The sequence below is a fragment of the Protopterus annectens genome, chromosome 10.part0 (assembly GCF_019279795.1).
Source record: "Protopterus annectens isolate FY-2018-M chromosome 10.part0, PAN1.0, whole genome shotgun sequence".
NCBI lineage: Eukaryota > Metazoa > Chordata > Ceratodontiformes > Protopteridae > Protopterus > Protopterus annectens.
In genome coordinates this window covers 586273128-586345216 of record NC_056744.1, presented here as the reverse complement: position 1 = coordinate 586345216, position 72089 = coordinate 586273128, and positions in this window count along the sequence as shown.

Genomic DNA, 72089 nt, shown 5'->3' with positions numbered 1-72089 from the left:
ATCCACCAAGAATTGACAGGATTGGTGCATAGGGTTGTGCACATCAAAACTGGTACACACCTATGCCAGATGGAGAGGATGCTCTCTTTTATGGTGTGTAGGAGAAATTGTTACTCATTCCAACAGCCTGTGGAGTAAAGGGACAGTGATGGCAGTCCTGCAGGTGAGGACTAGATTCTCACTGTCCCAGTGTTTAATGAGCAATGGCATCTGTTGTCCCCTTCCTAACCCCAATCAAGGTGTCCCACAACCTATGTCCCTCATCATCCCTGTATCTTGTCCATTTGTTTGCATCTGCTTCCTCTCCTACCCTACTTACCTGACCCAGAAATACCTATATCCCTTACTCAACAGTCCTCTCTTACTGAAGTAGAAAAAATGGGCATCTGTCCCCCCAAAAAAATATTGTCCCATACATAGCTCTCCACTTTCCACACAAGTCTTCTTGATGCACTTGATTTGGTCCATTTGACAATACAACATGATTGTGTAGCTCTCACCCCTCTTTGTTGAGGTGATAGTCCAAATTCAACTAATATTCTGTACATATTTTCATTTTACATTGTTGAAGAAATGTATAGCTAAGGTTCATTCCTACCTCCATCCTACACATTCTTATATTGCTTTCCCTTTGTTCTTCTCCCAGCTTGCTCCCCATTTTACCACTGTTTTATCTACCCCACTTTAACAACTTTAATCTGGCCAAATAATAGAATCACACATGATGCATATAAGTTAAAAAAAAACAGTGCAGCCCTTCACTTTTTGGCTTATGCGTTTGCATGGAGTTTGGCATCAAGCACTAATGCCAAGTAATGGTGAATGGCTCTCCATTAGTGCAGTTACTTCCACAAAATGTCACTTAAACATGCTGCACTAAGGTAGCACACAGTGAATGGAGAATTAAGAATTATTTCATTCCTGTACGAATATATATATATATATATATATATATATATATATATATATATATATATAAAACTATTAGATACACCTGGATTTGAACCTTATATCATCTAGGCTACAAAAGGAATCTGTAAATGTATTTACATGTTTCCACAGAGTCAGCTAAGCTGCAGGTGTGTTTCTTACACTCACTCCTATCCACACTGCTGACTGCCGGGCCTCTTCACTTAATGTGGTTGTGTGGAGGTAAGCAAACCAATAGATCTCTCATCATTTTATCAGTGAGGCAGAGGCTCATGTTTGCTTGCTGCTTAACTGCATGTAAATGGGGAAAGCAGAATAAATGTGCATCGCACATGCATAAACAGTCTGCCATCAATTGTGCAAACCAGCTGCTCAGCAGTATGCTATGGAAAGTGCACAATAACATGTGTTACTTATGTTTACTGTCCATTTAGTCTTTATCCCACAAAAGTACATGTAAAAGCACAAACAAAGGGAAGGCACTTTATAAGGATACAATACATATTTGTACTGCAACCATGTGTTATCTGCACTCATGCACTTAAAACTTGGTCTCTGTACTCGTTCGCAAATATATCAAATACACTACAGAAATAAAAATGCTTTCTTATATACCATGAGCATCTTTATACTGGCAATTCACATTCAGCTTTTCCAATACTTGTAGTAATGTGGGCAGCTGTTTGCATATAGTTTGCAAAGCTGCCTTTTTAAGGTATACCTGCACATTGGAAACACAACAGCAAATGTTACACTTTGCACACTCATCAATCTGATAACATGCAGATCTTTAATATCTTGACAGTTGTACATGGCTAGCTATCCATTTCAGACAGGCCTCCCAACATCTTCTTTCAGACATCTAATGATGATGCCATCCACTATAAATTGCCTGCAGCCTTGTAAAAGTCAGATTTGTGTCATGGCTCTTGTGTTAAGTACTGAGTTCTCTAGTCTGTGTACAAAGTTAGGTGTTCTAATTTCACTGTACTCAGCTGGTGTGTGTGTGTGTGTGTGTGTGTGTGTGTGTGTGTGTGTGTGTGTGTCTGTCTGGTCAGAACATAACTGTGTATCCTGCAGTCATCACTACAATCCCATGGAGTACCAATATTTTGATGGTTGTACATGCCTGCATATCCATTTCATTCAGGCCTCCCAACATCTTCTCTCAAACATCCAGTAAGGATGTCATCCACTATAAATTGTCATGCAGCCTTGTAAAAGTCAGATTTGTGCCATGGTGCTTGCATTAAGTACTGAGTTCTCTAATCTGTGTACTCAGGTAAGAGGTTTGTTCTCACTACAGTCAGCTGATGTGTGTGAGTGTGTGTGTGTGTGTGTGTGTGTGTGTGTGTGTGTGTGTGTGTGTGTGTGTGTGTGTGTGTGTGTGTGTGTGTGTGTGTGTGTGTGTGTGTGTGTGTGCTTGTTTACTACATTGATAATAGAGACAGCATTTTATACTAGCATGTGGGATACTGCTATTAACATCTTCCTCCCACCAGACTCAGCTGATGTCATCAGCTATATAGTATTCTCCAACACTATAAAAGCCAGAATTGTACTGTGGTGCTTGCATTAAGTACTGTGCTCTGTAAATTGTTAGGTAGTTTTACAACAGTATGTCAGCCACAGCTATACCCAGCACTCCTCCAAACATCTTGCTATAGCATACAATGATTATGTCATCCTGTGCAACATGCACTCTGACAGTATTCAAGATAAACCTGTGCTGTGGAAGTAACATTAATTACTGTGATTGCAATCTACTCTAACTAAACATGTAGGTGTTCTAATCTGACAGCAAGGTACTTGTGTGTTTTTACATACACCTATCACTTTTGAGACAATTTTACACAGGAATGTGACTCCACATCCATGGCCTACACTTCTCCCAACATGTTCTCCTCACCACATAATGATGCTATCATACTCCATAATGTGGAACTTGACAGTGTTACAGTCAGACATATGTGGTGTTGCTAATGTGATGTTGCATGGCATTCATATTCTATACCTACACAGGTGTAATTTTCATATCAGGCCCTGTGTACTGCTGTGTGTCTGATTGCTGGTACATTATGGTCATTGTGTGCTCTTTGGAAAAGCTCTTCATTTCACTACCACTGGGGGTACCTTTCATGCAGCCTCACCCATCCTTCTCTGTCCTTTGACCACATGACATCCTTTCTGCAAAGGAGTGGAGGATGTCCTTATGTCAAATATGTGTAAACACATCAAGAAGCAGAGTCCTTCCATGAGCCTATGCAAGCCATCTCCAGACCATTGCATTTGTGATATCTAATTCTGTCATGGTGCAATGTCCATGTCCCATATGGACAGTAGCAGAATGTAATACATTTCAACAAAAATATACATATGCACAATAGTCTTATTATCTTCCATAATATAGATATAGGCATTTTTATTGTCATGTTATAATAATGGCTAGGATTCATTGTGATATTGGCCATCAGTCTAAAAGTGTTCTATGACACTATGATCGGTTGACCTATCAATGTTGCTGTCATTAACATGTGCTTTACTGAGGTGTGAATGTACAGTATGTCTACCAGAGGGTATTACAATCTGTGATGTGAGCTAATGTATTGATGGCCATTGCTGCCATTGCATTACATGCTACTTCTATAACAGCTGTAGTAATGTGCCCCTGAGAACTGTTTCTATAAGTTCATAGGAGGTTACCAGGCTAGTGGCCCTAGACCCCTTACAGGGCTAGCCATGTTCATCCCAAATAGACCCAATCATCCTTATTAGGTGGATGTAATTGCCAGAATGAGTCTATGGTCAACACTGACTACCCCTGTCCATGAGGGCCATGGGTGCCACCCTCTGGGTGAATTTGTCGTCTCCCATCCATGTATCTAGGTTGTGCTTGAATAGGGTCAATGGGGAGCTGTGCTTCAAATGATATGAAATATTTATTTCAGAGGAGTGGCAATCTCTGAGAGATACAACTATCTATCAAGCATGCTCTGTTGATGTCACAGGCTATGTTAAGATCCCCAGATTGAGTGACTCTTGTGCCATTAGATGTGCAGATGTGTAGCAATTCCATTATGGAAAGGCCAGAGACTGCACAAGTCAACTCTCACCAGCCTATATGATACAGAGTACAGTAACAGAACTTTCATTCTATCCACATGCATCATGGTGTGGTATGGACACCTTGCATTGTCCTGGTGAGAAACCCTGTGGTCTCTCCAGATGCTGCAGGTGTCTGGGGAGATACATGCAAAACAGAGCATCATACTCTATTAGTGGCCTGATGAGGGTTGAGTAAAGCAGTGGTATATCATCCTTAGACCTGCATGCAATGCTCTTACTTATGAGGTGCACAACATAGAAGGCTTCCCTTATCTCAAGTCACCCCCATGTTGCCACTGTCCATCAGCCAAAGTAAACACGCAAACATTACTCAGTGTCTATGTTAAAAAGCACAGCATACCTATCCACTCTGTATGGTTAATAACACAAAATAAATGTGTTGTGACAACATCGCTGCTTGACTCAAAACATGGACCTACCAGACATGGTTGTATCCATACTTCAACTCAGCCTCCCAACAGAGTCTGCTCCAGTAGAAAGGGGTACAGCAACAGGCATCCATCTGATTGGGGGTGGCATCACCTGATGCATGCATGTATAGACACATCCTGACTCTCCTCATCTGTGAGGTAGAGCAACGTGTCATCATGAACCTTTTCTAAATGGACACAGGTAATATCTTTACTGTGTGTGAAAGAGATGTATGATTTGGTCAGGCTACATCAAGATCTGTTACATCTGCTAGATGTCCTCAGGAAGGTTGACAAGGGCATGCATGATGACAACACTATCATCCTGCTTAACTTGACCTTGGCAAGGCATATGACACAAATCCAAACTGAGTTATTACTACAATACTGTCATAAGTAGCCATAAACACCTATATCAACAGGTGGGTAGACCACTGGATCAAATATGTGACATATAAATATGCTGAAGTGTGTGAAGTGACCTGTATCTAGAATCCAGTGATCAGATCCATACTTCAAGGCTATGTGCTAGGTCCTTTCCTGTTCATTACTTCAGTGACAGATGTCAAGAATAACATACACATCCTTTATCCAAACTGCTTTCTGGAGGACTGCAGATTGTGGATAATCATTGAATCTAAGTGTGATATTAAAATAATACAGGCAGTATCAACACAGACAAAGAGGTGCTGCCATCACCATGAAACACAAGAGATGAACACAAATTATGGGGAGATTTGTTACATTATAAAAGCAAATGCGCAACTTAATGGTAATGTAGACAGCACACCCCTATGGGCTGACCAAGTGGTATGTGACCTGTGTACACAAGGAAGATGGTATGCAGAATATCCACCAGCATGTGCCCACAGTGGTGACTACTCCCTTGTATGCAATGCAACTCCTGAGTATGTGCAGAACATCCACATCAAAGGGATTATAGTTCCATTGTTCACAGCCTTCATCTCACCAATAGCTGAGTACAATGCACCTTTCTTCATGTACCTCAAAACACATCTTCCAGGGATGCGTAACTTAAGTGTACCACATTTGCCACAGTGAGCTCCTACACATCTTATTGGCCATACCTAAGTATTCTTTTTAATGCATAAACATTAGTGTCTGATGGTGTACATCCCCCATCAAGGTGTAATGCCAGATGCATGTGTGATGTGTGTTCTTGTGTTGCATAAACTATAACATTGATGGCATGGATTACATTCGAGACAGTGCGGATTTTGCCATATATATGACATGCATACAGGTATAGCAGTGTCCCCTCAACACCTCTGGCAGATGTTAAATTTTGAGGAAGGTATGCTTGATTTCTCTCAGAGACTGCTGGTAAATCATAATAGTGATACAAGTGTGCTCTTGCAGAAGCATCTATGATCACTCACAATCACAAAATTTTATGTCAGAGACATGGGATTACTGGTAGTATTATTTTGATATTGTCTTTGATTGTGTGTGCTTCTGTCTACTGTTATCCTTGAGCCTGCTACCATGTGTCACACTTAGTTGAAACCTCTGCTGATATTACAGTCATATTTAAGCACTCATTTTGCACAGGTTCACAATATGCACCTAACCCCTATTGTATATACCATACCGCATATATGTCCCTTCCATTGTTTATGTCACGGTGGTTATATCACAAAGAATCTTCTCCATTGTTATGTCACCTTTTGTGACAGTCACATAATATACAATAACTGTGCAGTGTGTACTGTATTGTGCCAATATGTGATTAGTGTTCATGCAACAACTGTCTTCACTGACATGCCCTCATCTGCTGCACATTATCATTTTTCTCCTGTCCCATTTCCCTGAGTTCATTCCTACAATTCATCTCTGTGTCCCTGTTTAATACGTATACAACACAGACTCTTTATTTGTACTGCAGTATATCTACCCTTACTGATCATTTACACAACTTTTGTTCAGTATGCTTAAAACAGGTTTCCATAATACTCTGCACTGCATACACTTTCATGTAATTTGTTGGAACTATATACATTGCATTATTAATAACCATGTTCATCATTGTGGCATTCCCCACAAATGAGCAGACCTGGTTTGCCTGTAGGTAAACAGGTTTACATATCTGCTGCTGTCTGTATTGCTTTGCATGGTTTCCTGGCCAGGAAAACAATGCTTGTTTATGTTTAAACACAGCACATGACAAGCGTATGCAATCAGCTCTGCTGCTCACCAAGCAAACAGATAAACTCCATGTAGGCTTTGCACTAATCCTACACCGAGTTTATTGAATCCCCAAGTTTATTTTTTATATTGGGACGACTACACTTTACTAATGGAATTGCTTAAGTTGCTTATATATAGATTCCTCTTTGCTTTATTTAGGAAAACAATGACTAATCACCTGCATTTAACAAGATTTTTTTTTTAAGGGGGGTGTTCATCCATCTGCTGCTATTTCCTAATTTGGTTCAATCCAGTCAAATCAAATTCATCAGACTTCTGGGAAAAAGGGGTGTCCATATTCTTTTGTTCACAGAAGACAAGTTTGACCTTGCAGATGTTGAGCTATGAAATATACCCGACTTTCTCATTTTTAGTTATCACATTGTTTTGAAAGTGAATCATGTTAGTTTTTTGCCTACAGATACATGCCAAGCTATTCAGTCTGAGACTAAATTTAACCATGTGCTCTTAATAGCTATAGTTTAAATATTACAAAGTAATTGTTCATCTATAAGCATTATAGTGTTTCAGTGTAATTATAACTTCCATATTCATTTCCAATGTTAAACTTATAAGCTATTAAGTATTTCTCTAAGAACTAGCTTTCTATTCAAGCTCTAACATTAGTCTACCTAAATAAGGTTTAAAATTACATGCCTAACTCAAAACAAGGCAAGAAGATCTCATATTTTTAAACTCATTTTTCAAGAACTCATATTATTAGCCCACATTTTTCCTCCCAGAGTTTACATTTGTTACAGTGTACAAGTACTTCATTACATCAATGTCTCTAGTTCATTTCATTTTGTTACATCTCTAATTGCTCTCTCTCTCTCTCTCTCTCTCTCTCACACACACACACACACACACACACACACACACACACACACACACACACACACACACACACACACACATCTGTCTGTCAATCTTTCTAGCTATGAAATTCATCAAAGAATTGTCTTGTTTCAATTAATGAATTTTTGAAGGCTCTTTTTACAGATAATTTCATTATTTCTAAGTCTCTTATATTATTCAACACACCTGTACCTCAATGTGTTAAAAAGATTAAGCTTCCCTTGTTATGGTCTATCCTAGCAGTGGCCAGGAAAATAATAACTAGAAATTGGATTTCAGATACACCTCCTTCGTTCAATGAATTTAAAAATGTTATGAATATAATGTGCCATATGGAAATAAGCACAATTAGAATGAGAACAACTAGAAAAACATCATATTATATTGTATGGGATAATTTACAAAATTTGTTAAAAAAATTCTAATTTCAATAGCACGGTATTTTAGTTTAATTAATTGATCTGATTGTAGTGGATGTCTTTGTAAATACTTTAGTTGTTTTGTTGAATATTATAATAATACCTATTTTTAATTACTTGTATAAAATTGTTATGATATTTCTCTTATATGTTAAAACAATAAACCTGTTTTGAAAAAAAAAAAGAATTGTCTTGTTGCGGGCAAACTTTCCTGCACAAATGGACTTTGGTTATGTTAATCAAATTATGCTATAGTCAGAGTTTTTATTATATTACAACTAAAAGTGAATTCATTATAGTTACATTTTATGATCATGAAGTTAATATATATAATTTGGGGATATGGGGGCAAGACCCCCACGTTAGGTGCTATGAGGATGATGTAAGCATGTAAATAAAAAGATAGTTTATGTGATTTGTTTGAAGTGGATGCAATTTAGTTAAGAATTGTTTAGGGTTTTGTATTTTATTGCAAGATATGGATATGTTTTTGCAAGAATTGTGGATGTAAATGTAAAGCATTTATATTGTGCTTTTAATTGAGATGTTGATTTTTGTTTTGTTAGGTTATTAACAAATGGAGAAGTACTACTTTGCATTTCTGATCATTTCAGCTAGATTTTTTGTATCAGTTTAGAGCATTACTCATTTAATGTGTTTGATGGGATGGGTGTGGACAAATGGTATTGTTCACTTCTAGTAATACTCATATTTATCACTTGTGTATAAGAGGGATATAAATATATGTTTCCTTTTTCATTTGCTTAAGTGTATTAGTAACTCATATTCAGTATACTTTGAAATTTGTTTTATAAAATCAAGCTATTTCAGAAGCCACTGAAACTCAGACATTTGCTGACTCACCCAGTCCACAGTGCATTGCTTTACATTTAATTCTCCTATATCCTATTTGTACATTTATCTGTTTTGACAACCAGATCATGCAATTATCGACAAATCATGTAGGTGCCTATTTATGTTGTAGCAGCTTTGCTAAAGTCTCTACAATTATTTCAAAGATTAAAGGTGATAGCACATTCCTTTTTATGTGTCCCTTCATTAATCTCAAAGAAGAGATTATACAATAGGTATAAACTACAACGGTACATCCTGCATACACGTCTTACATTTTTTACAATAAAACATCCTGGAAAATGCATGGCTTTGAATACAGCAAAATTGTCAGTATGAAAGGCTTTCTGAAAAGTAAATGAGTACAACATCATGTGGAGAAGTCTGATTCATGCCCAATTTTCTGAATAGAGCAATAATTCTAGAGCTGCCTTTTATGAAACACCACAGGGAGAGAAATTAACTTAGCATATGAAATGCTACAGTCTGTTTGCTAAGATTTTGCAATGAATTTTAACGTTGAGTTGGAAGAGGGAAATAGGCCTATAGTATGCCAGAAGATATTTCTCTTTATTGGATTTGGGAAATACAAGTACTTTGGCTCTGTTGGAGTAGGAGGAAATTTACCCTGAATTTCAACAGTTTAGAATGGGCTGAGTACATGAGGTACCAATTCAGTTTTAAAAGTCTCAGAAATACCTGGTGTTAGACCACCTAACCACAGTGCCTTGCTTGGTGAAAAACTATTAATTGCGTCATATATTTTTATATGACTATGGATATTTCTAGGTGCTGACTGTCAATTATATCAGTCTTGTTTAGCTCAAAACCTATGAAAAACTGAATGATCTACAGAGTAAGACTAGTTTATGAGTGCAAAAGATCTTTGTACTCTACTAACATGGCGCCTGCAATGCCCAATAGGTTTCTGACTAATTCAATTTCTTGACTGATTAGTGTAGACATTGTCATATCTTTATTGATATTTCCTTGCTAGAAACATTAGTGACATAATCCATTCAGCACTTAGAAAGTATTTTAATCTTCATTCCACTTCCATTATTGCTGCCTGAATGTTTTTTAACAATTACACAATCCTAATTTGATACTTTTGTATTTTTCTTGTTCTGATATTTGTCACTGCAATTCTTTTATGATAATTTATGCACTGATAATTTATGCACACTTTTTAGCTTTTTTAATTGCTATAAATTACAGCATTGAAACAATTTCTTTAAAATATTCTTTGTAAGCTACACAATTTACATTTTGTTTGCATAGTCCACTTATTACTGGCTTAACTATGTTTCAGTGACTTGGTGAAATGTCAAGCCAGTAACTAATTTGTCAGTTCAAAGCCTCTCAACATTAGTAATACAGCATTATCATCAGATAAATGCAGAAAGAAGTATTAATGATTTCTGTCTGTGGTACTACATATACAGAAATGAGACACAGATAAAATCTGCTGCCTTGTCTGGTTTGAAAAATATATCATTTCCACAAACAGCTGGAATACTCTCCATGAGTAGATGAGATCCATGTCCTTCATTTTTAAATAAATGTGCTTGGCCATCTCTGGCATCCCAATTCTTCTTGAAGGCAGTTCATCACACTATGAGTATAACATTGTGTCACTGGTTTGTAGGTTCTTACTAAGTTTACAGACAAGGAGACATTGAGAAGCTCACCCACATGACTCAGCACTGATGGCAGACTAGCAATCTTCATCCCTCAGTAAGTAGATGCTTTCTACTTATTCCCAGTGACATTGTCTGTTTACCCATCTGGTCATCAAAGATGGTTTTATACATTTTTGAGGAAGTACTCTGGTTGAAATGTAAAGGCAGCTTATTTTACAAATAGGGAATATGCTGGCTTAGGAACCTGTCATTCCAGCTGGTATTGCTGATGTTGTTGTTGTATAGCTTTAGGTCTCTAGAGCTGGTGTTTGCCTTATCATTTTTTATTTAAGTGAAGCTATTCAAAGAAAGCCATGACATTATTAGCATGGAAAGCAATCAGACCTCACCCCTTATAAGTCTATATGACGTGGTGAGGAGCAGGACTTTTAATCTATTAGAATAGCTAAGGGTATTAACAATAGAGATCTTTTGGGTGAGAAAGCATTGATCTCTGCAGTTTGGTTTTGTTTCTTAGTGAGATTCATTCCAACAAAAAGAGGTATTCAGTGATGGCATTTATTAGTGGAATAAAGTGGGCCTATAACTTCTTTAGACTCTGAGAATAAATAAGAAAGGATACGTTGCACAAGAAAGAAGGATTGCCTAACCACCACAGAAACACAGTAGTCAAAGGAGAATCTAATATCTACAAAGGAACCCAGGCCACAGATAACTATCAAGTTTAAGAGGGACACTAGCTACTCCGTAGGTAGAAGAAATGTGAGCTCTGCCTAAGGAAACCAAACATGATTACATTGCATTGAGAGGAAGCCCATGATAAAGCATCGTGATTTTTTTTTGGTCTAGTCTTTGCTAGAGAATTTGAGTATCAGAACTGGATTTGCTAACTGTACCCAGTTTAATATCATAAAATATACAAAAACAAAATATAAAATAACACATAATCATTCGCTAGAATGCAGTACTCCAACTTTATGCTCTCGGCCCTAGTGTATTATTTAAATCTCTCCTATGGGAGTCAAACAAAAACAATCTTATATCTGCAATTTCAAACCTTAATTAATTAATTTGATGAATTAACTTTCAATTCTACACTTAAAAATACAGTACACTATAAATAACACTATCATTTTTCATATCAACTCCTACCATGAAATCTCATTGTTCAGACTGTGCAATATTAATGCTCTAAATCTTAATATTGTCTTAGTTTCTAAATTGTTTAAAGCATTTACAGCATCATCTCACCAAGGTAAATGAATGCAAGCAAGTCCAATGAAGCTAAAATCAGTTACATTGCTATTATGATAGTACAATGCATGAAAAGCTAAGGAATTAATAACATACTTAATTCATATATATGAAAAGTGTTCCCATAACCTAACTTTCACCTGTCTTTTGGTCTGCTCAGTGCACAGTTTAGCAGAAGAGCAGTTAACAACTGTACTTAATTACATACAGTACACTACTGTACTACATAACATACCAAAGTATTTACTCAACTGAAGTAACGCACCACTGATCCAAAACACAGAACTACAAAAAAAAAAAAAAAAAGTATGCGCATTGCACCTACCACGTCCATGCATTCCCACCTCCTCACAAATGCCTTTCTGATTAACACTTTATAAGACAACAGCCCACCAAGATTTAACCTCAAGTATATGAAAAGTTGGATCTTTTGGTCAAACATGTTTAAGGCAACATCTGACATTAAAATATGCCAGTTACTTCTAAACACAAACATTAGTAAAATGGTGAACTTTGCAAAATAATACACCCTTTCATTTTGAACTTCTTCATGTGCATTCAAGGAGATGAAATGAGCTATATCATACCCACCCACCATATTACTATTACAAAATAAATCATTCTCACTCTTATCAATTAAATGTTCTTAATAGCCCCTCTGCAGCAAACATAACCTTGTTTTAACTCAGCAGGGTCTCATCATCACAAGAATTATTCTTAAAACTGACTCACCTAGATTTAATAACCCATCCAATTTTACCTCCCAAGGTAATATCCAAAAATTGAATATTATTGTTCAAAACAGAAAAATTACAAGAATACCCAATTCATTATATTGCAAAAATGTGAAAAATTAATAGCATCTGATATGCTGTCATTAAAAAGAAATAGCAAATTATCAATATATCTAACATATTCAACAAATGTCTCAATAAAATATGTATTCCCAGACATAAGTTATGTTTTAAACTCTACCATAAATACATTTGTATCGTTAGGAACAATGATGTCACCCATTGCTTTTCTCTTTTTTTCTGAATTTATTGTTTACTTTCATGTTTGAAAACATTGTGGGTTAAACAAAAATGCAACAAATCAGATATAGGAAGAAAGTGAACCTTCTGCCTACATAATAAAAATCAGCTTTAATTCTATGTTTTTGTTCTGTGAATGCATGTCAGCATGGATGTATATAAACTTACACAATTTAAATTCAAGCAAAAAACTTATCACAAATTACCTCAGAATTTTTTTTAGATTTAGAAAACATTTTAAAATACTGTCTATCATTAAACAAACCCTTTCCAAATAACTGGCCGTACCTTAAATAATGGGACAGCCTGGTTGATTGAGCAATGATTTATGAATTTTGGGAATGGCAGAAAATAGCAAATGAAGAATGCTTCACATGCAAATGTCCTTTCCCAGTGTACTACTTGTGTCAACTTACTAGTGCATACTAACCCTAAACCTAACTGTGACCCTCCCCCTAAACCTGACCAGAATACTGCACTTTACCTTTGGAAACCCCTTTCCATAACACTACCACTTCCAAAAACACTCAAACACATACTTACCTTTCTTATTGGTTTATTTTTCTTCCAATATTTTGAACATTTGATTAATGGAACAATGGTCTATGTTCACACATCAAAGAAAAATGTAATGGAACAGCTATTACACAAACAGTTATCCCCAAACACCACTTTCATTGAAGAGTGAAATCATCGTAGCACGCTGAGGTCCCATCAGAAAATGGGGTATTTAAATGGAAGCCTTAAATGTAGAGTGCCCCACATGAAAGCACTGCACAACGTATGAGAGGCTACTGAAGAACTCTCATATCCTACATGAAAGTTAGATATCTCTGCCAGCTGAACTTTAATGATTGAGGAATTAGCTCCTTCTTTAAAATGTAGGGCCAAAAACTCAAGTATGTTATGTATAGGAGCTGAAAAAGGCTCAATATGATTTTGATGAACCCAGTACACAAATCTTTTCAACTTACTAGAATAGAGTTTACATGTTGAAAGTTTGTGGGAAAATAAAAGAATATGATGGACAGGAGAAGAAAGCATCCACTGTAGAATCCTCATGTAAAATCTGGCTAAAGGTACTAGTGTTATAGCCGCTGACATTGGCTCTAGACCTTGAAGGACCAGGTGCAGTGAATTCTTGGTACTGCATATTAACTTTCTGACATGTGAACTTATGGTTTGGACTCCCGAAGGAGGCAGTGAAGTTATCATTGACTTTGTGTTGAACAGTGCTCCTATGAATTACAGATTTTGATTCGGCTACAGTTGAGACTCGTCATTGTTTATGGTTATCCCCAGATGAGAAGAAGTCTGGAGAATCTGATTTATTGCCCTTATCAACAAATGACGGTTGGTGTGATAATGAGCCAGTTGTCCAGGTATGGAAAGACCTGAAATCAATCCATGCAGTCTCAAGTGATTTGTTACTACTGCCATGCATTTGCTGAATACTCTGGGGACTGTGGTGAGACCAAAGGGCAAAGCTCTGAACTGGTAGTGACTGGCTCCCAGCCAGAAGCATAAATATCTTCTGGACCATCTGTTTATCTTTATGTGGTAGTATGCATCCTGAAGATCTATCGAGCACAAACAGTCTTCCTTGCCCAGAAAAGCAAGAATGGACTGAACTCTAACAGTCTGAAACTTGGTGCATGATTTGTTCAAGTTGCTGAGATCCAAAATTGGTCTCTATTTCCCTGTTTTCTTTGGCAATAAAAATAATCTTGAGTAAGTTTGGATTCTATCTGGTCTGGTGGGATCTCTTGGATGACTCGTTTTTTCCATCAGCTTTCATATTTGTATTGCTGCTTCTTCCCTCTGATTGGGTGGAACATCGGGGATTTGTCATAAGACCAGAGGTGGCAGGGAAAAGGGTATTATATATCCTCTGGAAATAATCTTCTGCACCCAAATATCTTCTGTTAAGTCTAGCCAGGCTCATTGGTGCAGGGATAATCAACCCATGATTGCCCCTAGAGCTAAGCAATCAGGCCTCCTTTTAGGAGCACTGGTAAGGTCTGTCAAAGAAAGAATCTCTGGAGCCCTGGTTTTGCGAGCCACATCTGCCACAAGGGTGTCATTGTGCATAGGAGTCCTCCCTACCCATAAATATTCCCCATTTTATGACATTGTGGAGAGACAATGGGAAGAAGATATTCTTTTTGGTAGACCACTGTATCTGTGTAAGGAGGAGAAACAAGAAGTAAATAAATCAGCAGATGTGAGCCTGTATTAGTAACATAGATGGATAAAAGCCCTTTATCCATCTAGTTTGACTAACAGCTGAAGCAATACAGGTAGGGAGGAAGGGCAAGTCCTTCATTAGTGGAGGGAGGGACAGTAGTTCCCACCCAGTCTGTGCCTCTACTTTGATGACAGAACCTTGGCTGAAGAATAGAGGCCTATCAACATGTGGAGAGCCAGGGTTTGTAAGGCATGGGAGCGGTCATCCATGTGGGTGATGGCAGCACCTGTCAGTGCATGTCGGGGACTATTTCATATAGATGCTTGTGTCACCGCCCCTAGTGCAGTTAGGCCATAAAATGAAAAAAAAAGCTCTTATTGTTAGGATGACAATTAGAGTACAAAGCACCCTCATGGCTGCCTGGATAATGGCCTCCCTCAGACAATGTATAGCTGATTGAGGAGAAGCTTGATTACTGGCATGCATGGGGGCAAAAACAAAATAAAAATAAACTTTAAGTTGTGTTTCTGCCTAACTTATAATTGGGGATCAGTCACTAGAGGCATTCATTAGCATGTATAAATCCAACAAATTTCAATACTTACTGTTAAAAAAATCATTATAGACCAAACATTTAGCTAAGAACAGAGAGAAAGGCTACAGGAATAGAACTTGTTGATGGGAGAAACTTACATTGTAGCCTACTATGATAGAGCATCTTGCAAGAGCAGAGTAGGTGGAGTGGAAATATTGCAGATTGGAAATAATGCAAATCATAAAATAGAAGTGTAATTTTGCAGTGTGGAAATATTAAGAGTATTATTACAGCCTGAAAACATTGCAAAGCAGGGGGCAAAAATCAGACTTGCAGAACTGAATTAGAAGTCATCATTCACCAAGAGAGTGTATTCTAAGTATGTGAAATTACAAAGTAAGGAAAATACACAAATTGAGCAGAATTGTATACTTTCTATCAAGATAAAACAGAAGGAGCCAGAAATAGAAAATTCCAAGTTGTAGGTGAATGCTGAAATGAAACAGTATACAAAATGGAAAAAAAATATGTAGGTGAGTTAAAGAAGGAGAACGGGTAATTGGTCGATGTTTATTATAAAACAGAAAATTAAAATAAGAAAAACTCTAGGTAGTGGGCATTCATAAGTAAGGAGAAAAGTAAAGCCGAAGAAAAAAATCTGTTCTGAACATTCCTAAGGAAAGCAGAGCAAGTCGGAAAAGAAAAATAATTTGAGAAGATGGTGCTCAGTAACACCTTAACACAAAGACAGTTACCTAGATAAAAAAAGAAGTTGAAAGAGCACTGTTTAGTCATTCTGTGACAGTAGGTTAACCAAATAAAGCAGATCAAAAGGGAAACAGTGTGCATACTGAGAGATAAGAAAACCTTCCACACATTCTAATGATGTTCTGTTCTTACCAAAATTCAGGAACTCTAAGAAGAAAAACATTCTATACATCAGGTTTTTAAAAGAAGAAAACAAAACATAAATAAATGAGAAATAAGGCAGAAATAGCTAATGACATTAAAGAATATTGGTATAAGTTGCCCATTCTAGGAGAAGAGCGACACACTGAGATCACAGTGCTTGTATTTGTAGGGTAGAGGCAATAACAACAGGTTGAGCATTAGGGAATGCCAGACTTTGATGACCTTCAAGTAAGTTGGTTAAATTTAAGAAGGCAGAGTAGGAAGATGACACTTTCAGCAGTGAACATGTTTTAGGGGAATAAGATGGAGAAAGGTTTCCATTGCTCATTCATACTTTGATTTACAGAGTTTTGATGTACTGAGAAGCAGCCTGCAGTAACAGACCATGGCAAGGATTTACATTGGCTTACATGTTCTGGTCAAAATGGTAAAAAGGTAAATAGCTTATGTAGTCAGGTAATATATCCCTCGCAGAAGCAGTTCAGAATCAAAATAGCTGTTCCTTTTTGTTGGCCACCTCCAAGACCTTTACTCCAAAACTATTTATCCAGAGGTGGTGCCATAATCTTTTCTGGTCTTCTAGGTAAAGGCTCCACTGAGTCAGGTTCCTACCATGCCCAGTGAGTGACCAATTCAATAAGCTCATCATTGGATGGCATCACCCATGAAATAGATGAGCCAGTACCAAAAGCCGCCAGGAATACAAACTCCTCAGATGAAGGGTTACAAGGCATCCGACCACTTCCCTGCTTTATGGTTTCAAGAATGTCAACAAAGAAGAATCTTCAGTCAGTAATTGTGGGGACCCATCACCTTCAACAAAGTCCATATCCTATGTGACTGACTCATCTGGAGAGTCCAAGTGCTTCCTTTTACACTTCTTCTTCGTAGAGACTTCCTCAGTGGGATGCTCTGGCAAAGTATCGGAAGATATAGACATGGAAATACCCTGCTGGGAAGCTGGAGTTTCTGGACATCCTGTCCCTGTGACAAAGAGTGATGAGCCTCCAAGTGCAGAGACATCAGGGTTGAAGAAGAGGTAGAATCCATCTGTTCAGTTTGGGCAGATAAAATCCTCTTCACAGCCCCAAAAGCAGATCACCCTGAAGAAGGAGAAGACCTCGGATCTGAAAGGACAAGCTTTTGAACTGTTGAACCTCTCCACTTTGAAAGCAATTTCCCGAAGTGAAAGTCACGGTCAAGCCATCCAAAGCCAAGGCTCTGAGGTGCAGAGACAGCTCCGACAATTTTGGAGTTGACTCTGTCAGCACAGATTTGACAGGTAAATTTTGTTTCGGAGAGGTGTATGGATCTAACAGAATCAGAGCACTCAGGGTAATCTTCAGATAAAAAAGTATAGCAATCTTTGGATCCGAGTCAGACAGAATCAGATGGTTCATATCCAAGGGCTCTGTATCACCTGATGGTATTAGAGGAGGAAGTTGCGGTGGGGTTGTGATAGAAGCATGGACCTCCTGACCCAAAGGGGTAAGAGCCAGTAAGAAACTCATCTGACTCTGCACTGAGAGAAACTTCTGCATCACTCTTTCCACATCTTCTTCAATCAGACTTCTTGAAGAATGAGTGGAAACAATAGAGGGGAACCGGGTTTGTGATGCTCCAAAAAAAGGTGATGGCAACCTTGAGGGCACCAGATCCACAGAAGGCGAATATCTTGCTGTTGTCAAATAAATGATGCCATGTCCTGTAGAGTTGGAAATGTTTGGATCCAATAGTTTTCTAATCAGTTCCAAGGATCAAGTTTACTCTTTTTCTTCTTCGGATATGAGGGTGATGTCATATCTGGCTTTGATCTTTTTCTAGCTTTTGCATCCAAGGGTGAGGTTGGAGCCAACTTAGACTTTTTTGTGGATTTCTCTGAGACCTAAGAGGATGTAGTGGAATGTCTTGGAAAAGAAGACTTGGAATTCTGCTTTTAGGAGATTGAGCCCCAGATATTGCTTCTCTGACAGCTGAAGATAACAAGTCTTTCAACATCAGTTTGTTTTACTTCTCAACTAATGCTCTGTTGTTTAAGTCATGCACAATTGCACAATATTTGTGCAAATATAAGGATCCACGACAGTAAACACATAAAGTATGGGCATCAGACATAGGAAGTTTGTGCCTACACTTAACACATTTTTTAAAACCAGCAGGGCCTTTTTCTGCCATAATCATAAGTAACAGCAACAACAACCAGTCAGAATTTCCACAAAACTAAAGGAACTAGACTTTCTCTCTCTAAACATTTCTGCATCAGTTGAGGAGAGAATGAAAACTGACAACATCGGATCCTGTGTTATATACTGGATCAAACCTAAATATTCTGTTACAAGAATTATAGTATGAAAACAGCAAACAATTTGAATGTACTTATATAAATCAAATGATTCAGTGAAAACAGAAATAAGAGATATACAAATAATATTGGATACATCAGTTATAGAGAGCAGCATTTATGATAGTTAAACAAGAGAGCAACAAGGTTAAATATAATAATATCTGTATCAAAGCTAACCCTACTGGTGTGCAGGAGGAAGCAGGCATGAGCAACTAAAATAAAAATGACAGTATAGTGAATATAATAAAAAAGTAGTTTTAATGGGCAATATAACATAATTTTAACAAATGAATGCAGTCTTATAAAGTCACCTTTTGCTCTACAGATGTGTCCTTGTAATAACTCATTTTGCGTATATGTAATTAATTTCATAAGTATCTCTGTAGGCATTTTTTTCTGTTTCTCTTTGTAATCTCTGACGTTGCTAAATCCTTTCCATCAGTTATTAGATGGTGATACCTATAGCCTTGTTACTAATATAAAATGAATGGTATCAGTCACATAAACACTGCTTTCTATAGTCATGCTTTCATTACAAGACATTTTTTTTCTTATCCAATTAACGTAAGTATGTTTCCCTTACTAATATGTCTGGTAATGGTATTGTTTGATATATTTGCTTTGTAATTACATAAGTTTTGAAAGACGTCCCCCGAAAAATGTTTGCTCAGTATTACAAAGGATAACGGTGGTTCATAACTTATTACTCGCAGCTGTGCCTCAAAGCAAGCCCACTTCCTGGAGTCTTAAATAAATGAATAAATAAATAAATAAATAGGCAAACAAATAAACAGATAAATGTATTTAAATGCCAAGTGTTGGTCTTCTGAACAACTCCATGTAGAAACTTTACAGACAAAAGTACACACTATGACTAAGGCAGACACCTGGAAGCAAAGCACCACAGACAGAGCATATTAGTGACGATAAAAAGATTATCTAGAAAGTCTGCAGACAGGTAAGTTATCAAGGGACAAAAAAGCAGTATATAATGCAGAATATGTGTAAAACATTCCATGTGGAAGAATAAATGTGTTTTGTTTTAGTAAAAAACTAACTATTGTTTCCCTTGTGAACATTGCAACTGCTTTAGGAATCTCCACTGGGATTCAGACACATTTTTCACATTGTGATAGGTAATTCCATGCTATGAGAGGCCATATGCAGCGCATGTACAATTCAGAGATATAATGAGCATGTGCCAATGGTGCGATGCTGAGAAAGTAATGAGCAACAGTATTAAAATGAGTTGGTACTTGTATGCAACTGAGCCGAAAGAGAAGGTGCAAGTGTTTCAGAAATGTATAAAGGAGCAAAACAATGCATGATCACCTGTTTTAATGACCACAATCATACCTCTCAATTATACAGATTTTTGCAGGATGTTCAGATTTTTGCCTCATATCTTTGGTCTGTTACTCATAAAATTTGTGATTTTCTGGCAAATTACTGAGATGATCCGAGGATTGAAGTCACTAAATAATGACGTACATTCAGATCATTCATAAAATGTATGTTAACATAAACCCTGTTACTCTAGCAACTTTGTAAGTTTATAAGAAGAATATTTAAAATCTGTCACTATTTTGGGAACAACCCCCCCCTAATTTTGTCAGACTTTGTCCAGATTTCTAGCATTAAGAGTTTGAAATGTATGGACACAGTAAACTCCTGGTGTTCATTCAGGGGCATAGTGGAAATACATTAGGGTCAATGCATATATGCAACAGGTTATTATTGCAGCTAGTAGCCACAGTGGTGCACATTATCTCTCCTGGACATGCTATGGCATAGTGCCTTCTTTAACAGTCTATGGCCCTCAAACAGCAGCATTGTTTTCTTTTGCTGTATGGATATGGACACCATACAGAACCTAGTAGACAAGTGCTTGTTTTATTTGCAAGTTCATGGAAGTTAGGAATTATCTTTTCCAGTGAATACTAAGGTATGTATTAAGTTTACTTATACTAGCTACATTGATCTTTCAGTGGCAAGCATCCGACACAAGAATATTCCATCACATTCTCAATACTACATTACCGTATTTGGGGGAGTATATATGGCTCCCTATTAACACAGAAGAGACAGCGCTTCTGGAACATAGCATGGTTCATTGAGGTGCTTTTAGCTAAAGACTGCATCCACATTGAAATAAAGGTCCTACCTGTTGAGCTGCGAAGAAGATATGTGAACCATCTAGGTTATCACTCCATCAACTGGCAAGTGATCTGTAATCCACAGGGTACTACAATGTGTCTACAGATCTCATGCAGTTAGCATGACTCTGAGCTTTGTCAATGATTTGTGAGGGGTGATTTTCCCATGGGTATTTTGTCAGTGATGCCAGAAATGCCATAATGCCCTTGTTAATGATACCTCATGGAAACCTCCAGACTGTAACAGACAATGAATGCAACTATGCCTTGTCAGAAACATGGATCATATGAAGTAAGTGTTTGGGCTGCTGAAAGCATGCTTTCACTGTCTAGACATATGTGGCCATGCCCTGCAGTATGACCTTGCTACTTGTGCTAAGGAATCCTAATGCGTGCAGTGTTACACAAAATGATAATGAGGAAACAATTTCAACAAGGAGGTTATTATCAGGGAGAACATCTCCCAGTGCAACAGGCAATGGTGGGTGAGCAAGATGAGGAGCTGGTGGAGGATCCAACAGCAGGGGATGAATATGATCACTAGAGGTAGATACCGTATACCATGGCACTGACAAAGAAGCAGTGGATAGCACATAACTTTGGACTGTAGTAAACATATATTCTACATTAAAAGCAATGAATGCAAACATACAACCTTCTGTGCTTACCCATATATATAGACTGCCCACACTGTGCATCAGACATAAGCTTTTCGAGTAACATAATACAAAGGCAGGGCACAGCTAACATCATGTGCAGAGTTAGGGGTAGGAATACAAGTATGCAAACTGGAATGTGTGAGTTCTGTTCAAACTGAAAAATTCTGAGTGCACTATATATCAGAGGAGGGCCAGGAGGAGAGTAGTTCAAAATGCATTGGGAGCTGCCATTATCACTTGTTGTCTGTGCGCATGTAAATGTGTGTGTGTGTGTGTGTGTGTGTGTGTGTGTGTGTGTGTGTGTGTGTGTGTGTGTGTGTGTGTGTGTGTGTAAAAGACTAGGATAATGTAGTGCTATGTGTGTTTTGGTTAATGCTTGCAGCACTGCAATTTGCTCCAACATACAGGTCCAGGGCATTCATTGAAGATGTATAGACATCTCAAGCATGATCCCATTTTTCTAAGAGTGTCATTGGTAGTAATATTGCCTTGGCCAGATGAAGGTGCGCTGTATTACCATAAATAATGGCCAGCACAAGGCACATTACTGGTACGAGTGCCACAGCCTTGGGGATGCTCTCTTCTGCCTGTATGCATCTCTATATTCAACATTGCTAATGATATGGTGGCACTGCTGGATCATGACCTTGGTCTTCCTCATCCACAATGTCCATCTTTAGTAGAGCCGGGGTGGACTGGCTCCATGAACCATGCCTGGTATGCTACAATGAAGCACTTGAGGACATGCAATGTGCTAGTAGGCAATCAATCCAGTTGAAAATATCATGAATATGGGACATGCAGTCTCATATGTCATCACACATCCTACAGTACACGTGTCAGAAGCTGAGATGTTGCTACATAGTGCCTGTATGATTTCTCTGAACATACGCTGAGTGCAGTCATTGACACAGCAAGTTCTCATGGAATGTAGCACCCACAACTCTCAACTGTACAGATTTTCAAAGAATGTCTAGATTTTTACCTCATATTTTTGGTGTTTTCCTCCTAAAATCTGTACCTTTCTGGCAAATAGCTTTAGATTAACGTTATTAAATAATGACAAACATTTGAGGTTAAGACTCCACATCCTTCAGAAAATCTATTTTAATGCAAAACCTATTATTCTATTAATGTTCTAAGTTTGTAAGAGCAAACTAGCACTCATGCTGTCTATGTGAACCAGTATTCATACCTATGCATTCATTCCCATGCCTTATGGAGGTTGTAGCAGACAGTGATTGCCTAGTCACAGAGGGCATCACATTGTCATCTGTGCATTTGTCCAGACCAGCCTGTCCTTCATGCATTGTGCATATATGTCTTGGGTGGTGTCCACAGGCCACAGTCTGGGTAAGAAAACTGGTCTGCACTCACCTATATCCAATACTGACACCATGATCCCTCTCTTTGTCAGCAATTCACAACCATCATAGTCAGAGTCAGATCTCTCTCCAACATTAGGCAATAGAGGATGTACTGTGGTGGAGCTGGCTAGAGTATCACCTGTGAAAACACTGAAGCATACGATGCAGTATAGGTGTAACACACCTCCAATACCTTACAGACAGTGCATAAATTATAGGCAGGAAGAATAGTAACAATAATAGGTAGCAACACTTCACCTTATGCAGGTAATCTTGCAGCTTGTATATGTTTATGAAAGAAAAAAAACATCAGCAGGGCTAGCAACTTGGCAGTATGAACATTAGCTCTAGATCGCTGTTACAGTTGATATGATACCCTGACCCCATGTTCAAAAAAGTCCACTGACTCTTTGTCAATGTCCATTCTTTGTAATAAACGTTTTGCTTCCTGTGCTGTTTCTCTCCATTTAGTTTACATTTTTATACAGCAAATGCCATAGCAGTGACTGTATGATACACCAGTCCCCAGTGGCAACACCATCAGGGTTACCTGCAGCTGAGTTTGCTAGTGCTACTTTCCCTCTACCATCCTCAGTGAAGAGAGAATAGGCCTCCTAGCCCTACTATTGGTAGGGCATCTGTTTCTGGGAGTATGATTCTTCCTGTTAGTGGCTCTGACAGAAGTGAACAGTATGTTACTCAGAGGCAGGGTGCAGATGTGATAGGAGGAGCTGGTGGGCCAGCCCATTGACACCCACATCAGCTATTTGGAAAGACTCCTATTGCAGCTTGCAGTGTTACATTTCTGCCCACTAATGGCAATTCCACCAGTGCCAGAATGAATGGTGAAGGAATACAAAATGATGTTTAGAATTTTACTGGGACTGAAAAGGGCAGGTCTGTTCTATGGGTCATACCCACCCTATGCCATATCCTAATGTTCATCTCAATTCTAAGTCATTACACTCCCTTACCTATTGTCCATTCCTCTCTATAACCACAATCATTTCTCTCTTTCTTTTTTGTTTCTTAATTCATTGGCCTTCCCCTACATGACTGTGTGTCAGCGGGTTCCCCTCAGAAGCTCAAAATACTGAAATCTCGAATTTCAGTATTTCGATCCCAAGAAGCCAAAATCACATAATAGCAAAACTTTAGAAGAGTGAAATTCAAAATCTCAAATACCAGAGGTTTTGAATTTCGTGCTTCTTAAAGTTCTACTGTGGACATGTATTCAGGTGATTGTGTGTGTGTGTTAAGGGGTTTGTGTGGTGTGTGTAAGTGTGTTTTGTTGCTGTGATGTGTGTGTGTGTGTGAGGAGAATGTAGCTTGTCTGGTGATGTTTTGTGTGTGTGTGTATGTAGTGCGACCGTGGAGTGAGAATATTTAAGTAGGGGGGTGTGGGGGGCGCAGTGGCACTTGCCCCCCTGCTTTCATGTAGTAGAGTGATTGTGTGTGTTTGTGTGGTAGATAGTGTGTGTGTGCATGTGTGCATGTGTGTGTGTGTGTGTGTGTGTGTGTGTGTGTGTGTGTGTGTGCGCGCGCATGTGTGTAGTAAAACCACAAAATTCATAACCTCTGGCATTCGAGGTTTTGAATTTCGCGGTTTTTAGTTTTCGCTGTTTTGTGGATTCACCTTCTTGAGCTTGAGATACTGAAATTCGAGATTTCAGTATTTTGAGCTTCTAAAGTGAATCTGTGTCAGCACCTCATCTGTAAATCTTGTATGTGCTCTTTTTGTGCATTTGTCCAGCTAGCCTAACTCTCTTACTTTTCAGCTTTCTTTCCTTTCTTCTCCATATTATCTTCTTAAAGTATATAAAAAGTGCGTCTGTTCCACAAAAAAAAAAAATACTGATCCTTTCCCTCACCAATCCTCATCATTTCTTAACTGTTTCCCTGATGTGCTTCCCTCTGCTTATGCCCCCTATTTCATACTGTGCTATACTCCCAATTCCACCCTTTAATGTGTTGAAAAATAGATCTGACACATTTACTGATCACTTTAAAACTTACTGTTGCCTTTATTTTTATGCTGCTGATATACATTCATGTGAAACTGCTGTGCCATGTTTGTGCACACAGACATTCCATTTCTCATAACTAAACCATGGATGAGAAATATATCTCCTTACTGCAGATTCATCTGTGGTCATGAGAAGTTTTTTTTTTTTTTTTTAATTAGCTACTGTTTCTATGTGGGTTTTTTGATTGATATTCATTAACAAGTTTACAGCTGCATTGTTCCCGCAAGGTAAAAAGTGGCTGGCTCTGCATGCCACCTGTGACTATGTTACTGAATCCCAAGGTTTGATTCAGGATATCTGTTTTTAGTCATGTGTGTAGCAGAAAAAATTCATGAAAAATAATCCAATGCTTTCTTTATGAAGGATCGGAGAAGACTTCAGTTTTGGTGGGGGGTAAGGAAGTCCCATCATATCAAGTTAAAAGTAATTTAACTACACAATAAAAGAGATGCAAGTGAATACAAAGCTCAACGTAATTACAGTTGGAGACAGTTTTGCTTTTCTCAGCAGAAATGTATTCTCTAAATGGTGAAGTCTAGTTGATATACAAAAAAAGTAATTGAGATAAAATACAGAGTTAGACAGTTAAGAAGATACCAGCACAGATATATCACATCACCATTTTGAAATTGTGGGGAGAAGCATAAACCTATGTAGTTATCTTAGTAGCAGAAATAAATGAATCTAATGATGAAAGAAAACTATCCTATATGTGTCTGTAATTCAGGCAAATGAAACAATGTTTAAGTTATAGAAACAAGAATTAAAGAAGTTTCTGTTAGGAAGCAAGGAGGTGCTTAAAGAACTGCCTGATGCACTAAATCTAGTTCAAAACCTTGGCCAGACAATTTAAAGGAAAAAAGGCTAACTTGCAACTATGCAGAAAATCAGAGCACTAAAGAAAAGTGAAGTCATAAGAAAAAGGTGTGAAACAGGCATAAAGTACGGGGTCACAAGTGCTATTTCCAGATTTCATGGACATTAATTTGGACTGTTGTAGTGGAGAGACGCAGATCAGTATAATAGAAGCTGGCAGCGATCTATGCAATGAACTAGAAAGACTAACAGAGTGGTTGGGCAGAGGAAGAGTATTGACTGTACCAGGTGGGTTACAGCTATTCACATATGAAGTGCTGCATTGGCTAGGCCTAAGCCATCACAATGCAGATGGCCTGACATGGGACCACAATCAAATAACTGCGCATTAAAATGATGATTTCAAGCTGGGAGGCCAATTATACTACAGAGTGGTTGTTGTCACCAAACAGAAAAGAAAAAGTTACCTCTGCCTGTAAATCATGGCATAAATCATGCTTATATGTTTAAATAATTATGCAAAAACTTGTTTATAACAGTGATATATACAATCAGTTGGAAATTGAGTAATACTTCTTTAAGTGTAGAAATTGTTTTTTTGTTTTTTAAGTTGGACCTGTTGCTTTAACACCGGATAGCTACCTTGCTGTATTAGTAAAAGCATGTTTCTTTAATGATTTGTGCAATGTAATATAAAAACAGGCTAATGAGATCTCAGATGAAGAGCATTTGCACTTTGTGAAAGGGACTGAGATTTCAGAGTAATGGTTTTGAAAGATACATCCAACTATGTTGAAAAAGTCTTGGAGAATAAGCACGAACCTCAGAGACATACTAAAATAAATTGTTTCCTAGCAGTATTATCCTGAGTCAAATATATTTGCTGTAGATTTAATTAAACAACAAGACTTTGTTTTTGCAAAAGACTGCCTTATATGTGCTTGACTATAACAAAAATGCACTATTTTTATAAAGACTAGCAGTATCAGCTACACTACCTAAAGTTTGTTCTGAAGAAAGCATAGGACAAGGAAAGCAATACAGGCAATTAACGGAATCAGAGAAGTCAGTACTGAGTCACAATGAGATGAGAAGGAGAGACATTTAGAAAAGAAAATGAGTTGAGAAGGTGATGTATGGTTATTCTGAGGCAGAAGTTGAGCCATATATAGGAGTGTAAAAGGAAAATTGAGGATTATACTGATAGACACCATAACCTTAAATACACCCTAATGATGTTTCTGTTGAGCCAAAACAAAGGAAATCTAAGGCAAACGTATAGGGTTCTATGTGTCAGTTTCATGAATAAAGGAGACAAAACAACAACTAAAAGAGAGACAGCAACTGACACTAAAGTATACTTTTAAAAGTTGACATTTCTCTGAGAAGATTTTGGTGCTGGGACTTCAGTGCTTGTAATGGTAGCAGAGAATGCAGTACCATCTACCTCAAAATGGGATGAGTTTGAGAAAATTCCAGAGCAGACTAATCTTCAGGTAAGGCAGCTAAATTTAAAATCAGTCAAAACTAATATTCTGTCTCTCTCCCAGAAATGCAGTCTTGTTTTTGTGTGAGTCCTCAAACACAATTTTTTGGAACCTGTTGCCAAAGATATGGCAGAATTTATGGTCAATCTAAACTTGACACAACTAACATCTGAGCCTACATGAGCCAACATACACTTGTCCAATTACATCCTACTTGCCTTAGTCCTCAGAATCTGTCATTAACCTCCAACCTTACCATGTGCTCCCCAGCCTTCAGTGACCACAGCACCATAGCATTCACTATTCACAACCAAGACCTTAAATCCACCCCATACTCATTACATTTAGAACAAATGATACTAACTGCATTGACATCCTAAAACACCAGTTATCAAGACATGAAGGACACTACTTCTCAACATGCAAGATGCAAATTAACCTGCATCCAACCTAACCCAAACCCTTTTATTAAACCCACAAAATTGGATAAATAAAAAAAAAACATAAAGATCTCCAAAAATCGGGAGATAAAATTTGGTCTAAGTGGAAATAAGACTCCCACACATTGTTATTCTCACTTCATCACACTCTGAAATCATGACACAAAAAGCTATCCAGAGACATAACAAAACTAAACATTTCTGGAATGAAATAAACCTACTGACAGGATATAGGACTCACGATAAATTTCCATAAATGGTCATAAATTATAAAAACATAACAGCACAGCTGCATCTTTTTCAAAGAATTCAGCAATCTCCCAGACCTCATCATTCCTTACGACTTCCCTACTCAATCATCTTCTCCATCCTACTCAAACATGAAGATAAAAAAACATTTCTAGACCAAATTGCTACTGACTCACATAGTTCTGACAACATTTATCCTTAGTTGTTCCACCTTTGCAAAGACTTCCAAGCTGCTAACATTGTTCTTGCTTATAACTTCTGTCTAAAAAACAGCATTGTGTCCAACATCTGGAATAACACCATGTATGAACAGAACCAGAAAATCCCTCACATTTTGACTTACTTCTATGCTACCCATAGTTGAAAATCCTAGAAAAAACAATCCACACAAAATTGACAGTCAGTCAGCACCCTCTTCTACTTTACATATATTTCTCAGACCTTCAGGCCAGCACTTCTGGCATATGGTTAGCTAAGCTTGCAGATGACTGTAATTTGGGTGTTGCTATATGATCTTCAACAGACTCACAATTGTTCCAACATGGCTTAGACAATGCTAACAGTTGGTGGAAGGACAATAGTCTCAAATTAAATGTAAAAAAAATGTAGCATAGTTCATTTGGATAAAGTTGTTGTATAGGAGATGCACCCCTTCAATCACGCACTGTTCTAAGGGATCTGGGTACTTTTGTTGATAATTCCTTATCATGTGACCATCTTGTCTTCACAACAGTGAAGAAAGTTTTTTTTCAGGCCCATCTAAGTTTTAAAGATAACTCCACTAGATCTAAAGAAGTCTTTATTCATATCTTATCACATCCATTATTTAATAAAACACACCTTTTGGCATGTAAGTATGTAACATAACTTGAGAGACTTCAAAGATTCATAACTAAAAATATCAATGACCTCAAGAATCTTAGCTATCAGGGCATACTGGCAGCCCTTTTTCTGTACTTAGTCTCTTACAGACTCCTCTGTGGAGATCTATGTCCTGCCTTTGGTGCCTTGAAAGATCCAACCCTATTTGATCTCTTATTCCTTTGTAGAACTAATAGAGCATCAAATACTTGGTTAAAGGAATTACACCTTCATCAGCAGAGAATTAAGACACATTGGAATTATAGATTCATATCCCGATGTATCCCTCACCTCTGGAACATACTTTCACAACATTTCAAGCAGAGTAGCACCTGTGCCACCCTTAAGGTAAACCTAGATAATTAGAGAGGCAGAATCAAATTCTCTCATGGTCTATCTTATCTTGCCCTCCTTGATAGCAGAAGAATATTTAAAAAATTGGTTATTGGCTAGGTTTGAAATGGTCAGCAGACTGATTGCCTAGTACTTGCCTATGAACCTGTGAAGGTAATATTAACTTCTCTCAAATAAGCAATACGGGTTCTGCTGTGGCTACAATACTATGGGAGCTCTCTGAACCCTAAAACTGATGAAATCCTGAGTAACATAAATATAGGAAATTTTGCCAGGGCAGTCTTTATAGATTTAATAAAAACATTTGACCTAACTGACTACTCACTGCTATTAGACAAACTATGGCATTAGAGAAGACTTACCATCCTGGTTAAAATACTCCCTTCCTACAGATCCTTTAAAGTAAAATTAGGAACTTCCTTCTCTATTGCAGCAATACTCAATTAACACTCTTGATTCCTGAGATCTTATGAGCCAGGAAACCATTTGTTTCCAAAGACCTTTTCTCACAAATGTTCTACTAAAACACACCAATAGATTTATAATATCTGATAAATGGTGTGAGTTACAACAAATGTAAAATATGATGTATCTTTAGTAGACAATTGGTTGTACAATGGTGCTAGTTTCAATAGTCTGTCTCTAGATGTTGATTCTGTATTGCAGACTTATAAAAAACTGTATTTTGTTTGGCAAAAACACTAATGTTATGGTCAAGCAAAAGGCTGTATCTCTGCAAGTGTGCAAAATACATCTCAGATATCAGTGATGGAATTGTTCACCTGTTCAAGAGCTATCCAATGGCATACAACAAGATGGGGAAGCATACTAATTGAAAGACAGGGTGCTTGAACATGCAGGAGATTTTAGGAGAGATGTTCATACCAACACATTAAATAAACACAACAAATCTATGCATATTATACATCTAATAATTTCATAATATTTCTAAACAATGTTAACCTATAAAACCATTTGTGTTAGATAGCAAATGGCAACATTGTATAACTTAGTGTTCTGTATAAGATGGCACCGTTGTTCTCCTTTAGGTCACACAGCTTTTATGAAATGAATGCAATTGTAAACATATAGATAATAGTCTTAACTGCTTTACTAAAAGATCATTTATATAGCAAAATGTCTTTACATTACCCACCATGTTTAATGTCATGTTTTACTATATCCACGTTCATTATCATGCTTAGAAAACCATGTCAGCTTGTAGATGCCAACTTGCTTAAATAGTATCATTTACATACCTTTTTTCAGGATTTCAGAAATTATACTTTGAAAACTGTGAATATACTTGTTTCAGGAGTATAGAAAAGTCTTCTTTAAAGAAGAGTATACTCTTACAGGATGCACAGGAACTCTACTTCCCTGATGACTATACTCTTATAGCTGGCAATGAGTTAAAGGCATCCCACAGTGCACTGGTGATCTCGGTTCCTCATGTCAAAAGTGGAATTATTTGCTTACCATTATCAGTTGTAAATCTAGACTTACTGATAGTGATTGCACTTTGTGATTGCAAAGCTTGAAGAACTGCTGTCACATATATTAAAGACTAGACTGATAAGATAAATGTTAGGCAAAGAACAAATAGAACACATTTAGGAAAAAGGTGTCAATTGTCTGTAAAAAATCACCCAACCCCAAATGAACAAAATAATACTTAATACTACTGCTAACTTTGGAATTCTGGATAGAGATATTCAGCAATCTGAAGATTCCAGGTGTAGAAGATAAAAGAAGTAAACAACAAACAGAAAAGGAGAACAGAATGATAAATGTCTGTAAAGCAAAGAGAATACATATTAAAAAAGACACTGTTTTGTTATGTAACACATGGATTATAGGGAATGATAACACTTTTCTATCAGAAAACCTTCAAAGTACAGAAAAATGCATCTTTTTTTCAAAATAGAAGGTAGAAAAAAGGAAGAAATCAAAACTGAATGTAGAAGCATTGAAGAACATTACTGTAAGAAAAAAGAAGAGAAAGACAATTGTTGAAAACCTGGCTCAAGCTGTGGATATACAAAGCCAGCTGGATGGGTATTGTGTGCTTGCAAATGTAATAATTAATCAAAACAGTGGGATTAATAAGACTAATGGTGATGAAGATCATTTCTGCAATACAATTAATAGAGCAGATATTATTAAATTAGAAGCTGAAGATTCTTCAGATCTGGTCAGAAAATATATCCTTATAAATACAGATATAATAATTAGAGGAATTGGTTACTTACATTTGCAGAGAAGATAAATAGAATCATGCTTGCCAGGAGCAAAAATAGAGGATGTGAGACTGACCTTAGAACATCTTAATGTAAAGAAGTATGGATCTGTTTTTATTCATGTTGGTACAAATGATCTTATCTGCAAGGACTCTTTGACTGTTAGTAAAGCACTTACAGCCTTCTTAGACAGTACAGCTTGAACAGGTGTCAGGATGTATTTTTCATAAATCACATATAGAAAGGAGATTCATGGCACTGTGAATGAAAGGATTTTTTTGGTAAATACCTACATGAAAAACATGTCCTGTTTTAAAAAAATGGAAATGTATACAGCATCCAAGCCTAATTTTCATCACACATATATGTAGCCAGGATGGCGTGCACTAGACAAAATCAGAGAAGAGAATTTTTGCAGTAGAAATTTTGAAATATTTGACAAATACAAGGCAGGATTTTTGCCAGGTTGAAAATTTAACAAATCACAGACAGCAGCACCAGATGCATACAATGCATAAGACTAATGCTGTTATTGCTTCTGAAACATGGGTAAAGAACAGTGAATGGTAACCAGTTCTGTCAAGGTAAAATGTATTTACTGTAACAGACATTCTAACAAAAAATCAGGTGTAGGTGTTGGGATAAGGATTAAAGATAGTTATCAGACCTGTACTAATTACATGTTCAATGATAACACCAACACTGTAGATTGTGTAACTGTGATAATAAAGACAACCCTAGAACATAGAATAATTGTTGGAGTGTATACACCAAAGATAATAAAGTTTGAGTGTGGGACTAAATGCTCTTCATCTAAGTGTTTTAGTGATCACACTGGTTCATCTAATGGTAGATTTTCAAACTGCACGATTACTATCAAAAGTGATTATCGCATAAACGAAGACATTACTGTATCCACAACAAAGACCTTCCCAGAATTAAGGTGCAGCAGCAGAAAAAAATCAGCAAACTTCAACAAAACAACTGACACCAACGTAGAGCAGCACAGAATTTAATAAGAACAGTAGATAAAAAGTAGCCAAGCTTTCAGGTATCCAATACCCTTCTTCAGTGCTTAATCACTTAATCACTGATAATGATGAAATATTGTTGGGTATAATACCTTGTAGAAATAGAAAATGTAATTTGCGATGCAAACAATTACTAAGATGTTTTTTTGTTTGATCGCAGTTTGATAATGCCAGGTATGTATGATTATTTATGTGTAGCCAAAAAAAAAAATACTCTTTCTTTCTTTGGTATTTCCAAAGAATACAAATAGGTTAAACAGCCCTTTAAACCTATCATCTCAGCTACAAGATTTAAAGCACAGCCTTTGGCCATCCTGAGAAATTGGTTAGTAAGACAGTCCATCTTGCTATGTCCTTTGAGACAAAATCTTGTTTTTTTTTGCTTGAATTGTTACAATAAATATGTGTTAAAAGAAGACATGATTTTATTCACTGTGTATTCCAGTGATCTGTGCACTGATATTCTACATAAAGATGGATAGAAATGATTAGACACTACTTAGAAAACATTAACAATGAATGTGGTCTTACTGTTGTAGGATTTGTGAACTTATGGACATTGACTTTAGCATATTTTATTTATTATTTATTTATTTTATATTTGTTGACTGGGATTGTCCGACTGAGCTGAAGAGCACTTTATCAACGGAGGCCCAGGGAGAAAAGCTCCAGCATATTATACAATTTTTATTATAAATTAGCATTAAACAGCAATGTTACAGGATTATTACAAGGCATTAAGTAGCAATACAGTGTTATATAATGTCAATAATCAGGAGTATAGCATAACTATTTCAAGATGTATAAAAAGAAATATGTCATTAAGATGAGTATAGTTTTTGGGGTAAGTGGTTAAAAAAACCCAGTTTTAAAATGATGTAGTTGCATGAAGGCAAGACAATTACAATAGAATGTTTCTTTGCGGCAATTTGCTTAATTGATTTTAGAAGACAGTAGAAAGAGTAGTCAAGGAAGATTAGAGAGTGCTAGTGAGAAAAGTGAGTTAAGGGTAGAAAGTAGATTAAGGTAAGAGAAGTAGGGGATGTTGAGGGAGAGTGCAGTGGCAGGACCAGTGACTTTTAAAGTGCTCTTTTGTGGTTGTCTTAAATTGTTTCAGATGTGTAAGGGTCCTGATTTCTAGTGGGAACCTATTCCAAGCAATAGTGGGGTGATAGCTGTACATGTTGTGTCCAAATTTAGACTTGGGTTTGTAGATTTGTAGTAGGTCTTGGTTCGAGCTTCGGGGAGATCTGGTGGGAGAATAATGGGAGATGAGAGGGGATAGTGGTGGGCATTAGAAAGGTTGGTCTATGATAGAATGGATGATCTGGAGTGGAGAGAGAAGAAGCTGGTGGGGTAATTCAAGCCAATTTAGGTGTTTTAGAGAGAGACAGTGATGGGATTTGCAGGTTTGTTGGGCAACAAATCTAGCTACCTTGTTGTAGGTAGATTCAAGTTTGGTCAGGAGTACTGAGTTAAGATTTGTGAGAATTTGAGAATTGTACATTAGACTGGGTAGAAGGTAGGTAAGAGAGAGAGTAATCTTGGCTTCAAAGGTAAGGAATTTCTTGTTCCGGTAAAGGAGCCCTAGTTTTGAATGTGTCTTTCTGATACAGTAATTAACATACAAGTCAAATTTAAGTTGATCATTGGTGGTTACACCTAAGAGCTTAGTACTGGATTCTACCTGAATGGGAGTGTTATTAAGGGACTGTATGGAGAAGGAGGGTTTAATATTTATGAACTTTTAAGGTAGGAAGAGTAACAGCTTTGTTTTTTAGGGTTAAGGATGAGCTGGTTGTTGGAGATCCATGTTTCAGCTAAGTTAAAAGATGACCGAGTAGCTGAGAAGAGCTGAAAGGGAGAGCTGGCCGTGGTGATGACTGCTGAGTCATCTGCGTATTGCACTAAAGATGACTGAGGACAGGAAGGTATAGAGCTGATTAGTAAAGATATTAAAAAGTAAAGGCCCTAGGATAGACCCTTGAGGTACACCCATTCTGATATATTTTTCAAATTTAATATGTTTTACTAGAAGATGTGCAGTGGTTATGGAGACTACGATTGTACCAATTGATGCTAATTTCACGTTAAATTCATAAGAGAAAATTGTTGTCTATGAGTCTGACTTTGGAGATTTATAAGACTGCATGCATATTACACAAATGGCCTGTTGTTTATTTCACAAGGAAATGAATCAGACATTGTTTATTTTTTTACACTTGAACAAGTCTGCTGATTTCTTATATGTTACTTCATAATGGTCTCACGAGAGTATTATTTTACTGATGTGGGTCTGTTTGTTGACAAATCTGAGCATTGTCTAAAATTCAGAGGGTTTAGGAAACTCACACTAAGTAATACATATGTGCAAGAAAAAAGCTGTCATCCAAAATGTGGTAAAGAGAATGTGACTATGGAACAAGTTATACATATGTCATACCTAACATGCAGGGATGATTTTGCTTTAATGAGTCTGATGTCTTAAGAAATATGCTTTTGACAGCAATTATGACATTGTATTTATTGACAGTGTTTTTGAGAAAGTAAGAGTGAGTAGAATTACAGATGTTGCTTCCATATTAAATGTTGCACATATTGATTTTTTACATTTTTTATTTAATTTATTTATTTTTATTTTGCTTTTTTTTACCCAGTTTGTCTGACAAGATTTAATCAAAACCCCTTTTTAGTGGGTCTATATTATAACAGTGAATGCTTAAAATAGTGAACACTGTACAGTCGACCCTAAAATATCGAAACGGCAAAATGCTGAACAAATGGAACAGCGATTTTTTTCCCAGGGAAAAAAAAATTGCTGCCCATAAAAAAAAAAACAAACACAAAACCCCACATCCCCTACTTAAATATTCCAAACTCTGAGATTGCACCACAGTGGATGAAATGGCAAAGTCCCGAAAATGGCCCAGTGATTTTTTTTCCCTGAGAAAAAAATTGCTGTTCTATGCATTCGGGATTTCATCATTTCGATTAAAAAGGTTTGATTAAACAGCATTCACTATTTTAAATGTTTGCTGATTTAATAGGGGCCTTTTAGCAGAGTCCTTAGACAAAAAGCTGCAACATTTTAAAAGTAATTTTAAAGAGACATTCAGTAATATCTTAACAATTACAAAAAATATTTGCTAATTAGATTACATTTGTATGGAATAAAGAATTATTATAGTATAAAAAATGCAAATACATTTCTACATGGTGAACATTAAACATTGAACATTTGAAGAGAAGTGTATTGGTAGAGTTATCAAATAGATAATTAACCATATGAATAGTGCTTAGAAATTCAAAGAAATGGGGTGAAGGAAGGAACTAGGTAGGGTAGCAAATGTTAATATTATAATTAAGAGATGGGATATAAACCAGGTTCATAGATAATTTTGTGGATAAGGTGATCATAACATTTCTATTAGAAGTATAGTGGGGAAAGACAGTGTCACAAAATTATGTATATGACTGGGAGATACTACTAAAACAATTCAGATAAAGGCAAAGACTAGATGAGGGACATATGATTCAGACTGAAGAGAAGTGGACTGATGATATGACAAGCTGAAGATAACAGTGACATTTATCCTGGGGGTATAAAGAAGCAGATCCAATGATTTGATAGGTGAAGTTTTAGTTGTTCTTTTAATGAGTTTCCATTCTGAATGGAGTTCAGTGGTAATGGGATTTGGTTACCTTACACTATATTACTATAGAGAGTAACCTACAATATTAGATGATATGGTTATAGTGATTAGCGAATTTTTTTCCTCAAAAGTGCAAAATTGTTTTATTGGGGAGTAGTGTTGTATGAAGTTGTTAAGGGCTTTGCAATTTTCTGGATTATCAAGACATCTGTGCATTCTAGTTAGTTGAGAGGGAGTTTAATTCTCTGAGGGCTAAGCAATGATGTAGTCTCTTCTTATTGTTTACTGCAAATTTAGCAATTTTTCTACCACGTTGTTCAAATTTGAATTGTTGTGAGACTTAGTGAAGATTGAGGCAGCATAGGGGAGAGATGGCAGTAGCTGCGAAAGGCTACACATCTCCTGGCTGTGTCAGTGAGCTACGTTTTTACTCTATATAATCTCTAGTTTTTCCTGAGTTTTAAACCATGTCTGATACATGGTGGATGAATTTCAAATGCCATCTATGATGCCACCTAGTAATTTTGTATGTTTAACTTATTCTGTCATAATATTGTTGGCAGAGGCAATATTGAATAGTGTTGCTTTGGCAGAGATATGTTTTGGGATAAAGAGCAGTAATTTTTTATCTACGTATTAATTTAATTATTTTTTGCTTTAGTAGTAATTGTTATTTATTCATCTTTCAGTTGATAACAAGTATTACTATATAAGGTCTTGGACTTTAGTAGAACATTTTAGGGTCAGGTCATCAGTGTATATTCAGCTTTGGTTGTGTTTGTGGAGCTGTATAGAGGTCATTAGTGAATATATTAAAATTATGGGGCCTAGTATAGATCCTTGTTGGACACGGAAAATTACTGGCAAGAATGCGGCAAAATCATTTTTATTCCATTTCACTGTTTGTGCTGTGTTTGTGAGATAGCTATGGAATCCTTGAAGTGAAACATTATAATGAAGACTTGGTGATCCCTAAGGATAAGCATTTCCAATGGGAAAGAGTATTAAAAGCTTTTGATAAGTCAACAAAGATGGTAGATATTAGGTTTCTGACATTTCTATGACTGCTTTCAGTATTAAAATTCTGGAAAGCAGTAGATATGCTAAGATGAGGATGGGAGCTCTATTGAATTGAAGACATAAACTGGTTATCTATTAGACAGTTGAGAATTTGCATACAAATCCATTTTTCTAATAGGTTCATAGACATACACTAGGCTAATAACCACTAGAGCTTTTATAATCCTAGCCATGCATCCCAAATGTATCCTGCAAGTTTTGTACCTTAAACGTTATTTTTAAGAACCCATGTATGCTAGCGCATGGTATACAGCCTGCAACTGACTAACCATGACATATGTGTTAGACCGGATGTGAAATTCTGATTTCCTATCCACTGGTCCAATTTACATTTGAATAGGGTTAGGGAAGAACTCAGATTCATGTGGATGGAAAGCCAGTTCCAGAAAAGGGGAATTCCCTTCAATGTAGCCTATGTATGCCCCAAGCCCTAGATTCAGTAGTTTTGATGCTGTTGGTTTTGTTGATATTCAAATTGTCCATCAGAGTGAGATTTTTGACAGAGGGACAAAATAGCAATATGCCTATACTTGGAAAGATCTGTATTGATGTCATCTTTGAACACTGGAACAATGAAAATTTTTTTCATACAGAGGGGACCCTATTATCAGAAATGTATAGGTTTATCACAATTGAAAGTGATTATGCAATAGCCTTAGCTGCTATTTTAAGATATCTGCAAGGTAGATTGTCAGGGGCAGATGTTGCAGGCTTTAAGTTTTGAAGTTTTTTTATGACATCTTTGGAAACTAGTTGGAAGGTGAAATGTTGAAGGAGGTTATTTGATTGAGTAGGGTCATCAAGGGCTGGATTAGTTACCTGGTTGATTAATGACTGTATTATCTGTTTAAAATGAGTATTGAATTGATTGTCTATGGTATCATTTGTTTCTGTCACTTTGGTTTCACCTGTGCAGCTTGTTTGAGATTTAACAGTTTATTGATTGAGGCTCAGAACAGTTTTAGATTATTAGTGTGCATATATTAATTGTATGAGTTATAGGTTTTCTTAACTTTGTTGTTACGTTGTTTTATTATATTTCTTAATTGTCTATATGCTAGTAAAATAGGAGGTGCTTCATTTTTTTTACTTACACCTTCCATCCTTTCTCCTTTTGTTTCATGAGTTGCTTAGTTGTTAAGGATAGCCATGGGGCAGGGCTGACTTTGACTATTTTAATTCTGAAGGCCGGGGGCTGATAGACAATACCATCTTTAGTGACTCCCTTTTTAATTTCTCCAAATCTTTTGGGTTTTAATGCCATGATGGGAATGGACCCCATTCCTAAGTCAAAGTATGATTAAAGTTCATGAAATTAATATTGTTTCACTCTCTGATGTCAGACAAAACTGATCTTCACAGTATCCACACTGTGGCCAGTAATGGCTCCTTCTGCAATTCATATGGAGTTACATGTATTGGTACCATATCTAAATATGATTGTAGACTCTTTTTTATAAGACCCATTCCTCCTACTACTATCAGAACAATCTGGCTATCTTTCTTCCACATTGCTGTCATTTCTGCTTGCAAATCCTGATATTTTATGACTTTGTGTCTCTTATTTAAGCCAAATGAATCTGTTTCTATTTTGTCTTTGCTTAAATTGAGATATTATGATGCTTTTAAGTGATAGTAAATGTATGTAAATTCATGTTTTTTAAGTCTGTGTTATGTATTGGTATCTCAACAAGTATTCATTTTTATAGGGTGGTATTCCTTTTACAATTTTTAGGTGTATCAAATTAATGTCAATTATTCTATTAATGTCATGATTAGTTGTGTATTTAAACTTGGTAACTGTGTTGTAAACTTGTTCTGAAGAAGTTCTTGTGGTCAAGAATGAAAGGGCTTAATGAATAAACTGGTGCACTGGTTGTTTTTATTCCTGGGTTGTTTTTGGTTTGCTTTCATTCACTTTTATTTGGATATTCTGTCCGGTGCCTGAGAATGTGCAATGGACCTAGGTTTGGGTGGATGGCTCTACTGTGTTTATATGAGTATGAAGTTATGATTGTCCAGGTAGAACTGTTTTTCTTGGTTTTATGTTTAAAACCCAGTTTGTGAGTAAATGGTTGTTGCTTCAGATAATTGTACTTAAAGAGTAGGATATGTGAGTGCTGATATAAATAGGGTGTGATTGGGAGATGAGGTTCAAAAGTATTTTCTTTTGAGGGGCACAACGTAAGAGTATTGCTGAACTGTGTGGGTAATGGATGTTGCTAGAATGTTAAGTGTGGAGGTAGGAGAAGAAGTAGTACTAGGGAAACTGTAGGAGAATCATGTTCCGGAAATGTAATAAACAAAGAGATCTGAAGGGCAGAAGATTAGTATGTAGTTAAGACAGGAAACAGAGAGGGTTTACTTGGAGAAAAATCGAAGTTGAAATGTAGAATAACAGATGTGATTGTTAACTTGAAGTAGAGAGACTAATGATAAAGGGGTATAAATAATACACACAGATAAAAGGAAGGCCAAAATATATTATAGAGGCAGAGATGAGAGAATTATAAATCAGATTGTAGAATATGGCAGAAAATCACAGGGATGAGTGGAAGAGAGAATTTTGTTCTTGAATTGGAAGGGATCTCAGAAGGAGTGAATATATCCCAAAGCAGTACAAGAGGGAGAAGGACTAATGGGAATAATGCTAATTATTAGATGGAAGTAGGGCATAGGTGAATAGAAACAGGAATCTTTCTACAATAACAGTAAAGTTATTTATTTGGGAAGGTATAGGATATGGGTGTCACAAGTTATAGGTGTTTGTGGGAAGTATAACGGTAGAGTACCATTGGGCTGGTAGGAAGTGAGGATTGAGTAGTGGGCATCCCACCCACAGGCCATTAATTACAGAACTCAATCAGTTTATAGCTGGTGCATAAAAATTAGCTAAGATGCACAAAGTATAACAGGTTTTCTTTCATGTACTCTATCTGACTAGTTAAACTAAAAATGAACACGAAGCAGTTAGGAGATAAGATGTAACTGGTTTGCACACTGTAATCAAATGGTCATGTGAAAGAACAGTGGACAGTTTGCTAGTGTTTCTTAGAGTGCAAAGAGTATTCCTTTGAGAGGAATGTGACTTACCAGCCTAGGGCATGCACATATATGTCTAGCTGAAGTTAATGTACAGCAAGTCTCTTCACGCTGATCTTTCTTACATTACACAATAATACCTGAAATTGTTCACAAGAGGTGTCCTTTACAGCAGAGATCCTGCTATTTAAGGGAGACAGACGTATGAAATGCTCACTGGCTCTGAAAAGAAGGAAAAAGAAAAAAACACTACTATACTGAAATATTATATGTAATCAATAAAGTTAATGCATAGGTAGTTTATTCCCGGAGATGGAGGAAGGAACACAGTGAGTCAAAGCAAAAGATGTATTATTTTAAGAATAGAGAAAAGGTAACACATTTTATTAAGTTCAACATAGGCTTAGTAGGAGGTGTAGTGATAGAAAACCAGAGTGACACTCTATATATATAGCTGTATCAACCAAATTATCAGAACATAGCAGTGCGCCAGAAAGCAAATTATAAAATCATTGAATTAATCAGTATGTCAAAAGAATATTCTGTGTACTAAAGAATCAGCAAATGAAATTATATACATGAATCACATACTTGATGAAGGGTACAGGCTTAACATTCATAAAGCTTATGCAACTAGAGTGAAACTAATACAAATACAACACTCTACAAAGGTCTTGTCATTGTCCTATACATTCTTAGAACAAATAGAACAAATAGAAATGTAATAACACATGACAAATACATGTCTGAAGGAAGATGGGTGGATGTGAAGACCTAAGCGAGGGCATAATAAGGAATACATTCTACAACAGTGACCAATACTTGATGAGGGATGGACGTGTGAAACTGCCCAATATTCAGGTTGGTCATCATGCCTAGTCTGCTTTGTAATCCACTCTCAGGCCATTTATTACAAAAAGCAATCAGTTTATAGCTGGAGTTCAACAATTAACAAGGAGGCACAAAGTAGAACAAGTTTTCTTTCTGGTACTGAATGCAGACACCAAGAAGTTAGGGATATAAAGTGCCGGGCTTTCACAGTGTAATCTAATGGATAAGTGAAAGGACAAGTAGCCAATTTGGTAAGTGATACTTAGCATCCTTATAGTGCAAAGACCACTCCTTTGGAGAACGTAACAGCCACTTTCTATCACTGGGCAGGTACATATATGGCTAGTTATTATACAGCAAAGCTCTTCATGTTAAGCTTGTTTATATTGCACAGTGACAATAATCTTACACAGAAACTGATGTAATGCCCACAGGCTATTGCACAATGACAATAATCTCAGTGAAAAAATTTGCATAGGTGTGTAATGTTACAAAATGTTATGTCAGAAAATAAGAGTCAGTTTATGATACTGCCTTCATCCTGCAGATGCAGCAGTGTGATAGATTCCTAGGATTCAGAAACACTGCACCCACAATTGAGAACAAATCCTCATTGTTTACCGTGCATGCATTATTGGCCTGCCTATATATATATATATATATATATATATATATATATATATATATATATATATATATATATATATAAATATGAAATACATGCATTTAATCAAACGTTAGTAGTCCGACATACTAAATGTCAAAGGCAGTTACCCATGTTTACACAATGTCGAATTTTCAAACACTGAATCCATGAACACTGAATGACAGCCAGGAAAATATCTGCCTTTAAAATGCTTGCATATAAAAACTTGCAAGATAGTAATCACATCTGTCAGTGTCCGTGGATACTGAAACGTATGCAAAGCATGCAAGATAGTTCCTGCGAACACAAAATGAAGAAGCAAACACAAATGCATGGTAGGGAATAATGGGTCCCTATCCTGCGAACAAATGACATGGAAAACAATGTGCCCGTAGTCCAACACAGTGCAGATAGCTATACCAAGTGGAAGTGAAACGCATCATATGTTAGCACACTGCCAGTAGGTATGTCCAGCCCAATCAAATATATATTGGAACAACTGGTAAGCTGACAAGTCACTCAATAACCCATTAGAAAACTGGTTTGTTGGTTCCACTTTTTAATAATAAAATAAAAATAAAAAATACAATAATGCAACAACAGTTCTCCGTACTAAGCGCTTTCACCCACAATCATATAGGGCATCTTCAGAGTACAAATTCTTCACAAAAAAGCCGTCCTTTATATAGTTGGAATTAAATGAATGAATTAATTAATTGGTTAATAATGTAATTGTGTAATAACATAATTACTAGTAAAGACAGTGGAGAAACAGTATAAAAAAAAATCTAGAGAAACAGTGTAAAAACACTAAAATATTTTGGAGTCCCAAAACGTGTGTCCAATATTGTAAACCTTAAATAAAACATAACTTTCATTTTCTAGTAGTTATTTGATAAACACTAAATATAAATAAGGATAAATCAAAGATAACAGTGTTTACCAATATTTAACAGATGATAATTATTTGACAGATAAAAAAGTTTAACAGATAAAAGCGTAAAACAGCAGACATAAAAGGCGGAATTATAACATGCTGTTGATCTTACAAGATATAGATCTCACAGGTTCTACATATATTGTACACATATTAAAAATATAAAATTCATATACATATACTAAAAATATAAATTATTAAATATATATTATGAATTATGAATTATGAATTATGAATTGTGAAATAAGTAGTGTGTAATACTTCCATAATCCATCTACATCAGTAATATCTTGAATAAATTATACTTGCATTTAATTTATTTATAATGAAATAAATAAATAAATAAATAAATAAATAAATATATAAATATATGTGTATAAGTCCATTCTTCAATAACATGTTTTTCTAGTAATAATCAATCGTTAAAAAGTTAAAAAAATGGTTGTAGATCAAAATTTATAATATTAAAAATGTTTACATCATACTTAAATAAAATATGATTTTAATTTAATTACACTAGAAATAGAAACAGAATCATTGATGCCTGGCAGCATACAGGCATTAAGCCTAAGTTGCCAAAGGCATTCCTTGGCTTCCAAAATGACTTTTTCGTCACCCCCCTTCTGTACATTGTGTGGAGTTCTGTCAATAATAAAGAATAGAAATCTCTTAAAATTTGCACATTTGACGCTATGATTGTATAAGGCACTGGTATTTTTATGTTTTTTAATATCTCTGACGTGTTCTGCTATACGTACTCTGAGCTTTCTAATTGTTTTACCAACATAGAAAGCTTGACATGTGGAGCAAGTAGCAACATAAACCACCATGGTTGAATTACAATTACCGTGGCCCGGACATCTGATTGTTTTTCCAAAATTCGTTATAGCAATGTAAGGGCCATCGTTAATGTATTTGCAGAACTGACATGCTCCACATTTACTCATTCTTGACATTTTGAAATTGTCACTGTTGGTACTAGTTTCAAAAATATCTTTCAGATTTCTACCTCTACTATATGTGATCTTAGGATATGTGCCCACCACTTCCGATACTTCTCCATTGTTACTAATAACACTATTCCAAATTTCATGAATAATGCTCACAATTTCAGGAGATGTTTCATTATAAGGTAATATGAAGGTGTCCTGTCTAGACTTAGCTTTTTTATCTTCGATTGTGTTACTGACACCAAATATAATAATGCGTCTCTATAATGAATGTCTTTTAACATTAATCTCTTTCTTAGCATTAAAAACTAAGTCATTTGGATAACCCCTGTCCAAAAACATCTTAGATAGTTTTTCCATCTCCGAATTAAATGCTTCATCGTTGCTAATAATTCTGGACAGCCTCACCATCTGACCCTTAACTAAGTTTTTCTTTTGGTAATATGGATGACAGCTGTCAAAGTGTAAAAAGGAGTTTGAGAAAGTATTTTTCCTAAATATATTAGATTCTATGTTGTTATTCTGGAATGAGAAAACTATGTCCAAAAATACACAATCATTGTTGTATATTTGATTGGTAAATTTAAGAAAACTAGATGTCTTACCTAAATATTCTACAAATTCAACAAATTATTCCTTACTACCCTTCCAAACAATCAGTATATCATCCAAATACCTTAAATAGACAACAATTTTATTCCAAAATGCAGATGTAAAAACATACTCTGTCTCCCAGTGTGTTAAAACAAGGTTTGCATATATTGGGGCACACCTTGCCCCCATGGCCACACCAGTTTTTTGTCTGTAATATTCTTTGTTCATATATAAAAAATTGTTTTCAAGAACTATTTCCATCAGTTCTGTAAGAATATACATTTTGGTCCTTCCATCCCACTAAATTTTAATAGGGTGGCCTCAAACATTTCCAAACCTTCTGTGTGTGGAATTACTGTGAATAAATTCACTACATCTACGGTCGCCATAAAAAAATTAGGCCCTATTTTTTCCATATTTTGTCTTATTAATTCCAGACAATGCCATGAATCCTTTAACACATGTGGTAGTTTATTCAATGTCTCCTTACAGTGAAAATCTATATATGCCCCAATGGCCTCTGTCTTGGATCCTCTAGCTGAAACAACAGGACGAAATGGGGGGTTCTGTGGATTCTTATGTATTTTAGGAATTCCGAAAATGGATGGAATTACTGGAAACTCAACTGATAAATAAGAAAACTCATCCTTATTAGTAATGCCATCCATTAAATATTCGTATAACAACCAATCAATTTTTGTGTATGCTCTATACATTTCACTTTTACTTACTTTTTCGTAAGTGTTACTGTCATCCAACATATTAGTCATCTTATTGTAGTAATCTGTATTTGTCATTATAACTACACCCCCTCCTTTGTCCGGTTTCATGATTCTATAATTGCCTGACGTAGTTAATTCTCTCATACAAAATACTTCAGCTGAAGTCAAGTTTTGCATGTTGTATGTTTTTTTAGTTAGTAGTCTCCTAATCTGGCTTTCACATAATGCTTCAAAAATGTCCAGCCCAATGGTTAGGGTCACCAGCTGACCCATAATGTGAGGGAGGGTACACAGCTGGGCAGATGTGTCCATAACAAAATACACGATAAATGTACATATCTAGCGACTGTATGACTGAATCATATCCCACAAGTCATGTAATAGTCACGTACAAAAGGTATGTCCGTATTTCACACACCGAATGTGACAGGAAATAGAATAAGTATGTAAACGAAACAGAAGGAGCATATAAACTGCTACAACAATAAGGCAACATGTAGGCTGAAAGGAACAGTATTATCCATACCGTTGACTGTGGGTATGTGCTGTCCAGTACATTCGGATATGTGTCCGGAATATATCCCATCCTGGACATAGGAAAAGGTGGCATCCTACCAATGATTAGAACAGTCTGCCAAAATCCGCACATCAGCGGTACAAGCCGAACTTGTCAGGATGTGTCACAGTTGAACGGGTATTACCCGGGTATACCAACCATGTAATGAAAGTTAAGTATGGGCGTGTACCTATGGGCATGAGGTATAGCATGTGGAAAGCAAACATGGCAGGGTATTCCACACAACCATACAGGTACCTGACATATGCAGGGTATGCAATGCGTTACTCTGGCCGTGTCATGGGCCAACAACCAAAGCAGTGATGTATGGGGTGTGAGGAATATGTGTGTGTGGGGGGGTGGGTAATGGTACAATCCTACAAGGCGATACTGTGTCGTATGCAGAATAGGTGAACCGGAAGTGTATGAGGGAGCAGCGGGTGAAGCAGAAAGAAACACAAAAACATGTATAAACATCTGCAATACAACCAGACAGGCCATACTGTAGAACATAATCCCACAAACATATGAATATTAAAATGTGCGATACAAATGTATAGACATGTCACCAGCACATACCCACAGATTGGTCCTGATGGAACTGGCCATATCAAATGCAACACACTTGGATGCATAATGGACTACCTAGCATCCCCTCCACATCACGCAACCCACTCCCATACCTGAACATCCACCAAATCCAGCCATACTTGGCCTACTGGTTTGGTGCAGCCACATCTACACATAGTGACCACTACGCATATGTAGTAGGTAGTGTCACCCTAGGCAGTTTCAGGATTGCACACTATGTATCCCTTGCATGTAAAACCCCCAGCACATTTTCATAATGCCAGAAGAATGTTCGGTATTTGTCTTGTTTTGGTCTTGTTCAATTTTTGGGATATCCCTCATGGGATAAGTAACCTGTGTAAACATTAGAATGGAAGACACGAAGTCCAGTCCTGTAGATATCTGGACACAACTTTGAATGTGCAGTAGTGGTGCATGACACTGTCCAGCCCTAGATGGTCATGCATAACCTACTACCCAGGATCAAACACCTGCCCATGACGCACGTGTCCCGACACGAATAAGCGAGAGAATATATTGCACACATTCGCATAGTGGCACATGGTATAAGGGTGATGAAGGCACTGACGTAAACAGGATTCCCTTGAGCCACTGTGTGAGGGTCAATTAATGTGTGTGTAGGTGTGACCTGACCAACAAGGATACAATGCCAAATGTCCTGTGATCGTAGGAAATAACTATGTACCATACTGCATGTAACAGTTGCCTAAAGCGGTCACGTCAGGATAGAATAAATGTAATTTGTACAAGAAACAGGCAAACAACAAAAGTGCCAAAGGTATAAGCCTCACAGCTAGGAAACAAATAAATGTTCTAAACCTGCACTGACCATGGCTATGTGTTGGCCCAAACAATCTGGTGTCTGCAGTAGGGTTATCATCTGTCCCACTTTGCGAGGGACAGTCCCTCTTTGGACAGTTGTGTCCTGACAAAATACATTACAAATGGCAAATGTCCTGGGATTGTAGGATATAATTATGTCCCATATGTTATCTAATAGTTGCAGAAAATAATTATTGCAGTATCTACAGTACCTAAATGTTACAAGAAACAGAATAAGCAACTAAACCACTACAACAATAGACTTTTATGTAGGCAAATAAGTAAAGTTCTATCCGTTGTACTGACTGTGGGTATGTGTCGGCTTGTAAAATCGGATGTGTGTTCCGAAAATGTCCCATCTTGGCCATTTGAAAAGGTGCCAACCCTAGTCCCCAGAATACATCCCAACCTGTACATATGACAATGTCAATGATAGCAATGGTCAGAGCATTTGCACAATAACTGGCCAGACCCTTAAACACTCACAAAGCCAGTGACCTTTGGGGGAAAGGTGTTGAATGAGAATGACTACTTACAACAATGAAGAGTAATAGACCCATTTAACTGCAGAAAATTAGTAGTATTATGAATCTGTCAACACGTTCCAAGTTAATAGTACTAATATGGTAGAAGTGTCCGTGATTGTCCCTGAGTTGTCATAGCCTTGTCCATGTCACTGTAGAAATGAGTCCCCGAGTATCAGAGAGGTTCGTACACAGAAGTACACCAACCAACTGTCACATCTGTTGACAGGACTATTGCATACCTGTAGTGAATTTATAACAGATGTCCAGAATAATATTCATTGCATGTATAAATGAATGAAATAGTCAAATGGGAAGGGAAACACGTGGAAACCATCCCCAACCTGCATTATGTAGTGGAACCACTCCCCGCCCTAAATTATGTAGTGCCGACCCAATAATGTGGTCAGAGGTGCCCAAACATCTGCGTATGTAAACACAGGTAGAATGTTAAACTTTGGACTAACTCTGTCCATCTGCTACTTCTGATCTTTGAACAGCACCAGAACAGTGCTAGTCACCAGTCGGCCGAGCATAAACCCGGATCAGCACATGAACACATTGACAATAAAACATGCATATGTGCGAGGACTATAAGCATAGGAGTTATGAATATCCTTGGAGTGAGTAGACTTGCAGCACGGGACCAGAGCAGTAGGAAACAGGGAATGTACTAATTGTAGTACTGCAGTTTTCCCAGCAGGAGAATGGATGCCTGCTGGCTAAGGGAAGTGGTGAGGCGTATGTCAGAGTAGCTATGAACCATGGGTATACATATAAATGAGCCAGAACACCAATAGTGTAGCGGTTACAGCATCCGCCCAATGTATAGGCATTCCCGGTTCAAGTATGACTATAGCACATATTAGTTGTGTAATGAATGCCTCTGTGCTGTAAAGCCAACATTTATACATGTAAAGATGACCGCATTCGCATGGGTCCATTAACCGGATTCCATCAAAGTTGTACTGTCATAAGGAATAAGGCACATGTAATCCCAAAGATGTGCCTGTAAACATATGTAACTCAGAATAAGTAGATGCAAGTGGGCCTGTACAGGTGTATGCAGCTATTAGCACAGCAAATGTATGTTGTCTTGTACAGCTGTAACTTTTATATACATAGATAGATGTGTGTATAGATAAATATCCACAGACATAACAGAAATATGCAATTATATATCTACATATTTATCTATATATATACATATATATATAGATATCTATATATATATATACACACACATATATATATATATATATTATATATGTAATACAGAAATATATATATATATATATATACACATACATATATATATATATATATATATATATATATATATATATATATATATGTTAGGAACACCGAAAGATGAAAGCAAACATAAGGGTTGTGAAGGGAATCCAGAGCAAGTAAGGAATTATGAAGTGCTCGCAGCGTATGTCACATAACGCTGCACAAGTGTGAGTAGAGCACCGCTCTTCACACCAGAGGCAGGGCTATACCAGTGGCCATAACATCATTGAGTTGCTACATCAACATTGTAAACAGACGGAATGTAGTACATGTTGCGACCACCTACACTTGTAACCCACAAATCGTTCGTAATCCATAACACCAGGAAAGGCACGTATGTGCAAATATTAATGGATGGTGAGCCTGTGAATACACAAGGTGGTACAAAATGTGTGTAGGGCCCCAACGCTCATGAGAGGGCAATGTGTAAAGGTGTGTCATGGCTGCGATATCAGGTGAATAATGGCTGTTATGCGTGGAAACTCAACATGGGTGTGCAGGAGAAACTATGGATATGCGAGTGTGGACACAGGAGTGATAGGGTATGTTGCGCCGGGTGCAATGGATCAGCCTGTGGAGGTCAGCTAGTACGTAGGCTCGATTCCCATATAGAGAGTCGTTTGCGTGGAGACATGCGTGAATGGGCATATTGTTGTCGGACGTTGTGCATCAGGTCTGGCAGCCCAGCACATAAAACCTATATGCCACCCATGAGAGGAATGGAGTTCTGCTTTGACAACCCCAAACCGGGAAAAGCTGTAAGACACAACTACCTGAAAGCAACAATTTGTTGACGTACAGCCACAGTAACACAAACACACATCCTAACAACAGTAATAATATGAATGTGCACAGAAACAAACACAGTAGCAGGAAAGATAGGCTGCGCATACAAGTAATAGGTCAAATGACACTATCACATCCCAGTTAGCAGTGGCACCCCAGACATGAAAAACGTGCGACATCTGCCCGCTGCATAACGTGCAATATACTGAGCACAAGTTCACCGGAGTGAAGTGTCGGTGTCAGAATGACTAAGGCAATAGTATACTGTTGAAGCAGGGATAAAACCAATATGCATGTGTAAGTGTCCATGCCCGGGAAATGTATAGGTTAACAGACAATCAGATGTATATATAGATAAAAATGTATATATACATATAGCTATATTAATTTACATACACACATATATATCCATACGGATATATATATATATATATATATATATATATATATATATATATATATATATATATATATATATATATATATACACACACACACACACACACACACACACACACACACACACACACACACACACACACACACACACAAGGATATACTACTGATATATATAGATAGATATAGATATATATGCACAAACAACAGATAGTGATATATACACATACACACACAAAAAAATATATATGTCAGTGTAAATATACACATGTACATAAATAGGTTACTTCACAGCAGTTAGGGGTAACATATTTACAGCACTGGAATATGTGACTGGGAGGTCCAATAAAGAAACGTTGTACCCCCCACATCGCCCAGCTAGGCCGGACAGACATACAGACAGGCAATACAGATCAATACACTGCCGCTGTCCAAAACACCACTAGGAAAGGACCAGTGGGAGAGTTCTGCAAGGTCTACACTTTAAACATGGATAATGTTGTCCCTTGCGGGACCCCGAAAATTCAGGGTACGTGTGAATCTGCTGACATTAATACGAGCAAGATGTAGGTGTACATGGAACAGTAGGTTGTTCAAGTGTGATAATACATGGGTTGACAAAACGTATGACATGTGTCCCGAGACGGGGAGAGTGGGCAATGTGTAGGGGTGTGCTCATACCCCAGCTGCGCTCGCAGTAAGTATTTGTCATGACTGCTGTAGAGGGGTGTCAGGTAGGTGGACCATGGGTATGCATTAATGGGCTTAAGTGTGCAGGTGCTGGTTGGCAGAGATGTAGTAGGCCCACCCAGTGGAAGTCATTAATATTCCTATGTGGGCATAGCATACGCCTACACCTCCCAAACCTGAAGAGGACATCTACCGGATAGTTTGTAAACCATCGTGGAATATATAGAGACCTACACAGTGCCATGTACCCAATTAGCATGGACATCCATAGTTATGTATCAGAATGTAACAAAGTCCAACTAAACACTGCCAGAACTAGTGATAGGTGAACAGGTGGCGGAATACAGGTAATGACAGATGACAACATGTATGACTCATAAGCGGCATGTTCCTCGACAAGCGTGAATGAATACATATGCTCTGTGACTGTGAATGTGTCTGGTTAATAGAACCACTCGTCTAAATGTGTCCCACAGGGTGTTATGCATTGTTCCTGATACAGTGTTTATTCACACCCATTGGTATGTGAGTTCTGCTACTGACGGAATGTGCATAAGTTGCTGACCACCTCAGGTAGATGATAGCATAATAGAAGAGGTTCAACACCCTTTCACCTGCGAGGGACACACCCATCTGGGCAGTTGTGTCTTGCAAAATGACAGTTGTGGCACATGGCCTGTGAGTTCGGGAATGGAGGCCATATAGTGTGTGTAGTGGTGTCAGCCATCAATTTGTTGTATCAGTAACAGCTACATGTAATAGGAAACAGTATTATCAATTATAATGCTACATGAATAACCTTAATGTATGCAAACCGTGGAAATTGTCCATTTACTACTGGCTGTGGGTATGTGTTGCCTTGACACGTGATAGCTCTACATATAGGGTCTATAGGGCCGCCACCAGTCTGAATGGCCAAAGTGGAACCTGCTGTGTAGAACTGTCAGATGTACCAGGGCAGAACATACCTACAGCCATACATAGTACAGAAATATACATATCGGAACAAATCAAAGTGTAGTCTAGCAGCAGTATAGTTGCTTATGCTACTACATATGACATATCGACGTGTCAGGTATACAAGACCTGTAACAAGCAACCAGTACAGACACCTACAACATGAGAAGGTCCCCTAAACAGGACAGTTGCAATGGCTTGAGTATTGTCCATACCACTCAACTGTCCCTGAATGTCAGGTACGTCCCTGAGTTTGACTGAAAGTCTAACTGTGTCCTTCTTAATCCCTTCTAAAATTAGTGGCTGTTAAAGGAAAGGTGGTGAATTACACTTACTGACTAATGACAATAAGTAAGAGTTATAAACAACTGTTACTTCAGAATATGTGTATTAAGTCATATGCTCTGATTCTGTCAAAGTGTCAAGTTAATAGCACTACTTTTGTAAAAGTGTCCCTGATTTTTCTTGACCTGTCCCTGATTCTGCAGAAATATGTCCCCGATTGGTGGAGAGTTCTGGTATTGTCACATGAGATATGTGTGATGAGGGACTGTCCCATGCAAACTGGGAAAGGTATCACTCGTACAGTCTCCTGTCGTGCAATCTGAAAGGTGGTCAATGTGCAGTAGTTATGCGGTAGCATAACTCGGCAGACAGCTGCGTTAACAAACTCAAGTCACATGTCAGCATTGCAGAGTATTGGTTCCCATGTATCAGGCAGATGGGAGCAGATCGTATGAGGAACATGCATATAATATGATTACGTCACTGAACAGGCCGCTGAGTCCGTATAGTCGAACGCCTGCCGTCGCAAAATGGTTACACATACCCGATACTGTAGTCATGTAGTCCAATGTAATACACATCACAAGGGATCGCACACACCCAGCGTGAGTGACAAATGTAAGCTGAAATGTTGGAGAGTGAGCGGCTGTAAGCGTGTTTGTCTACCAGTATGCCAATAGAGCACTGGCAAAGAAATGTGGAGTCTAAATGTGTATAAGGTGTTGTGACCAGAGGTCAGCAGTGCTTAACACTGTGCAAACCCATGCACAACAGCTCCCACCTGCTGGACTGTGCCTTACTCTGTATCCAAAGGTGCTGGCCTGTCCGCAAACAAAGAACCGCCCTATACATGTGATGGTAGAAGTAGCCTGCGCACATAGCTCATGTGAATTAACAATAGACCATGGCATATGTACAGACAATAGACCACACACACACCATACAGTGCAGACATCCAACAGTATAGCAATGTACTGGCAGATATGTCCGGACCACTGGTGTATGCATGCCTGGCCATCCTGTATTTCAGTGTGTGAACATGCCCAGTATGACTGTTATGCATGTTGTCGACCAACAATACCGTCATACCGTCATGTGTGTGAGCATGCAAAGTATGGTCAACTGTATTGCATGTGTCACATGTCCAGATAGTTGGTACTGTGTTGCTGACCCCTCCGTTCTACACAGACAGGTGTCATGCTGTGTCTGCAGGGTAGCTAATGGTCATGTAGCATTGACAGTTGCTACATGTCTGTATAGCATGGGGGGACATGCAACCACAACCACAACCACAGTCCTACACAGCACCATGGGTGGTGCACATGACTCTCACATGTGTAGGTGTGACAAGGGGCACAGCCAACAGTTGTACACATCCGCCGTTACTGTACTGGTATGCCGGGTACTCCATGTCAGTGTGTGGACCTACCTAAATTGCTGGTTGGAGGGATACCAGGGTACGTCAGTTCCCAGCTTTAATTACCAGCACAGTGGTGTTGGATGTCCCAGCTTACACAACCTACATCAAACTGCCTGGCCTGCTGTCATCTGTGTGTGTCATAGGGGGTTGCAGTCAGTCAGTGGGCATTTCCATAGGCCATCATATATCATTTGTCTGTATTGGTCCACATCTGTCCAGCTGCATGGAACATGTGTGGGCTGTACGGACACACATGATGGTCAGCCCATAATCTGCAGTGGGTTAGGACACCCTGTGTACTACAGGCTACCATTGTGACCCCCATATGTGCTACAGAGGTCATGGTGCCACTATGGATGTGTACAGTCTGCTGCCCTAACATTTGGCCACCACAGTCACTTGTATGCTCACATACATACCATAGCAATGGGTAAGTACACATTCTAATACAACTGCCACTTGTTAGGTCAATAGACATACCCTGGATGTGTTCCAGACTTGAGGACAGTGCTGGAGTGCTGCCTATGTCGGATGCACACAGTGCACCTCCTATACATGGCCGAGCACAGGTACTGTCATGTTTGGCATCCATTGTACTGTGTGCGGGTCAGAGAGGGGAAATCCATGGGTACCTACTGTGTCAGAGCATATGCCTTGTGTTGCCTCTTTGCCAAGGGCAGGTCATACTGTGCACGGGCTTTCGCCGACTGTGCCCTACTCAGGTAGTTCCTTCACCAAGTCACACTGTGCCTGTCCCGGCCTTGGCAGTGGTGTTGGGCTGTGTGGCCCTGCCCCATGCTGTTCCTGCTGCAACTGTTACTGCAGGATAACATTGTGTAGCATAGAAAATACCATAATAACTTGTATGCATGTAGCTTGTGAATACTGCAGAGCTCCAACGGATGTGTACAGATACCAGAACTGTAAACCGAGCATCCCAAACACATGCACAAGTATATGTCTTGCTTGTGCATCTGCCTCAGTATGGTGTGAGTGTTCAGGTGTGTGTGCATTGCTTATGGGTGTCATCAGCCACTACACCAGTGTTTACCTAGCATCCCCCACTAGGAGACTGTAGGGGATATCCATATAGGCATTGGTGTGCTACAGCTGTGTCAGAAACCATATATTGGACACATCATAGCTTCCAGGGCAGACAGCACACACATTCAATCTCATGTTCTGACCATCGCATATGGCCTAGCTGTTGGAGGGTATGCCCCTGCACTGACTGTAGGCCCTACCCTGCTCCCAGAGTGGTGCTATGTGTGCGTGTGCAGGCTATAGCACCCAGTACCCCAGGGTAGTCATCCATGTGGTTGAACAGATGCATATTGCTGGTCCACTAATCATGTGTGTTGAGGACATGTACGTGCTCAATAGCATGCTTTGACATGGCATCTGTGAACTGGTGCAATGCTCTGGATGCAGATGCCTGTGAGATACCCATGATATCCCCAGTTGTGCTGGGTGAGGTACCTGTGGCTAGTACACCTAGGCCAACACATCCCATGGTATCCACTATTATGCATTTCCCTTGGCCTGTTTGATGTGTCAGGCACAGGTCAACAAGCTGCTGTAGGAGGTCTCTGTCCACCCATAGTGCTCCAACATCACCAGCCCATGTAGCCCCTGGTAAGTCACCCTCAGTCTATAAAAGTCTTATGTCACCCCAGTAAGGGTTGTTTGGCAGCATACACACCCTCACTGCCCCAGCCTCCTGCACATGATGGTATATGTTGCCTGCTGCAGCCAGTGGTGTCATTTGGTTGGACTGTGTCATGAAATGTCCCTGCAGGTATACACCGGTGGTGTAGAGTCTGGACGAAACCTGTGTGTATGCTGCTTGCTCGCATTAACGTACTGTTCATGTGCGGGCTGGTCATGTCATCTGCTGATTGTGCTGATCAACACCTGCTTGTGCAGCCTGTACACCCTGACTACCCCACCACTGCTATCATCCCTCCCAATGTCACCAGGCAGGTATAGACACACCCGTAGCTTAGGTGTGCTAAGGCAGGAGCACTCCCGAGGCACAGTTCTGCAATCTACGTACAGTATGCCTGACCCCCCTCCCATGTTATCAACTATATTCCAGACCTGCACCCGGCTGACTACACACATATACTCCAGGGACCAGCAGTACACTCTGGTGATAAATGTGATACACCATAGTCAACCTCATCTGCATAGTATAGTCTTCTAATGAATAGTTATATGACCCATATCGAACCTCCAAATTATTAACGACTGCTCAGTGTCACTCAGATCCATACACAACTGGCAACAGGTGCCTTACCATCACCATATTCAATGTCTCATGGTCTTCCCAGCAACAAAATAACCGGTGTCTACACAACTACAACCCATGGCCCTGCAGACTACAGACGATGTGCATTACCACCATGCCATGGCAGATATACATAGATCCCAGGTTATCACGTACAGATCATCCGGCACAAACATTCAATAGTGCTGATGTCCCCAGACATATGTTCACATCTATGTCCACCTCTGCATCTACATATATCATATACATTATTTCTATACATATATACAGCTGAATTTCCTGTTTGCACTTAATTTTAAATTGTTTTTTTCTTAAAACTTGCATATTTTCTGTCCTTGACCTAGCACTCTTGTGTGGGGTCATTTACTGCACTGTTATAACTTGATATTACTTGTGAACCTCTGCTATCTCTGTAAAAAACAAAAACAAAAAAAAATCTTGTTTTTTTCCCACTTTTCTGAGAGTTAAAAAAGTTCAGTTACAGGTTTGCTGTTCCTGAACTGTTTGAAAGTTTCTGTGAGGCCATTTTTGCTTGGGCTGAAGGAGGGTCTCTGTGTTGATCAGTGGCAGTGAATAACATTGAGCAGCTTCCCTGCCCCCGTAGAGGTGGTTACTGACTTGAAACTGTAGTTTTATTGGCCACTAGGGGTCATTTCCAAAACTCCTTCATCTTCCTCTCTTAAAACCTAGTTGCCTCGTGGTTTGGGCGTCTTTTCAGGCTTGTTGGCTGTTGGTGAAGCACCCTCGAAGAGCAAAAAACGCTGAGAGATGAAGGGAGCCACTTTTGAGATTTTAAGTATTTTTTCTCTGTTTATTTGCTAAGTTTTTCTGCATAGCTGCCTAGCTTGAGTATTCTCTGGCTTGTTAAACTTGATTTCTGTATTAGTAGCTGTATTTAGAGCACAACCAAAAGCTGTTTGCTGAATTTCCTGTTTGCACTTAATTTTAAATCGTTTTTTTCGTAAAACTTGCATATTTTCTGTCCTTGACCTAGCACTCTTGTGTGGGGTCATTTACTGCACTGTTATAACTTGATATTACTTGTGAACCTCTGCTATCTCTGTAAAAAACAAAACAAAAAAAAATCTTGCTTTTTTCCCACTTTTCTGAGAGTTAAAAAAGTTCAGTTACAGGCTTGCTGTTCCTGAACTGTTTGAAAGTTTCTGTGAGGCCATTTTTGCTTGGTCTGAAGGAGGGTCTCTGTGTTGATCAGTGGCAGTGAATAACATTGAGCAGCTTCCCTGCCCCCCCCCGTAGAGGTGGTTACTGACTTGAAACTGTAGTTTTATTGTCCGTTTTGGGTCTATTCCTGCTTCTTTCCAGCCCCTGCTATCAAGCACGCTTTAACGTGCTTTAGCACGAATTAGCATGGAGTTGCCACTAGAGCAGCATCGGGCAGCGCCGGTTAAACTCTTTCTGGCTCCAGAAAGTCTGTTCTTCAATTTTTCCCTTAGGACTGTTCTGTTAGGAACCTAAACAGTTTACACCTTCACTAAAAAGTGCAGCTCTTGTTCCAATTAGCTTTTTCTTCTCAAAAATCTCAGCACTTGTCTTATAAGCATATCCCTTGTCTTATAAGCATTCTCTTTGCAGGTCAAGCACTCCTATATTATACAAATCTCTCACTAGCAAAACCCCCCAGGAGTGCCCACTTCCCTGCTAAGCCCACTACTTTTCTGTTTCATACCAACTCATAATTCTTTCTAGCATGTCGAAGGGTCAGATGCTGGCGTCCTCTCCTGCCCAGTTGGTGAATCTGGGAATTCTGAGACAATGTTACAATTGCCTCATGTACACGGACAACGCTCTCCTCCTCCCATGTAACACTAACACTTGTGAGAGATGCAGCTATTTAGCCAGACTGGAGGCTGAGCTCTCTCAACTCAGGACTGGCAAGGCCAGGCAGGAGGAGAAGGCAACTACACACACCACAATACCAGTCTCACATAACTCAACCACACCACTGAATCAAACACATAAACACACTAAGACATACTGGAGGCTCTGAGTAAAATTTACCTAAACAGCAGAGGCCTCCAAAGCAGACACCCAAGCAACTGCAAACTCAATACACCACACAAACAACACATAAACAACAAAATCAGTGTGCAAAGCAGTCACTGCCCTTAAGGCCAAATACAACACCAAACATACTTGTCATAGGTGACTCCATAGTCAGACACACTGACGTCCCGCTCACCAGACTGAGTAAGGAGAAGGTCACAGTAAGCTGCTTGTCGGGCGCTAGAATCCGCCACATAACGCAAGCACTCAGGTCTCTCAACAGCAGGTACCAGTCGACTCAGTCATTGTCCACACTGGTGTCAACGACCTGAGACGCACCTCCTTGGACTACATGAAAAGAGACATTGAGGAGCTCTCTGATTATGTAGCCCAGGCAGGTATGACCCTGACCTTGAGCAGTATCCTACCTTCACCTAGAATGATGCCACAATACAGTGATAAGATGATCAGCTTTAATAATTGGCTTAAATTCTGGTGTCATTCAAAGGGATCAATGTCTGTCTGCCTGGGATGACATGCTGGACAAGCCACGCTGCTTCGCAAGGGACGGCTTGCACCTGTCACCCCTAGGCTTCCGGATATTGGCAAAGGCTCTTGCCCCCCCATAGTGCCTTTTTTAGGCAAGGCTCAAATTCTAAACCTACCACCCTAGAACACAAAAAGGAAAAAACTAAGGGTAATGCTGCTCAATGCCAGAAGTCTCAATCTCAAGATGCACGCACTCGAGGCCCTTCTCAGTATGGAGAACATCGATGTCTGTGCTGTGACAGAAACCCGGTTCAAGGCTCCTGAGAGCACCCCAGCACTATCAGGTTTCACCTCATATCATGCGTTCCGGCCCCAAAATCCGGACAACACCAAGAAAGGAGGGGGGTGTCCATATTCATAAAGGACACCCACACCTCAAGGTTGGTGGCAACACACGATGCATCAGAGACCATCCAGGTGCAATTAATCATAGGCAAGACTGCTCTGCAATTTGTAGCATGTTACAGGCCACCCTCTCAAACTCAGGAACCTCACATGGCCTTCCTGAAAAAATTGGAGGGGATAAATGTATCTCCAAACACCATCATACTAGGTGACTTCAACTACCCTAATATAGACTGGGAACACTACTCAAGCCCAAACACTCTAGCCCAAAGGTTCCTGGAGTTCATAAACTCAAATGCCATGGAACAACTAGTCACCATCCCCACAAGAGGAGAAAACATACTTGATCTCATCATCACGAACATGGGATCACAATGTTCAACACCGGAAGTATACCCCTCACTGGTGAGATCAGATCATAAACTAATCTCGCTGGAGGTCCTCATCCGCCCCACCTGAAATAAAAAAGACCACAGTGAAAACTTCTCAAAAGCCGACTTCACACTTCTAAAACTAGTGTGGTCTCCTTTAAGGCCCCTGAGCCAGTGGTAAACATTACTCAAACCGCTGAATCACTTACAAATGCCTTCTACCAGCACCTACAGGACTGCATGGATCAGGCAATCCCAAACAAAACTAAGACTCTTTGTACCAAAGGCAAGCGTCCAGTCTGGTGGACCCCAGCCATAAACAAGCTCTACAACAAAAGGAGGAAGCTACTACAAGATAGAGCAAAATCCTTGAAAGGTAAGACACCTTTGATCATTATAAGTAAAAACTAAGAGCTCTCATAAAATCATCCAAGGCAAATTTTGAGAGAAAAATCGCCAAGGACTCAAAAGACAATCATAAGGCCTTCTTTAGCTATGTTAGAAACCTAGGAGGAAACTCCCAGATATGCTCAGAATTAGTTCAAAATGATGTGAAGATTACTGAACCTACACACATTGCCAACATACTGGCTGACAGGTTCAGTGCAAACTCCCCCTCCCCCAAAGGAGAGATATCTATACCAGAGGATTGTAGCCCCCAAACATCTCCAACGCCCAGGTGAGAACTGCTCTCTCAAGGCAAAACACAGCATCCATGGGACCGGATGGTGTCCCCAGCTGTGTGCTCCACGAACTCAATGAGGAATTAAACCCGCAGTTAGGACAGCTGTTTAATCTTAGCCTCACCTCAGGATACGTACCAAGGAGTGGCGCAGCACGGTGGTCCCACTTCACAAGGCGGTGCCTCCACCGACCCTGGAAATTACCGTCCCATTAGCTTGACAAGCCTTATCTGCAAAGCCATGGAGAGGATCATAATGGAACTCATAAATAAAGACATAGGGAACTTGCAGACTTTGGATCCAACCCAGTTTGGCTTTGTCAAAGGCAGATCATGCCTTTTAAACTTGGTTGACTTTTTGAGATAGTCACCAAGGCCATTGATGAGGAAAGGCAGTCCATGCAGCCTACCTCGACCTGGCAAAGGCCTTCACACAATACCCCACTCAGGTATCATCGAAAAACTCATCAGCTTGAATGTAAACCCATACATCACAAGATGGGCTGCAAACTGGCTAAGTGACAGAACCCACAGGGTCAGAGTTGCTGGAGCCATGTCAGACTCAAAGCCTGTCACAAGTGGTGTCCCACAGGGTTCAGTCCTGGGTCCACTCTTGTTCGGCATCTACTTTTCTGAAGTACAAGCAAACACAGGAGGGTTATGGCTGACAAAGTTTGCAGATGACTGCAAACTGGGCGCCATAGTCGAAAACACATCTGACACAGATATCCTTCAGAAGGGCCTCACAGAAATGGATAACTGGTGCCAGAGCCATGGCCTAAAGTTAAACGCCAAGAAATGCATAGTCATACCCTTTGGGAAAAACAAGGTTACCCCTAGCTACCATATAGGTGGCAATCCACTGAGCACAGAAGAAGTCATCAGGGATCTGGGGACCCAGGTTGACAGTAGCCTTCGTTTGACACTCATGTTGCTAAAGTAGTTAGGAAAACCTTCTACATTGCCCACCTGATCATGAAGGGATTCACATCTAGATCAAAGGAGATCATCGTCCCCCTGTACTCATCACTCATTAGACCTATGATTGAGTACAATGCCCCATTCGGAATGTATCTGACCCGACACCTGCAGCAGCTGGAAAGGCCCCAAAAGTTCCTCACCAAAAGGATAAAGGGTCTCAAAATATGTCTTATGCTGCCCAACTGAAAGAACTCCAGCTCTATTCAGTCTCATACCACTTGCTCAGAGGTGACCTGTGCCTGACATATAAGGCCATGTCAAACCCAGATTTGATGAATATGCTTCACCTCAAAAAATCTAAATCCCTCAGAACCACAAGGGCGGGAGACTTAAACCTTGACACGGTTATTAATAGAACGTGCTGGAGGGACAGATTCATCACCCAGAGACTCCCTATGCTGTGGAACAAAATCCTGGTACATGTGAGGCAGAGCACCTCGCTGGCCTTGTTCAAGAGGAATCTTGACCAATGGATGGAAGATCGCAGATATACCCCAGGGATTACTTCAGTGTCACTGCTTGACAGAGGCACAGCAAAATAATAGGCATAGTTTTATTCAAACTAAAGGGGTGGCGAAAGCCACATAACTATGGCTAGGCTTATAAATGCCCTTGGGCAGATAGCCTAGTATGAACCTATGAACCTATGAACCTGTACATGGACATATATATATCTATATATATATATATATATATATATATGTATATATAGATATAGATATACATATATATATATATATATATATATATATATATATATATATAGATATATAGATATATATACATACACACATATAAATGTACACACATATGTAGATATGGCATTTATATCACAACAGCGCACCACATGACGGCAATGCATTAGACAGGAATGAAAAGGAAACTACGTGTGCCACCTGCATCATATAGTGTTGTTACTATCAAGCCACGCAGTAACAGAATGCGCTACCAAGTTCCGGCATCACTGCACTCCCACAGGCATACATCCAGGCAGATGAAATCATCTGCAAAGGCAAAGACGCTGATAGGGAATGTATGTGGAGTGAGCTGTCTAAAAGCATTACTCTGTCCCCAGGCAGCTGAAAACACACACACACACACACACACCCTTGGCAGGGCTGGGAGTCGAACATACATCTAACTACCTTATCACACTACAGCATTACGCAGTTACAGAATGCACTACCAAGATTACTGGAACACAGTACTTCCAGAGGCATACTTCTAGGTGGATGACATCATCCGCAAAGGCAAAGACGCCGATAGGGAATGTATGTGGAGTGAGCTGTCTAAAAGCATTACTCTGTCCCCAGGCAGCTGGAAACACACATGTACACACACTTGGCAGGGCTGGGAGTCGAACATAGACTTAACTATCTTATCACACTACAGCATTACACAGTTATAGAACACGCTACTGAGATTATTGGAACACAGCACTCCCAGAGGCATACTTCTAGGTGGATGACATCATCTGCGAAGGCAAAGACGCCAATAGGAAATGTATGTGGAGTGAGCCATCTAAAAGCATTACTCTGTCCTCAGGCAGCTGGAAACACACACACACAGAGGCACACACTTGACAGGGCTGGGAGTCGAACATACACCTAACTATCTTATCACACTACAGCATTACGCAGTTACAGAACGCGCTACCGAGATTACTGGAACGCAGCACTCCCAGAGGCATACTTCTAGCTGGATGACATCATCCACAAAGGCAAAGACGCCGATAGGGAATGTATGTGGAGTGAGCAATCTAAAAGCATTACTCTGTCCACAGGCAGCTGGAAACACACACACACACACACACACACACACACACACACACACACACTTGGCTGGGCTGGGAGTCGAACATGCACCTAACTACCTTATCACACTACAGCATTACGCAGTTACAGAATGTGCTACCTAGATTACTGGAACACAGCACTCTCAAAGGCATACTTCTAGGTGGATGACATCATCCGCAAAGGCAAAGACGCCGATAGGGATTGTATGTGGAGTGAGCCATCTAAAAGCATTACTCTGTCCCCAGGCAGTTGGAAACACACACACACACTTGGCAGGGCTGGGAGTCAAACATACACCTAACTACCTTATCAAACTACAGCATTACGCAGTTACAGAATGCGCTACTGAGATTACTGGAACACACCACTCCCAGAGGCATACTTCTAGGTGGATGACATCATCCGCAAAGGCAAGGACGCTGATAGGGAATGTATAGAGAGTGAGCAGTCTAAAAGCATATTATTGTCCCAAGGTAGATGTAGACAAACACACGGCAGTGGTGTGAGCGGGACAACTGCCTATCTACGGAGCACTATTACAACACTATATAGATACGGGATGCGCCACAGACAGTGCACCCTTCAAGACAGTCAATCAATGTGTTCAATGTAGACATTCATCCTGACGTGGAAAATGGACATCTGTTGCCTGGATGACCACCATCGCTATACAGGATGTCATTGGCCATGCCCATACACAGAAGCACATCACTGACACAAGGTGTCACTGGGTATGCCCACACACTTAGTATCACACGTCTATTTGGAATGTACTGTGTGTCCATCTACACAACGGCGTATTGGCCATGCTCACATACTTAGCGGCTGCAAAGGGCTGTCTTGCATGCACATGGATTCTAAACATGGAAAGGCACAGTTTGGAATGTACTGTGTGTCCATCTACACAACGGCGTACTGGGCATGCTCACACACTTAGCAGTTGCAAAGGGCCATCTTGCATGCACACAGATTCTAAACACAGAAGGACACAGTTTGGAATGTACTGTGTGCCCATCTACACAACGGCGTACTGGGCATGCTCACACACTTAGCAATAGCAAAGGGCTGTCTTGCATGCACACGGATTCTAAACACGGAAGGGCACAGTATGGTGTTACTGTCCCCACGTACATGAAGGCCACTCACATGTACTGACCAGTACACACTCAGGAGCCGTCACAGATGTCTCAGGTGCAGATCACAGAGGTAAACACTGCAGTCCACTATGTAGCCCTCAGACATCACCATGTGGTTGGACCAGTAACACACAGCCATACATTACCACAAGACCATGTGACTCATGACCAGTGGACTGTACATAGGTCTACAGCAACTGTGCAAACTACACATGTACTGACAGGGTTCCATCATGTGTTATGCATTGCGATGATACCACTGTACATAACCAGGTCGGCTCTACACATAACAGGGGCCCTGGGTCTTACACAGCTGTGACAGATGACTGTCACTGTACACCAAAGAACACACATGTTTGGATATGACATACATGTAATCGCAGTGGATATGTGCATGGACCACACACACACACAACACATATGTATAGAGCATAGCTTTTGCTGTCCTCTGTGCAGACAAGTGGCTACAGCAATCACACGCATGCAAATGGAAGGTAGGTCCATGGCTGTTGAATGCTAACAGTACATGAGGTAGAAATGTTGACCGAGGACACATTCCCTCTGTACTAGTTACCCATGACACCCATCATATCATACAACAGTCCATGTGTTTTGTATGTCATCATACATGCCCACCAATTGCAATGCATACAAACATGGCTACATGACAGGCATGTAGGACCAACACACATGTACATTTATTAGTGTGCATGCAGCTACCATGCATGTGCAGTAGCTGATGTATGTAACTCATCTGTGCCTAACTACAACATGCAGTTGCAATGCAGCCCCATCATTGACACCTGTATATGGTGAAATACTGATAGTACGGTAGGATGTACATCGGGTATGGATGGATGTGTGTACATAAAGTGGTGATCCACCTTTGCAGATGGATGTTTGCCGGGGGTGGCTCACAGGTGTGTCACATGCCATCCTACCATTACATGTGCAAACAGTACTCTATATTACTGTTACTTGATGGTGAAGACATAAAACCTACACAGCAGTCAGGTGTTACTGACTGTAAGTCACTTGACATCTGTAGCACTTACATCCTCCTGTGTGCATATAGCAGCACAATTGCCGGAGGTAGCGTTGTTACACATAATGCAGCCAATACTGCTGCATGTCTGTCAGACATATCATCATATAGCAGGTGTATCATTCAAAGTACTGCCATGTGTGTTTGCTTGTGTGACCATATATGCCACATATGGTGGGGAATTCATCGCAATTGTTACACACCCCTGTACACTGTTGTAGAGATCTGTACATACTTCAGTGTGGAATGCATGATGTAAGTAGGGGTGGTGTGTGGACTCCACAGTGTGTGTGTGTGTGTGTGTGTGTGTGTGTGTGTGTGTGTGTGTGTGTGTGTGTGTGTGTGTATGTATGGCTGTCTGGTGCATGGAGTGAGGGTGTATGCTACCATACAGAATACACAGGATCCCTAACCCCTCATGGTGATGCAGTCTACTACCCTGTTGATGGACTCAGCCTTACTGGCTACCTGTACATGTTCATTCTCTGTGTCGCATCATATGGGTGCACAGTACTGTGAGGGTGATTACCACATAGGCAGGGGTCCTCACCTCAACACTATGGAGTGTGCATTATAGTGTTGTTGACCCCGTGAGTGTGGGCATGTTCCTGTAATGTGACAGGGTATTACTGCTACACAGTGAGGCCTCATGCTATCAAGTTGCCTCTAACGTTATCATCGGCCGGACTGCTGTGTATACCCCCTGCACCATGTAAACATACCTGTGATGTGACCTGGTATGGATGTCATGTCTCTAGCCACTGTAGCCTATTAAACAGCCCACATGCTTCTGGATCAGTATATGTGTGGACATCTGTGGTATGTTAGCCTTTCCAACAGTTAGGTTGAGGTTACGTATAGTGTGCTGATATTGCCATACGTGCCTGTGAGTACTCCACATTTACACATGGGAAACTGCAAACACTGCTACTTGTTGGCACATGCAAGTAGACCATAAGGAGGGAACCAGGGCATCATTACCAACACGCTGTTACTGTTGTTACCAAGACACATACTGTGAACATATAACAATGCATGATAAACCTGTACTACATGGTATGTCTGGTGCATGTCAACAGTACACAACTAAAGTAATATACACTTCTCTCATTATTCTGATCACCCTGTGCATCAGACCATTTGAGCATGTCCCTGCACCGATGGTTTGGATGACAGGGATGCGGCACAGGCTTCATCATATGCACAGGGTGATAATGTTTGCCAGGGGCATAGGCTGCACCAATAGATGACATCATGTGTGTGGGTAAGGGCCTGTGATCTGATTGGACATGTGTGGTCATTATGCATGTGGGTGTTGCGGTGCCCTACAGATGTGTTTGCCGTGCGCGTGTATGTGTGCACACAGTTCTGCCTTTTGTGAGGCCTACACAGGGGTATTATTGACAGCTCCAGGTTGTACAGACCAGGATGTACAACTCACTGTGTCCGGCCACAGCCACGTGACCTGTGCCTGCCAGGGGTTGCATGGGCACTGTCAGGCGGAGGTACAAATTGGCTACTGTCCGACGACACATGTCCACTGGAACCATGTCCCCACTGGGAACATCCAGGGCCATGTCCCCGTGGCCTGCTGTGTCCTGGTGTGGACAGCACAGCACCAGCTGCACTGCTACTGCTACCAGCACTATGGGAGTGGGCATGAGAGGTGGCATGCTCACATTGACTTGCACTAGGTGGTGTAGCTGGCCTACATCCACGTGGCCTACGCCTCACTCCTACCAGATGTTCCAACACAGACAGCTCACCCTCGCGGATTACCATACCATGGTCAAGGATTCTGACCATGTCACCCATTCGCCTGTCCAGAACATCAGCAATCTGCTGTTGAGCATTTGTCAATGCCTGGATGTTGTCATTTAGAGTACAGATAGCAGCCCTCTGCAGCCTCTGCCCTTCTCTGTTCTGCCATTCAGCACATGCCTGTGCCTCCATTACAGTCTGGAACATGCGTCTGGTGACACCAGCTGCTGCGCTCTGTCCTGCAGGTGCATGTCTGCCAGAGGCCCTCCTACGAGTAGCACTGGCCACATGCCTGTGTGGCACATCTGCAGTCATTACACTGACACCATGGTGTGGAGACACACCTTCTGTAGCCACCATACATTCCTGTTCCACGCTAACAGACACTGATTGTCCTTCCTCTATGGCCACTGGTGATGCGGTATTTGTTGGCAGCAGAACTGTGTGCGGGGAAGAGGGGGACATAGCTGGGATGGCAACCATTGGCACAGATTCAGCCCCTGACAACCCTGCCTGTACCTCATGCATATGTTCATCACTGCTAGTATCTGTGGGGACACTAACATCAGATGGACCGCAGGAAGGTAACGCACCTACATCACCTGTGAATGCAAAGAAAGACTCTAAATTACAATAGACACACACACACACACACACACACACACACACACACACACACACACACACACACACACACACACACACACACACACACACACACACACACACACACACACACACACACACACACACACACACACACACACACACACACACACACACACACACACACACACACACACACACACGCACACAGACACACACAGACACAGACACACCATGCATGTGATTTGACAGATGGCATGCAGCATGCATGTGATACAGCAGATGGCATGCAGCTCAGACATTATCAGTGTTAGTTAGCATACCTCCCTGGTTTGCACACAACAGCAAGCAGGTGTCATATTAGTAGTCATGCAGTTCACACAATCATGGTAGTAAGCATGCATCCCTGTGATACACCATGTGGACCAGAACAGGTTAACAGTACACATGGCTGAAGTGACCTTGACATGTAGTCTGCTGACATGTGCATTAACATACATACATGTCTGACACAATGGTGTCCTGACACATGTACAGTGTTGTAATGGACATCACATTGCAGTGTTGTCTGTATGCCCTACAGATAGAATGCATGTTTAGCAAATGTGCATGAGCATGGAAGGGTAGTGTGAGCCGGATACATTGCTATACAGTGTGAAGTACAGACACTGTGCCATTGCATGGCATCATGAGGCATCTATATTGCTATACAGTGCATAATATGCACACATTGAATATCCATAACTGCATGCATACCCATGACATAACTGTGGATTGTGACCCACGATGCTGAGGTGTATACACACCAAACCATGCTGTGTCATGTGACAGGTCACTTGAAGACCTACAGATGACACCCCTGCATGACTACTCCAGAGTCTTAGCTGCCTGGCAACCATGTCCACACATGGCAGACTTGTCAATTCACCATGTCCCACATGACATTGATGTACCACACACACGAGGTGCACAGCTAATGGTGATGTCCTACAGCAGCAATAGAAATGTACAGTATATGCGGCCTGATGTGGTGTTAATGTCTGTGGAAGCTGTACAGGTGACTACTGTCATGCTATGACACAGTCGTGATGTTCAACACATCTTTTATGGTAGACTTAAGTGACACCACCACTAGCTGTGCACAGGCTTTTAGGATGTCCAGTGTACCACATCAACTATATAATCAGTCAACTAAGGCTATAATTGGACCATGTGTGGACAATGTGCAACAGGGTGTATACACATCACATCTACTGTGTGACTACATGTCTCTGGCCATCCCCCATGGCCATGTGTGAACATGTGTTGGCCAAATGTTTGTGATGGCCGTCTATCTCACATGTCTGTGTTGTCCCATATGACATACACCCATAGATGTCAGATATGTCAACATCCACAGGGCTATGCAGACAACAGGTTGTATGTTTGGTATGTGGGGTATGTGTTATGGGATAGTGTGACAATATTGCAGCCAGAACACTACATGTCTGGGACATGTCAGATGGCACATCACAATGTGTGCACCCATTGCAGGGGCATATGGTGACTCCTGTGGGCTGCCCATTTCCCAGCTCACTGTGTGGTACTGTTTGTGTACCACACATGTGTTGTTCCAATTTATAGTACATATGCCTACATTGTACAACACCTCCAGCGTTGTATGCACAGCTGTCCACACATGTAGCAATGACAGATACTGTGGTTTCATGTCAGTGTATCATTTCATTTATATATATTGCACATGGGTAGCCAGTGTGAATGATGGGAGATGTGACCTGTATATTGTGACTGGCCAAACATCAAGTGTACAAGTGTTAACTGGCCACATGGCGAATAGATCTATGATTTAACATGCCTGATACTGATGACAGTCTGACTTGCAATGGACTGATGTCTGTGCGGCATGCCAGAGGTACCTGTATAGGGGTGACACAGCAGTTTGAACATTATCCATGACTGTATGACAGCCACAGGGTTCACTGCGCATGTTAACACATTCGCCTGTACAATAGCATATAGTATGCACATGTGTGCATACACAGGGTAGCATACTGTAGTATGCAGCATGTGTGTAAACATACCTTGCATATGATGTTACATTACATAATGTACAGTGACACATGCAACTAAATGGGATATAATAGTCATATGTGCAGTACTGATTTATCAGGCAAGTCCAAGCTCATTGGTTGGCTGACACCCACCTCCACAATGGCAGCTAGTGTTTGTGGATGCTGTTCTGAGGGTGTCCCCAGACTGGCCAGTAGCTCCTCGGTGGGTGTGAGTGGGGGCTGGGTTGGTGGCCCACCACCTGTTCCACCTTGCTCCCTGGTGATTGCAGTGGCACACTGTTTTGCATGTCATATCAAGTCCGTGCAGTGTCTGTGCACCTGCTGGTAGGTGCGGTTATGGCCACCCACATCATTAACCCTCCTGTGAAGATCCTGCCACAGGTCGCCACGCTGCTGGGCATGTTGTAGCACATGGCTGAACAACACCTTGTAGTTCTCATGGAGGTATGGGAGGAGGACATCATCCTCCTGGCGGCTGTACGCTGGCAGGCGTGAATGAGGCATTATCTGTAAGACATAATGATGGTGACAGGTCACAGTATCACAGAGATGTACAGAGATACTGCTGCACATACACTTGTATTAAATCTAGTACATCTGCAGTTATCTTTGCAAATCATCATGACACTGACATGACTGACATGTTTGTGTCACACACATGTAACACCTGTTATGCATTGGATAGCATCACCATATATGTGTGTCACCTCATTACATTGTTCATACTCCATGTGAATGCTGTCTTGTTGTGGGCATGTCTGTTTGCCTGCACTGGTGTTCTTACCTATCAGCACATGCTTGGATGTGTCCACAGTAATGCTGTTGACCTTGATGCTGTGTATATGTCACATATCAACACATACACTGCCTTAATGGACTTGAGCAGTGACAATGTACACATACAGATGGAAACCTTTACATGAATGTGTTTTGCCATATACATCTACATGGCACTGTACAGCAGTTCAACATCCTGTCACAGATCGCCTGTGTTGCACATGTGATAGACATGGGACAATGGCTAGTCGACATCATTCGCAGGGATGGTTATCAACTATAGCATGTATGGGCAAGGTTTCCTAGCTGTATCTGACAGCCATTTTGCCACCGGGAGGTACATCAGTGCCACATTACTGATCCAGACAGTTGATAATACATCTACCATGCGGTCATCACACCATGTAAGACAGAGATGACATGTGCAGCTTTGATGGACAGGGTTGCACGGTATGGCGGGAGTATGTCACATGTATGGCACATGGATCTGTCCAGCATGTGGTGATCCTAGTAGTGGAATGGTGGCTGTCCATGACATATGTCTTTCAGATCAGGATATGTACGTGTAGCAAGTGAAACATCATGGTGTAGCACATGTCTTTATGCAAGGTAGCCAGCATGCTGCATAGTGGAGGTGAAGATTATGAAGGCTGGTATCACCCATCCACGCATGGCCAATACCTCTTAAAGGTGATATGTGATCCAATATTGGTCACCCGAGTGCTGAGTATGCCTGTCCAATGATCTCCATGCTCATGGATGGCACCCTGTCATGACATGGGTGCCTCATATGACTACCTAATAGGCCTGGAGACGTCACCAACTCAGGCAGGTGAACTGCACGGCACCATCCCTTACACAGTGTCCATAATGTTGACCACAGCCTAGGTGGTAGTTAATGGGTACAGGGATATTCACCTAGCGGTGACAATGCTAATATCATCTGTCAGATTGTGCACATATGTCACACACCTCACCCACAAAGCCCATTCTGTATGTTGTTCACAACACTGAGACAGCTATTGCTCATAGGTCATGGCCATTCACATCCTTACATACACAGATGCCTCACATTTGTCTGTGTGGTATGGGCAACAATGAGGGGGGAATACAACACATTAACCCTGTTTTACTGTAGCTGCCACTGGTGTGACATGCACATGTCACTCTGACACCTTTTGTAGTGTTGATTCTGTCAACAGGCCACTGGTAGAACACTCCTGTGACATACGAAGGTACATGTAGTCAAGCATCCGTACTGTCATCTACATCTGTACTGCTAACATCTATGTTGATAATGGTTCATGGACTTGCAAACCATACTCAGCAGGGTAATAGTGCAGTGCCTCCAATTATGACTGTCGTCACCACTTGTGGGTTGATATTATCCAACACCCTATCTGTATTGCATTTTTATGCTCAGCACTTGTTCAGAACTTGTGATCACTTCATGAGCTACTAATTAATATAGCACCCATTCAAAACCATTTCTCACAAGTACACTGTCTGTCCTTACATTTCCAGCTTGCTTAGAGTACAACAGCTGTTGTACACACGTAACTCACATATCTTGTGAGACATGGTTGAATATACTGTCACGTACCAGTGCTATTGCCTGTCTATATGATGAATATGGTGTACATGTAGCAATAGAGCAATTGTCTCATGTATGCAGTCAATGCTCACCTCCCAACATACGACACTGCAGCTGTGGTAGATGCACATATGTAGCCATGCTGGGGGTAATGCTCTCACCAACCCTGACTGAACCTGACAGTCATGTGGGGACGTGTAACATTTGCAACACACCCCACTCATCACATTGTCTCACAAGATCTCCACCACCACAGGCCACACATATGAGTACAACTTGTGCAATACCTCTCCATACTCTGTGTAGGCATCAAAGGCAGCCCCCATCACCAAACACAACAACAATAACTTATAGCCCACAGACTCATGTGTGCCCATCACATACAGCCAATAGGGTGTTATAACATACACAACACACCAGTCATAGGTGACTCTGTAGGTAGTCACACTGATGTCCCACTCAGCAGGCTGCACAAGGCGATAGTCACTTACATCTAGCTGTCGGGTAACTGGTTCTGCAACATAACCTATGCACTCATGCCACACCTCACCTGGTACAATTTGACTGTCATTCTCCATGTTAGTGTGACTGCCCTGAGATGCAACTTCACAGACTACATGTGCAGAGACATGCAATAGCCCACTGGTCTTGTAGCCCTGAAGGTATGGGCCAAGCCCTGGGGAGCATTATGCATTCATCCAAACTTGATACCACTGTACAATGACTGACTGTTTCACTTCAACAGTTGCCTATGCCTCTGCTGTCATTCCACAGGCATCCGGTATCTGTCCGCTTTGACTGACATGGTCAACAAAACACGATGCTTTGGCACAGATGACCTACACCTGTCAGCCCTGGGAGTGCAGATAACATGTAAGGCTCTTGCTGCTCCTATACTGCCT